At 44.1% G+C, this 72089-nt stretch overlaps 1 protein-coding gene across 1 annotated transcript; it reads right to left on the reverse strand.

The window, feature by feature from the left end:
• Window positions 1-26019: 26019 nt before the first annotated feature.
• Window positions 26020-47240, reverse strand: VGLL1 (vestigial like family member 1). The gene is made up of 4 exons (XM_040442090.1): window positions 47098-47240; window positions 37458-37688; window positions 29477-29887; window positions 26020-26446 (listed from the first exon to the last, which is right to left on the reverse strand). Exons 2-4 carry the CDS (start codon window positions 37666-37668, stop codon window positions 26373-26375), a joined length of 696 nt encoding a protein of 231 aa, XP_040298024.1. The 5' UTR covers window positions 37669-37688; window positions 47098-47240; the 3' UTR covers window positions 26020-26372.
• Window positions 47241-72089: the final 24849 nt, after the last annotated feature.

The raw sequence follows: 72089 nt of genomic DNA on the forward strand, positions 1-72089 counted from the left end.
CATGGGCATAGGGACCAATATATCACCCCCGTAGTGGCACAATCAATCGGGTAGGTAATCCGGTATTCCTTTCTATGGGAGGTATCCCAGAAAATGTCTGTCCTGTCCATGTTACAGCAGGCAACACATTTCCCGCATGGTTTGTTGCCCCATTTGGGGCCCTTGGACCCAAAGAGTCCAGGTTGTCTCACAATATGATGGCTTCGTATGGTCCTTGAGATTTTTGGACCGTCTGAATAACAGGCGTGGGCGAGCAGACATTGTCGGTCCCAGCTGTGAATCCCTGCGTAATATTCCCCAGTATTTAGATAATACCTCACCTATTTCAGTGCAGTTGTTATTATACGTTGTAATAAATCGTGTCTCATCGGATGCGTCCCGCCGTACTCGTGGTTGTAAGAGTTCAGGGCGCTTAGCCTGACGTGCTCGACGATATGCCCTCTCATTCGGCCGTCTTGGGTACTCTCTCTGCTGGAATCTCTTCCGGAAATCGTCAGCCTGCATTTCAAATAAATGGTCAGTGGAACAAATTCTTCTCGCCCGTAGGAACTGACCAACAGGGATGCTGTTGATCAGATTCCTCGAGTGAGAATGTAGTGTACGGGGACTGTAATGCCCGTCACTACCAAAGTGTTACTTGTTGTGCTGTCGTTCCCCCCTTATTTATGGGGAAGTTGGTATATGTCAGTTTTATAAAATGTCATGTAATGTAATGCTATGTATTTCCCTATTGCTTTGAAACTTGCATGTACAGGCCTGCTAGGGGTGTCATTTCAGCTTCTAGTCACTAGAGGGAGCTAGAGAGCCCTAGTTTATATAAGGCCCAGTCAGGGAAGTGAAGGGGAGACGGAGTCTAGTGTCTGTAGTCTACAGTTGGAGATTAGACAATGTCAGAAACCAGTCCAGGCCTGAAGCCTGCCTTCAGGAGAAGGTCCCACTCCTGAATTCCCTTATGCAGAAACAGGAATACTGAAGTTAAAGAGCCTGAGGAAGCTGAGAGCGAGACAGAGGCAAAGATCAAAGGGAGCAAGAGGTACTCAAGAGAACAGAGGAGGTACTCTATAAAGCTAAAACCAAGGATATAAAGCCAGAGCTAGGTTATTGGGCCTTGGAGAAGATTTGCTATATTCCAGGATCAGTCAGAGATAGAGTGCAAGCTCCTGTACTGCAAGTCCTGTGTTTAACACTCTGTAATCACCTTGCTTAATCTGTATTGCCTGCATCAACCGTATTGAAAAATCGACTGTATGCCAAGGAACTGCGATTCCATTATTGTCTCTATGAAACCTACTAAAGTTGGAGTTCTGCTTTAACCTCACGGTGTTCCTCATTTATTCCTGCTATCCGCAAACGGCGTGCCACCGTTTAATTGGCACTGGCGTCACGAACAATTTCTTACCATCACCTGCCTATGCAGAGAGTCAGCCGTCTCAGGTTAGTGTCATTGCACTACTGCACCCAGAAACTCTACTACACACAACTTGAGTACGCTGCAAGAAGACTGAGGTAGCAAAAGGGAATTTACCGAGGTGTGTTTCCTGAATAAATCTGAAGTAATCCTTCCATCAGCATCCACCCGTAACTTCACATCCAGAAAGTCAATCTCTGTCTTGCTGCATGTGTAGGTAAGTCGGATATTCAGCTGGTTATTGTTCAGCTCATCCACAAACGCTTTGAACTCCTCGCTGGAACCCTGCCAAATGATAAGCAGGTCATGGATGTATCTTCCCCAGTACTGAACCTTCAGCTCCAGGGAAGACACACTGGTTTGTAGGATCTCTCTCTCCCACAGCCCCAGGAACAGATTAGCGTATGAGGGTCCACAAGACACCCCCATCGCTGTCCCCCGGAGCTGTAGGAAAAAGAGACCCCCAAACGTGAAAAAATTGTGGGTGAGTACAAACTCCAGCAAGGTCATGATCAACTTATATTTCTTTGCTTCCAAGTTGGAACTGTGTAAGAAAAACTTGGCTTCCTTAAGCCCATCTGAATGCTTAATAGATGTATACAGCGACTCAACGTTACATGTCGCCAACAACATATCAGGGTCCAGATGTAGATCTTCAACCTTTCTGAGGACATCCATAGTATCCTTCAGGTGTGACGGTAGCTCTTCAACCAGCGGGTGTAAAAAGGAGTCAATATACTTGCATACCACCTCATTTAGACTGTTGGTTCCCGACACAATCGGGCGTCCCGGGGGTTCTCGCAGATCTTTATGCACCTTAGGAAGAAGGTTATATATTTTTTTGCGGACCACGGAACGGAGCAATGAAGTGAATGGGTCCGCATCCAAGCCGCAAAAACTGCGGCTCGGATGCGGACCAAAACAATGGTCGTGTGCATGAGGCCTAAGTGAATAAAACACTGAACTGTTTGATACAAAGAACTTGTTGTTGCCTCTATACTGCGTCCGCTAAACCTGTCTACCAGAGTGAAACCCCACAGTCACAACTGCGCGATCAGCGTTGAACGCGGCATCTGAGGGGTTAATTGATGGGGCGGTGCGATCGATGTTCCCTCTCATTGCACCCACTCCATACAGTGGAAAGTGATTCGTGACCAAGTAATTCGCAATGAATCGAATTTCTTGTCTAAGCTTCCGAATAAAATTTGCAAAAACTCATCACTCATCTCTAACCCTATGCTAACTTTACAGTAAAATTCCTTTGATCCGGCACACAAGGGACATGAGAGGTGCCAGATTATTGGAAAGTCATAAAAAAGTATATAATAATGACTTGTAAGATTTAATAAGCTTCATGACAAATGTCCAAAACAAGATGTTAACACAAAACCTGCTGCTCTAACGTCTTCTACATTTATATTACTGGATTATCAGTGGCCGGATGAAAATCATTTCACTGTGTAGAGCAGGGGTCAGCAACCTCCGGCACACCAGCTGTTGAGAAACTACAACTGCCAGCATGCTCCATTCACTTCCATGGGAGTTCCAAGAACAGCCAAACAAGTGTGCATGCTGGGAGTCATAGTTTCACCACAGCTAGAGTGCCGGAGGTTGCTGATCCCTGGGGTAGAGATATACACAATAGCAAATGGCACATTCTGCTGTCATATTTCAACACATATAGATATTTTTGTGTACATACTTAGTACTTCCCAACAGACCATAGTTCCCAAGATGTGATCTGTTTTTTCCCACAATTAGCCGAAATCCATCAGTCAATCAGTTATACCTTTGCGGGCTTGACCTACTATGATATATGTAGCGTGGTTCGTCAAATGGAGCAACAATTCTCTGAAGTCCAGAAAAGGCACAATTATCTATTTATTTATAGCCCGCTTGACCTGTTTTTCACAATAGAAAGTGTTGAAGTGGATAGTAGATATCTACTGATCATAGGTATAATGACCTATAAGGCCTCATTCACACAAACCGCGGATCTGCAAAATACGAATATCGGCCATGTGCATGCCGCAATTTTTTTCACTTGCTTCACTAGAAATGCCTATTCTTGTCCGCAAAACAGACAGGAATAGGACGTGTTCTATAATCTGCGGAACAGCCATATGGATGCGGACAGCACACGTGTAACATCCATGTGCGCTTGGCATTTTTTTGGTGTACCCATAGAAATGAATGTGTCAGCGTGTGATCTGCAAAATATGTGGATTGAATGGGGACCAAAACTTTGGCAGTAGTGATGAGTCCCCCATGTGTCATGTTACTGGGTCAAGTGACACATGAGGGACATGTAACATAGTTTGTAAGGCTAAAAAAAGACATCTGTCCATCCAGTTCAGCCTGTTATCCTGCAAGTTAATCCAGAGGAAGGCAAAAAAAAAAAAAAAACCTTGTGAGGAAGAAGCCAATTTTCCTCACCAAAAAATTCCTTCCCGACTCCAATCAGGCAATCAGAATAACTCCCTGGATCAACGACCCCTCTCTAATAGCTATAGCCTGTAATATTATTAGGTTCCATTCACACGTCCGCAAATGGGTCCGCATCCGTTCCTCAATTTTGCGGAATGGGTGCGGACCCATTTATTTTCTATGGGGACGGAAGGGATGCGGACAGCACACAGTGTGCTGTCAGCATCCGCATTTGCGGAGCGCGGCCCCGATCTTCAGGTCCGCAGCTCCGCAAAAGATAGAACATGTCCTATTCTTGTCCGCAGCTTGCGTATAAGAATAGGCATTTCTATAGGGGTGCCGGGCGGGTGTGTTGCGGTTCCGCAATTTGCGGGTCCACAACACACCACGGACGTGTGAATGGAGCCTTACACTCCAGAAATACATCCAGGCCCCTCTTGAGCTCTTTTAGTGAACTCTCCATCACCACCTCCTCAGGCAGAGAGTTCCATAGTCTCACTGCTCTTACCGTAAAGAATCCTCTTCTATGTTTGTGTACAAACCTTCTTTCCTCCAGACGCAGAGGATGTCCCCTCGTCACAGTCACAGTCCTGGGGATAAATAGATGATGGGAGAGATCTCTGTACTGACCCCTGATATATTTATACATAGTAATTAGATCTCCCCTCAGTTGTCTTCTTTCTAAAGTGAATAACCCTAATGTTGATAATGTATCAGGGTACTGTAGTCCACCCATCCCAGTTATTACTTTAGTTGCCCTCCACTGTACCCTCTCCAGCTCTGCTATGTCTGCCTTGTTCACAGGAGCCCAGAACAGTACACAGTAATCCATGTGTGGTCTGACTAATGATTTGTAAAGTGGTAGGACTATGTTCTAAGCCCCTTTTGATGCAACCCATTACCTTATTGGCCTTGGCAGCAGCTGCCTGACACTGGTTTCTACAGCTTAGTTTGCTGTACACTAAAATTCTTAAGTCCTTTTCCATGTCAGTGTTAGGCCTCATGCACACGACCGTTGTGTGCATCCGCGGCCGTTGTTCCGTTTTCCGTTTTTTTTTCGCTGACCCATTGACTTTCAATGGGTTCATGGAAAAATCGGAAAATGCACCGTTTGGCTTCCGCGTCCGTGATCCGTTTTTCCAGTCCGTGAAAAAAATATGACCTGTCCTATTTTTTTCACGGACAACGGTTCACGGACCCATTCAAGTCAATGGGTCCGTGAAAAATCACGGATGCACACAAGATAGTCATCCGCGTCCGTGATCCGTGTCCATTTTTCCTATAATTTTCAATGCAAACTTGACTTAGTTTTTTTTTTTCACTTTTCATGTCCGTGGATCCTCTAAAAATCAAGGAAGACCCACGGAAGAAAAAACGGTCACAGATCACGTAACAACGGAAATCCGTTTTGCGGTCGTGTGCATGAGGCCTTACCCAGTGTTTTGCCATTTAGTATTTACTAGTGACTTGCATTATTCCTTCTCATATCCATAACCTTACATTTGTCAGTGTTAAAAATCATCTGCCACTTCTCTGCCCTCTAATTTATGCAGACCCCTCTGTAGCAGTATGTAGTGTCCCACTAGGTGAAGGTGGGCACTGCACAAAAGGGGTTAATGTGTCTTTATTGCATTTAATGTTATGTGTATGCATTTCCCTGTGCTAGCTGGTGTCAGGATGTAGTTTAGCCTCCCAAACGTTAGAGGGAGCTAGAGAGCCCTGGTTATATATAGGTAGGCCCAGACAGGGGAAGTTAGTTCATTCCAGGGGACTAGAGGAGTTACTTCGTCCACCTGAAGCTCCTGAGGCTAGGCTTAGCTCAGTAGAGACACCCCGGTTGCAGGACGTCACCTCCTGGGAGAAACCACAGCCCTGCAGCAATAAAGCCAACATACTACAGGCAAAGATAAGTAACACTGATGGGCAGATGCTTTAGGAAGAAAAGCAAGGATTTAATACGAGAGGAAGATATATATATACCAAGGATATAAGCCACCATTTAGGCCTTTGGGCCTTGGGATTGAAACCAGACAGGAGTTCTAGAAAGGTACAACCTGATTCTGAGTGCATTGTGGATTTACCCTCTGAGTATCTTGCATAACTTATACCTGCTATCTTGTGGAATAAGCCTGCTTGCAAGCTGTAATACAAAGGACTGTATAACTACCTTACTGTATAAAGTTGGACTGTTCAGTAAAGAAACATTTGGTTCACTATACCATCTGTGTACCTCAATTATTCCCACTACAAATCGGTGTGCCACCGTTACAGGCACTGGCGTCACGAATCCAAAAGGGACCTTGCCCCAGGCACTCAAAATACCTGTAACATCCAGGGCACCTCATCCACCATCAGGCCTGGTCCCTACCTACAGAGTGTGCCCCAGAGGAACTGTGTCTACCTCTCCTTCACTGCCGCATGCCTGCCCAGGGTTCTCCAATACAGTGAGCAACCCTCGATTGCCCATAACCGTGACCTCACTTCGCAATACCCTGCAGGTCTGGCGTGCTGCATAAATTGGCGTCACGAACAGGATTTACGGAACATTCCTGCGCCATTGCGGATATAAAACTGTGTGCTGAAAATTGCCTTAAAGTGACTAAGCCCTATTGTTTTATTAAAAAAGTGCTGGGCCAAAGAACTGTGCTAATTAGCGGTGTGAAGATAATATTTTCTGGACTGTTTGCTGCTTATTTGAGCCACCGCTTGCTGTCAGTGAATAGACAGCCATTTTGCCACTTAAACCTGAGGTGGATTGCAAGTGCGCCCGGTGAACTGTTTGGCGCGAAAAAGAGGACTTTGGCGCGAAAAGAACCAGGCGGAGTCATCACCCAGCCGGCGAGGAGGAAGAACACCGCCCTGTCTGGAGGAAAAGGTGCCGCCTACCTGAGTCCCGGAGCTACGAGAGGCCGCGCCCACCTGCTGACGCTGTACGCAGGACGTCCGACGCCCGTAGCCACGCATCTCGCGAGACCTGGAGCGAGCACCACCGGAGTGAGTACCGACTTGAAACTTTTGCTGGCTCCCCCGATCACCTTACCGGAAGCTTCCCGACCCCTGCTAGGGTACCGGAGGGACTCCCGTTAGTAGCCAAAGACTTTTCTAAAAAAAAAAAAAAAAGTTATTACTATTGCCGCTCCGGTCCGCTCCGCTACATTTAAAGGGCCATACCCACCTAGCAACACCATGTCTACACATGAGGAAATCGGACAGGTGGCCCCAGTCGTGCCTTCTGGAGTATCCCCAGCCGTCCCTAGGGCCCCTGCCGCCGCCGCACCGCCAAGCCTGATGCCGCTAACTATGCCGTATTATTTTGGGGCCCCCTGGTTCCCACGTTATTCAGGGGAAGCCCACAAGTTAAAGGACTTTAGGGAGCAGATACTGGCCTTGTTCCGGCTCTATCCCATAAATGCCGAACAGCAAATGGAGATCCTCCTAGCTCAGTTGGAAGGGGCCGCCCGCAGGGAAGTCATGTCGTGGCCCCGCTCTGAGAAAAGTAGCCTGGAACAGATCTTTGATCGCTTGGGCACCACGTTTGAGGCCAGAACGGTGTCAGAAGTTAAAATGCGTTTCTTCAGCAGAAAGCAGCAGCCTGGAGAGTCGCTCCGCGATTTTGCCCTGTCCTTACAAGAGACACTGAGAGCGGTAGTCCAAGTGGATCCTAAAGAAGCTGAGGACCAGGACCGGACTCTTAGAGAGCAATTCATTGTGGGCGTAAGTAATGAGCATTTAAAGGGCCAGCTACGCATGTTGTCAGCTCAACACCCCCACTGTGCATTTTTGGATTTTAAGGAACTGTCCATCAGCATACTAGGCCAGAACCCTGCTCCAGGGCCAGCAGCCTTCCCAGAACCTCAGGCTTGCCAGCCAAAGACTGTTAATGTGGGACCTGCAGGAGTCAGTCAGGCCACCCAAGCTCCAGTCACAGATGTAGTGGCAGCATTAATGGAGCAAGTGAACCATCTTACTCTAAGCTTAGAGAAGGTGTGTAAGAAGATAGAGGAGTGGGAGAGACCATTGTTACTGGAGGATGAAGGCCCTTTTCCTCCAAGGCTCCCACCTGCCTATAGGGATGTATATCCAAAAGAACCTGATGGGCGACCGAGTTACCGGTCCAGAAGTAGAAATCAGCCTGTCTGTCATCATTGTAAGAAATATGGACATACTGAATCCATGTGCTGGCAGTTAAACCGGGCAACCCCTGAGGCAGAGGACCGCCCCTCGGGAGGTAGAACAGTAGGTCCAAAGGATCCAAGCTGGATGCCTAAGTATGTAGGATCCCGTCCAAAAATTAATATATGTATCAACGGGATATCCTTTGAAGCCCTGTTGGACACTGGGTCACAGGTCACCACCATTCAACGGCCTGCCTTTGACAAGTTCTGGGATCCAAGTCTCCTCACCCAGCCACCAGAGTCCTGGCTAGATATCATTGCCAGCAACGGTAAGCCAGTGAAAGTGCATGGGTATTGGGAACCTACCCTTCAGGTGGGAGAAGCCACCCTGCCACAGCAAGGAGTGATTGTGGTACAAGCAGGAGATAAAGGAGGACACCCTATGATATTAGGGACTAACGTTCTGAAAAATTGTTACTCTGAAGTGATTGACGCATTAAATCAAACTATATCTTCAGCCTCACCTGCTTCCAGAAGAGTTCTCCAAAAGACTATTAGTGTGCTGTGTGCTCAACAAAAGTTTGCCAACAAGAAAGGAGAAATTTGCACTGTCCGGATCCGGGATAACCGACCGGTAATTCTGCCTCCAAATTCCCAGATCATCCTGTGGTGCCATGCGGTGTTAGGGATCCAGGGCCAGGACTATCAAGCCCTAGTGGAACCTATTCCCTTTGAAAATCATCCCTTCGTACGGACAGCCAAGAGCATGGTGACCGTGTCTCAAGGTAAAGTGCCTGTCCGCTTAATTAACTTTGGTGATCATCCCGTTACTCTCCTTAAACACTGCCCCGTTGCTCAGCTTTTTCAAGTGTCTTTCCAGGATGTGATCCGTCTGCCTGCCACGGAGGCGTTCCAGACCACACAGAGCAGCAGCACCCCTACGACATCCTGGTGGGAAGAACTACATGTGGGGAACGAATCCACCCCAAAAGAGCAAATAGAGGGAGTCCTGAAGCTGGTGAAGGAGCACCACCAGGCTTTCAGCAAGCACTCCACGGACTACGGAGAGGTCAGTGTAATCAAACACACCATACCCACCGGCTCTCATCCTCCTATTAAGGAGAGGCACAGACCCATACCGCCTACTACCTATCAGTCTGTGAAAGAGATGATAAAAGAGATGAAAGACTCTAATATAATCCGGGACAGTCACAGTCCCTGGGCTGCGCCCCTAGTACTTGTCCGAAAAAAAGATGGCAGCATAAGGTTCTGCGTGGATTACAGAAAAATTAATCAAATCACCCACAAAGATGCATATCCATTGCCACGCATTGAAGAGTCCTTGACTGCCCTGGGGTCATCAGCCTATTTCTCCACCTTGGACTTAACCAGTGGGTACTGGCAAGTACCCATGGCCCCAGAAGATCGAGAAAAGACTGCTTTCACTACACCTATGGGCCTGTTTGAATTCAATTATATGCCGTTTGGACTGTGTAACGCTCCAGGAACGTTCCAGAGGCTGATAGAACGTTGTTTAGGCCATAGGAATTTTGAGACTGTACTCTTATATCTGGATGACGTCATTGTATACTCCAAGACGTATGAGGACCATTTAAAGCACCTGGGTGAGGTGTTTCAAGTTCTTGCTAAGTATGGCCTCAAAATCAAGCCATCCAAGTGCCACCTACTGAAACCAGCGGTCAAATACCTTGGGCACGTTGTCAGTGCCGAGGGAATACAGCCTGATCCTGATAAACTTGCTGCTGTCCGCAACTGGCCTACTCCAACGACCGTGAAAGAGGTGAGAAGCTTTCTCAGTTTTGCAGGGTACTACAGGCGTTTCATCCCGCATTTCGCACAAATTGCGGATCCCATCCAGGAACTGTTGAGGGGGCATCCAAAGAAGAGATCCTGTTGAATGGAACCAAGAACGAGAAATTGCCTTCCAACTCCTAAAGAAGAAGTTGACTGAACCCCCTGTTCTGGGTTACCCAGATTATCAGAAGCCATTCCTCCTCTTCACGGATGGCAGTAAAAGAGGCCTGGGGGCTGTGTTGGCTCAAGTGCAAGACAACAAAGAAAGGGTAATTGCCTACGCCAGCAGATCCCTGAAGGGAGCTGAAAAGAATGACCAGAATTACAGTTCTTTCAAGCTGGAGTTTCTTGCCTTAGTGTGGGCTGTGACCGAAAAGTTCAAAGACTATCTCGCTGCCACACCATTTGTTGCCTTCACGGACAATAATCCCCTGGCGCATCTGAACACGGCCAAGTTAGGGGCACTGGAGCAAAGATGGGCCTCCCGCCTTGCCAACTATGACTTTACTGTGAAGTACCGGGCAGGCTGCTCCAATGATAATGCTGATGCCCTGTCGCGGCTTCCCACTACAGAGGCCCCAGATGAGCTAAAAGATGCCTGGGAAGAAGTGGAAATGCCCGCGTTCTACAATAAATTCGCTCAGCAGGATAATATCCGTACTGAAAATCTCCCTGCTGCTGATCCTCCCTCATCAGATGATCCTGAGTCCAGAGGCGATCAAGAAAGATGGATTAAGCTCCAGTCCGAAAGTAGAGTCCTCGGTGAACTGCTCGACTTCCTTACCAGTGGGAAAATCCCGGAGAGAATCCGCAGGAAGAGTGCAGACCCAGAACTAGTAAGACTGTGGAGACATCGCCACCAATTGTTCCTTCAAAGAGGCCTGTTGCTCAGAAGGAGTCTGGATCCAGTGTCCTGTGATAGAGTTTACCAAATTCTCCTGCCACGTCGGGATGCCAGCCTGGTACTGGACATGTACCACAACCAGTCCGGACACTTCGGTGTGCAAAAGACTGAGGCCACCATACGGAGAAGATTCTATTGGATTGGGATGAGAGAGGATATCGAAAAATGGTGCCGAGAATGCACTGCCTGTGCTGTGGGGCGAACTGAACGCCATGACCAGAGGGCGCCTCTCCATCCTATTGTAAGTACAGCTCCTTTAGAACTTGTCGCAATTGATCACGTGAAGTTGGAGCCGAGTCGCTCTGGGTATACATATGCCATGACTATAATCGATCACTTCACCAAGTTTGTCGTAGCAGTGCCTGTGAAAGACCTGACAGCCAAGACCACCGCGGAGGCGTTCTGGAAGCATTTCCTGTTGCCCTACGGCTGCCCAGAGAGGATCCTCACGGACCAAGGGTCTGCGTTCGAGTCACAGCTGTTCCAGGAGATGTGTCTGCTGCACAACTGCCAGAAAGTCCGGACCACCGCCTATCATCCGCAAGGTAACGGACTCTGCGAAAAAATGAACAAGACTCTCATTGAAATGTTGAGAGCAGTACCCCCTGAGACGAGGGGTGATTGGCCTGCTCTGTTGCCGCAGCTCATGTACACTTACAACAACACCATCCATTGTTCCACCGGCTACACCCCGTTCTATTTAATGTTTGGCCGACAAGGGAGATTGCCTGCGGATCACTCCCTGGGTGTCCAGGTACCGGATGTAATCAACCCACTGCCCAGGACCGATTGGGTAGTGGAGCATCAAAGGCATCTCCTCAATGCTGAGGAGATTGTCCAAGAACGGATGGAGATTTTTTGTGAGAGGCAGCAGAAGGACTATGACCAAACTGCCCATGCGGGACCCCTGGCTCTGGGAGACAAGGTATGGTTGAGAAACAACCACCGGACCAGCAAGTTGGACAGCAAGTGGGAAAGGATTCCCTACCTTATTACTGCCATACCCAATGCTGCAGCCCACATTTACCAGGTCTCCAGAGAAGGAAAAGGTCCCCAAGTCGTTCACAGGAACCGTCTCAAGTCCTGTATAGAAGGAGAACCAGCGGCGGAGGAGATGGAGCCTGAGCCTTCCGAGGAAGAATTGCCGGCTCCACCTATGGACCCTATGCAGCCTGTGGAGAACTTGATCCACGATAAAGAGCCACTCCACTGGGCCCTCACGCCTTGGCTGAATTTGCTGGTTCCTGCTCCTGTTCCTGTTGGTCTCCCGTCTCAGGAGACTTCACCTCCGAGAGCTCCAGAAGAAGTTCCAGAGGCGGTGAGTTCCCGTGACCTTCCTGAGTCCAGGCAGGAAGAATCTCCGCCACTAAGGAGGTCTACACGTTCTACCAGGGGACGCCCACCTGTGAGGTTTGAGGACTACATCATGGGCCCAGGTAGCCCCTCACGGGAAACCCCTGTTTAACCCTGTTGCAAGCCTGGGTACGGACTCATGTGTTCCTTTGAGCCTCCAAGGACTTACGTTTACTTATGTTTTATGGACTATCCTGGTTTATTGATACGCTGCACCAGGTCAGCGCCCCTGTTCCCTTCCATTATCCTGAGAGAAGAGAACGACGCCCCTTTTCACCATTCCCTGCAGTTATATTGGTTGTCAATGTTTGTATTGTTGCTGTGATATTTGCCATGTATGCCGGTTCTCATTTTGTCTTTCAGGCTGCAGTATCCAGCCGGGCAGGGCCCCTCCATGTTGCGCCGAGGACGGGCAACGTTATAGCGTGGTGGTATGTAGTGTCCCACTAGGTGAAGGTGGGCACTGCACAAAAGGGGTTAATGTGTCTTTATTGCATTTAATGTTATGTGTATGCATTTCCCTGTGTTAGCTGGTGTCAGGGTGTAGTTTAGCCTCCCAGACGTTAGAGGGAGCTAGAGAGCCCTGGTTATATATAGGTAGGCCCAGACAGGGGAAGTTAGTTCATTCCAGGGGACTAGAGGAGTTACTTCGTCCACCTGAAGCTCCTGAGGCTAGGCTTAGCTCAGTAGAGACACCCCGGTTGCAGGACGTCACCTCCTGGGAGAAACCACAGCCCTGCAGCAATAAAGCCAACATACTACAGGCAAAGATAAGTAACACTGATGGGCAGATGCTTTAGGAAGAAAAGCAAGGATTTAATACGAGAGGAAGATATATATATACCAAGGATATAAGCCACCATTTAGGCATTTGGGCCTTGGGATTGAAACCAGACAGGAGTTCTAGAAAGGTACAACCTGATTCTGAGTGCATTGTGGATTTACCCTCTGAGTATCTTGCATAACTTATACCTGCCATCTTGTGGAATAAGCCTGCTTGCAAGCTGTAATACAAAGGACTGTATAACTACCTTACTGTATAAAGTTGGACTGTTCAGTAAAGAAACGTTTGGTTCACTATACCATCTGTGTACCTCAATTATTCCCACTACAAATCGGTGTGCCACCGTTACAGGCACTGGCGTCACAAATCCAAAAGGGACCTTGCCCCAGGCACTCAAAATACCTGTAACATCCAGGGCACCTCATCCACCATCAGGCCTGGTCCCTACCTACAGAGTGTGCCCCAGAGGAACTGTGTCTACCTCTCCTTCACTGCCGCATGCCTGCCGAGGGTTCTCCAATACAGTAAGCAACCCTCGATTGCCCATAACCGTGACCTCACTTCGCAATACCCTGCAGGTCTGGCGTGCTGCAAGTATACTGTCCTCTATAGTATATATATACAGTATACTGTCCTCTGTAGTATATATATACAGTATACTGTCCTCTGTAGTGTGTATATATATATATATATATATATATATGCAGCGTCCCACTACGTGTGTGTGTGTGGGCACTGCTTAAAAGCACTTTTTACCTTATTAAAAGCACTAGGTTGTAATGTATAGCTTTGCATTTATGTATCTGCAAAATCCCTGTTAACAGGCCTATTAGGTGTAATTTATACATCCCACCACTAGATGGGGGATAAAGTTCAGGTCATATATATATCTAGGTTAGGCTTAGTGAGGGAGTTCTGAGTCCAGATCCTGGGAGTAAACATGTAGTTCAGAAGAGAGGAGTTCAGATCAGATTAGTGGGAAGAAAATGTAGGGTGAAGACTTCATGACACAGATTAGTGAGATAAGAAAGTCAGAAATCTGAAGCTTCCCTATCTATCAGACTCAGAGGCACCTGGGAGTGGCTACAATGTTCTATCTGTTTGTGCCCTGCTGTGTCCAGGGGTATATAAGATGTGTGGTTTTTAATAAAGGGTGAGCATTCTGCCCGATTCAAAGAACAAAGGAAGTTGTGTGCACTTATTTGAATTATTACAGCAGGGATCCAAACTGGCTCATCCTAAGAGAGCTAACCAAGGAAGAAGAAATACAGAGAGCCATCCAGGTTGGAGGAGAATTTTTAAAGGCGCAGTGCAAGCACTGTACCCAGACAAGTGAACCCGTTACATTGGTGGCAAGCGGCGGGATTCTCTTCAAACAAAAGAACCTTAGTGCAGAGAGATGGCAGAAAGCTACAAACTGATGAACGTAGCAGCACTTCAAGATCTACTAACGCAGAGAGGGGAAGACGCAGCAGGACTCAAAAAAGCGGAGCTAATTGCCACCCTCATAGATCTTGATCAGCAAGACGAAAGACAGCATGACACGGACAAAAGAGAAACAACTCTGAGCCAAAATAGCTATGAAGCCACTCCCCACATAGAGATGGATGTAGTCTCCCAGCGGGTAAGGAGCAGACTGGCAGTATATGGGCCAAATCCTCCCTTTAAAGTGATAGACCGGGTAACTCAAATGGCAGAGAGAGAAAGGGCTAGCGAAATAGAAAGCAGCCGCAGCAGGAGCAGTTCTGGAGACACCACCTCCAACCGAGCGCAACTATCAGCAATAGTCTAAAGGTGACCCATCAATCCTTCAAAGTGTTTGAGGACAACCCTGGGGACATTGATGGATTCCTCCAGGACTTCGGGAGGCAGTGTAAACTACACAACATTGCAGACTCTGAGTGGGTCCCCATCCTGGCCGGCAAACTAACAGGCCGAGCAGCGGAAGCATACCGGACCATTCCAGATGAGCAAAGCAGAGACTATGCGGAGGTCAAAAACCGCCTCCTAGCCCGGTATGCCATTACCGCCGACACGTACCGGCGACGCTTCCGAGAGGCAAGGATGGGACCAAGAGACACTCACACGGAATGGGCGCACAGGATGAATCGTGCCACCCGCAGCTGGTTACAAGGGTGTAAGGCCAACACCTTTGAAACCGCACTACAGCAAGTACTAATGGAGCAATTTTTTCTCAATATTGCTGGGGACATCAAAGACTGGGTCAGAGACCACAACCCCCTGGTCTGGCTCAATCGGGTGGCTGGAGATAATGGACGTTTGCTACGCTGGAGCCTTGCCCTCCAACCTTTAAACTTTTCAGTACAGTACCGGCCTAGGAGAGATAATAAGAATGCTGATGGCCTGTCCCGGCAATTGGATGTATAAGTAACCCTGCACCCCTGGCACAAGACCACCTAGTGACCAGTCACAAGGTTACCCGTCAAGGCAACCCCGGACTGGCACTCCAAGAAAGGGGGAGTTATGTCACACAGCGCCGTGACTTTAAGACTTTGTATGTTGCCCTTTGCCCACCCCCATTGACTTGCCCTATGTGCTCCTATGTGTCCCCCTGTCCCAGGACCATGTTACTTGTCCACCTAAAGGGAATGTGTTGTATTTCTGTGTATTTCCCACCCCCTAGTGTCCTCACATATCTGAGAGATAAGAAAGTCAGAAATCTGAAGCTTCCCTATCTATCAGACTCAGAGGCACCTGGGAGTGGCTACAATGTTCTATCTGTTTGTGCCCTGCTGTGTCCAGGGGTATATAAGATGTGTGGTTTTTAATAAAGGGTGAGCATTCTGCCTGATTCAAAGAACAAAGGAAGTTGTGTGCACTTATTTGAATTATTACAGCAGGGATCCAAACTGGCTCATCCTAAGGCCTCATGGACACGACAGTATTTTTTCACGGTCTGCAAAACGGGGTTCCGTTTTTCCGTGATCCGTGACCGTTTTTTCGTCCGTGGGTCTTTTTGGAGGATCCACGGACATGAAAAAAAAAGTCGTTTTGGTGTCCGCCTGGCCGTGCGGAGCCAAACGGATCCGTCCTGAATTACAATGCAAGTCAATGGGGACGGATCCGTTTGACGTTGACACAATATGGTGCAATTTCAAACGGATCCGTCCCCCATTGACTTTCAATGTAAAGTCAGGAGTTAATATACTATTAAGGAGTTAATATACTATTGTATTAACATTGGTGGCCAGTGTGCGCCCCCCCCGCCCCCCCTCTAATGTATTAATATCATTGGTGGCCAGTGTGCGGCCTCCCCCCTCCCCCGCCCCCCCCCCCCCATCATTGGTGGCAGCAGAGAGTTAGAAGCATCATACTTACCTGCCAGCTGCGATGTCTGTGACCGGCCGGGAGCTCCTCCTACTGGTAAGTGACAGGTCTGTGCGGCGCATTGCTTAATGATCTGTCACTTACCAGTAGGAGGAGCTCCCGGCCGGTCACAGACATCGCAGCTGGCAGGTAAGTATGATGCTTCTAACTCTCCGCTGCCACCAATGATCAGGGGGGGGGGGGGCGGTGGAGAGGGGAGGCCGCACACTGGCCACCAATGATATTAATACAATAGAGGGGGGGCGGGGGGGCGCACACTGGCCACCAATGATAATACAATAGAGGGGGGGCCGCACACTGTGCCACCAATGAAAATAATACAATAGAGGGAGGGGGGGCGGGGGGGGCCGCACACTGTGCCACCAATGAAAATAATACAATAGAGGGAGGGGGGGGCGGGGGGGCCGCACTGGCCACCAATGAAATTAAAACTGGGGAGGGAGGGGGGTCTGCCCCCTGCTGCCTGGCAGCCCCTGATCTCTTATAGGGGGCTATGATATGCACAATTAACCCCTTCAGGGGCAGCACCTGAGGGGTCAATTGTGCGGATCACAGCCCCCTGTAAGAGATCGGGTGCTGCCAGGCAGCAGGGGGCAGTCATGTACACAGTTCTCAGTATATTCTAACTGGAAGCGTCCCCATCACTATGGGACCGCCTCTGTGTTAGAATATACTGTCGGGTTTGAGTTTCCACGAAGTGAAAACTCAGCTCTGAAAAAAAGCTTTCATACAGACGGATCTTCGGATCCGTCTGTATGAAAGTAACCTACGGCCACGGATCAAGGACGCGGATGCCAATCTTGTGTGCATCCGTGTTCATTCACGGACCCATTGACTTGAATGGGTCCGTGAACCGTTGTCCGTCAAAAAAATAGGACAGGTCATATTTTTTTGACGGACAGGAAACACGGATCACGGATGCGGCTGCAAAACGGTGCATTTTCCGATTTTTTTCAGTTTTTTCTAAACAAAAGTTTAAACTGAGAAAATGTACCATTTTAAGGGAAAAATATGTTGAATCAGAATTTCATGGTGTCAACAAATCCCCAAAAAGTTGGGACAAGGCCATTTTCACCACTGTGTGGCATCTCCCCTTCTTCTTACAACACTCAACAGACGTCTGGGGACCGAGGAGACCAGTTTCTCAAGTTTAGAAATAGGAATGCTCTCCCATTCTTGTCTAATACAGGCCTCTAACTGTTCAATCGTCTTGGGCCTTCTTTGTTGCACCTTCCTCTTTTTGATGCGCCAAATGTTCTCTATAGGTGAAAGATCTGGACTGCAGACTGGCCATTTCAGTACCCAGATCCTTCTCCTACGCAGCCATGATGTTGTGATTGATGCAGAATGTGGTCTGGCATTATCTTGTTGAAAATGCAGGGTCTTCCCTGAAAGAGATGACGTCTGGATGGGAGCATATGTTGTTCTAGAACCTGAATATATTTTTCTGCATTGATGGTGCCTTTCCAGACATGCAAGCTGCCCATGCCACACGCACTCATGCAACCCCATACCATCAGAGATGCAGGCTTCTGAACTGAGCGTTGATAACAACTTGGGTTGTCTTTGTCCTCTTTGGTCCGGATGACATGGCGTCCCAGATTTCCAAAAAGAAACTTCGAATCGTGACCTCGTCTGACCACAGAACAGTCTTCCATTTTGCCACACTCCATTTTAAATGATCCCTGGCCCAGTGAAAACGCCTGAGCTTGTGGATCTTGCTTAGAAATGGCTTCTTCTTTGCACTGTAGAGTTTCAGCTGGCAACGGCGGATGGCACGGTGGATTGTGTTCACTGACAATGGTTTCTGGAAGTATTCCTGAGCCCATTCTGTGATTTCCTTTACAATAGCATTCCTGTTTGTGGTGCAGTGTCGTTTAAGGGACCGGATATCACGGGCATCCAGTATGGTTTTACGGCCTTGACCCTTACGCACAGAGATTGTTCCAGATTCTCTGAATCTTCGGATGATGTTATGCACAGTTGATGATGATAGATGAAAGTCTTTGCAATTTTTCGCTGGGTAACACCTTTCTGATATTGCTCCACTATCTTTCTGCGCAACATTGTGGGAATTGGTGATCCTCTACCCATCTTGGCTTCTGAGAGACACTGCCACTCTGAGAAGCTCTTTTTATACCCAATCATGTTGCCAATTGACCTAATTAGTGTTAATTGGTCTTCCAGCTCTTCGTTATGCTCAAATTTACTTTTTCCAGCCTCTTATTGCTACTTGTCCCAACTTTTTTTGGGGGAAAATTGGAATCAACGTATTTTTCCTTTAAAATGATACATTTACTCGTATTAAACGTTTGATCTGTCATCTACGTTCTATTACAAATAAAATATTGACATTTGCCATCTCCACATCATTGCATTCAGTTTTTATTCACAATTTGTTTAGTGTCCCAATTTTTTTGGAATCCGGGTTGTATGTTAATCACTTTACACAGTTTAGTGTCATCTGCAAAAATTATATTTTACTGTGCAAGCCTTGAGAATAGGGCCTAATACTGATCCCTGTGGTACCCCATTGATAATGGTGACCTAATCTGATTGTGTACTGCTAATAACCACCCTCTGTTTTCTATCACTGAGCCAGTTACTTACCCACATACAGACATTTTCTCCCAGTCCAAGCTTTCTCATTTTATAGGGAAGGAAGGAAGTGAATAGTGATCTGGACTATTTAAAGGGATTCTGTCACCAGGTTTTTGCCTATAGAGATACGGACATGCACGGCTAGATCGCCGCTAGCATGTCCGCAATATACCTGTCCTATAGGGCTGTGTGGTTTTAATTTCTTCAAAAAAGGATTTTATAGATATGTAAATGAGTCTTGAATGTGTCCAAGGGGCTGCACTAACCTTACTTGTGCCCAGCTGTGCCCAGCCACGCCCTCCTGTGAAGGAGCCCAGCACCGCCTGTAAATACTTCCAGTTCTGAAGACTCCAGCGGCTCAGGATCAGTACTCTGGGCAGCTGGGCTCAGGCTGGAAGTGGGCACCGTTCTGCAGAAAGGAGACCAGGGCTCGGCTCACCCTAGTGTTACAGTGCACCCCAGCACCCCACAGTATGCAGTATAGCACCCTATAGTATACAGCACCCCACAGTATGCAGTATAGCAGCCTATAGTATACAGCACCACACAGTATGCAGTATAGCACCCTATAGTATACAGCACCCCACAGTATGCAGTATAGCACCCTATAGTATACAGCACCCCGCAGTATGCTGTATAGCACCCTATAGTATACAGCACCCCACAGTATGCAGTATAGCACCCTATAGTATACAGCACCACACAGTATGCAGTATAGCACCCTATAGTATACAGCACCCCACAGTATGCAGTATAGCACCCTATAGTATACAGCACCACACAGTATGCAGTATAGCACCCCACACTATACAGTACTCCACAGTATATAGTAGAGCAGTATAGCAGCCCACAGTATACAACACCTCACAGTATACAGTAGAGCAGTATAGCACCTCACCGTATACAGCACCCCAAACTATACACGATACAGCACCCCACACTATACAGCCCCCCACACTATACAGTACAGCAGTATAGCACTCCACAATATACAGCACCCACAGTATACAGTATACATACCCCCACAGTATACAGCCCCCCACAGTATACAGTACAGCAGTATAGCACTCCACAATATACAGCACCCACAGTATACAGTATACAGCCCCCCACAGTATACAGTACATCAGTATAGCACTCCACAATATACAGAACCCACAGTATACAGCCCCCCACAGTATACAGGCCCCCACAGTATAGAGGTCCCCACACTATACAGCACCCCACTATACAGTAGTTTACAGTATATTAGCATAACAGCCCCTGTCACCTTTTTCTGATGTAATCTTTACAAAAAAAGGTCCACAGTTAAGGCAAACTTCTGTCACAACACTCCTGGTAGGACCTTGATGACCTCATAGCCATGTGACCAGTAATATTGCTAGGTTACTGGTCACATGGTGATGATGTCATCTAAGGTCCTAGAGAATCACAGCTCTGACATGGCATGGCATGGCAGCACCACCTGTGTAGCTGACAGCCTGACACCCGGGGCAGTGGCTAGCAGGGCTCAAGAGGCAGCTGCCTTGGGCCCCCCAGAAGCAACTGGGCCTGGGGCAGCTGCCCCTTTTGCCCCTGGTTAAAGACGGCCCTGGGGCAAACTACTACATGGAGGGCAGTGTGGGGGCAAACTATTACATGGGGGCAGTGTGGGGGGCAAATTACTACATGGGGCAGTGTGGGGGCAAATTACTTTGGGGGGATTACTATGTGGGGGCAGTGTGGAGGAAAATTACTACTGTGTGGGCAAATTACTATATGTGGGCAGTGTGGGGAAAATTACTATGTGGTGGCAGTGTGGTGGAAATTACTATATAGGGCAGTGTGGGAGACATTGCTATTGGGGAGGCACTGTAGGGGAATTTCTATTACAGGGACATATTAGGAGACTTTTTGGAGGGGACACTATACAGGCATTATTACCTGGAGCACAATATAGGGTGTTATTATTATTGGGGGGGGGGGTCATTCTAGGGGACATTATAATTGCTGTAGACACTATAGGGACCTTTAGGATAATTTATGAAACTGGTGTAAAGTAGAACTGGCTTAATGCGTGCTGTATGCGTTCCAAATACAAACCAGACGCAGACTGATGACGTCAGACGCCGAGCAACACGAGGTAATTCACTATAACTGGCGCTACACAGCCAGTCTCTCCTATACCACCAACGAGTGCACATCGTCTCCACAGCATTAGGTAATGATATGAGCATTTCCCTAGTTATATTTTGACTTACTTTCTGTGCTTTATATGTGATGCTGATATCGCTTGATCTCTTGTTCTATAATACTTGTTTTCTTGTACTTATGATAGAATAATGTATTTATAGACTGTCTGTCACTTCTATTGAAAATAATCATAACTATATAAGTGACATCTGGCCATCTATGTTTTCTATACCATATCTAGAATCGCTATGTGATGTGTAGATTTTTTATATAATCCCCTTTGTGGTTGGCAACTTTTGCTACTATGTTGGTATATGACATGGACCAGATTCCACTTGTTGTCTTTATTTTCTTTATCTCATTATTGATTAGACTGATCCCTACCTAGCGGCTCTTGATTGAACATGTGTTTTTTCTATATAAATGTAGACTCTTCTGTATATTTTATTTGATTATTGTGACCCAACAACTTATTGATGCTATATATATATTTCTATATTGTCCATAGGCCGTGATCAAGGTCCTGTTTGGACCGAAACGTTGGCCCTGCCTCCTTGTTATGTTATACAAAGTTGGTGTTGGATACAATAATAAATCTATCTAATTGACAAATATATGAGAGTGCCGTGGATATATATATTTTGTATTATGGTGGACACCTACATCCACAAATGCCTGCTAGTGCCAATCAATCACCAACAAGCCACTGTACCTCCTCATCTGGTGCCAGAATCTGCACTTTGTACTTACTACTGCTGGATGTGCCACAAGTAAATAGAGACTTTTATGTGTTTTTCTGGCCTGGTTCATTAACACTACTCTTTCACTGTACCAAACCCCAGGTAGTGACGGCCTGAGGGAGTACGCCCTGACACAACATCCCATCAGGGACACTACCTCTTCCATCCTCTGCAGCGGCTCCTCAGAGGCTTGTTGCACTTGTTCCTCATATTGATATCATGAGCTGGCTGCCCTGACTTTTGGTCTGATTACTGGATTGCACAAATTCTGCCTGCCCTAACCTTAGCTAGTCCCTTACTATGGTTTTGGGTATTCACTGGGTATTCACAGTGTTCTGCACCAGTGTCTCTTGCTCAGCAGCAACTAAACAGAGATTACTCCAAGAGGTAGCGACCTGGTAGCTCCCCTGCAGCGATGTCCAGATCCTTGTATAGGGGTTAAAGGGTGAAGAATGGGAGCTACTTAGATAACACCCTTAGGTGGGAGGGTGGTACCCTATAGCAATATATTTCTATATTTCTCCGTAGATTCCGCCTTTAAATAATATTGATATTATTATTATTAAATGTACTGAGCTCTTACCTTCCTTTATTTGCTTAATGTGGGCATAAAAGTCCCCTATTATCTATTATCTAATTAGATATGGCAACAGCTTGATATTTGTGACTGTGCATTAACAGTTTATGTAATACTGTCATACATCATTGTAAGTGGCAATCGCATCCTTGATTTGCTGACTGTTTGTAACCCCCTTTATTGAAAACAATAAAAAGATTTTAAAAAGAAAAAAAAAAAGATAACACCCTTAGGAGAATGTTAAATCTGTTTAGTGTCACAGTAGATCCACATCCACTACTGTAATATATACAATATTCTCATTATTTTTTCTATTCTTTCTTTTAAATATTCAAATTTTTCTCCTCTACTGCAAAGAGTAAAAAAAAAGTCTTACAGTGGTCTTTACAGTGGTACTTGAAAGTTTGTGAAACCTTCAAATGTTTTAGGTCAAATTTAAGCAGAATATAGAAAATTATGAAGGGTTCATAAACTTTCAAGCACCACTGTATGTCTGTCCTTAAAGAAAATGGTTCTCTATGACAAGTATTGTAAGTATTGTAATTTGTGAGAATTCGATGGAAACTAATAAAATTGCTAAATGTATCTGCCTCTACTCAATCTACACTACTTACAAAAAGTTAGGGATATTTGGCTTTTGGGTAAAATTTCAGGATGAACCTAAAATGCACTCTAACCTTTATAGATGAACTTAATGTGACCTTCTCTAAACTTGTGAATGCACATGTCCAACTGTTCAATGTTTCTGTACTTTTTGCACAACTTGCTGTTCTCTAACAAGGAGCTTAAAGGCAAAATTCACAATAGGTGTTTTATCCATGAATCGCCCAATAAATTTCACGGTTCAGTTAGAATTGTTATTTAAACAGTCCTCCTCATCATGCTGTTCACATTTTGACATCATGAGACCAAGTCGACACCTAACAATTGATCAACAGTACCTCGCCATTGCGAGTCTTCAAGCAGGATGTTCTCAGACAGAAATGGCCACTGAGCTTAGAGTGTCACAGAGTGTCATAAGCAGGTTGTAGCAGAGATGCAGAGAGACTGGAAGAGTCACAAAAAGGCATAGAAGTGGACATCCTTTGGTCACATCCCACACTGATGACCGCTTCATTGTGAACAATGCCCTGCAGAACCGGATGATGAATGCCACACAACTCCAGGCACATTTAAGGGAGGTGGGAGGCACCCAAGTGTCATGCTAGACTATTTGAAACCATTTACATCAGTGTGGTCTGTGTGCTAGATGACCTGCAAGGGTACCTGACCATACCACCAGGCACAGGCGTCATTGTCTTGCATGGGCCAGGGAGCATCTATGTTGGACAAGGGACCAGTGGGCCTTAGTGCTGTTCACTGATGAAGTTGATTCACGCTGAGCAGAAATTATGGCCGCCAATGATGTTGGGGACTTTAAAGAGAGCGCTATGCATCAGCCACCGTTGACACCAGACGATCCTTTGCTGGTGGTGGTGTTACAGTGTGGGCCGTTGTGTCTAGTCAATACAGAACTGCCCTACAATTTGCGAATGGTACACCGACAAGCCCATACTACTTGAATGACATCATAAATCCAGTCATTGTGCCTCTGCATGAACAACACAGGCCTTATTTCATCTTCATGGATGACAATGCGCCAGCTCATCGAGGTTGCATCATTAGGAAACGGCTGCTGGAGACTGGGGTACCTCAAATGGATTTGCCTGCATGTTCTTCAGACCTGAATCTCATAGAAAACCTATGGGATCAGATGAGTTGCCGTGTAGAGGCTCGTAACTCTGTACCCCAGAACCTCAATGACTTGAGGGCCGACCTTCAAGAAGAGTGGGATGCCATGCCTCAGCAGACAATAAATCGACTTGTGAAGAGCATGAGACATCATTGTCAAGCTGTAATTGATGCTCAAGGCCACATGACAAATTATTGAGTCATTGACATTTTTGTGGGGGTATATCCTCCACTGGTGTTGGCTTTTATTTTAATAAATTGTTTGAGATGAGGAATGAGATGATTTAATATCACTGTAACGTGAACTTTTTATGTTTTCCAGAAATTTCACCCAAAAGCCAAATATCCCAAACATTTTGTGATTGGGGTATATTATATACCTTATGCAAATAATCAAATCCAATAGTATGTGACTGTATACAGTATGTAAATAATATATGGCTAGCTGCCATACAGTACTCTGTTCATGGGAAAAAAAAATACACAATTATTTCAAAATAATGCTTTTATTATTCCTTTTTATTTTGAAAATATATTACAAACAAAAGCAAATATTGTATTTTGCTCTTTTTAGCTGATAAAACTGTGCTAAGGTGTTTGGGTAATAGCCCAAATGTGACCACAATTTAATGTCCAAAATATGGCCACAGCGTGACCCATAGCTCCAACGAACCCCACTTAGGTTACCATATTGTTCACAAGAACGCAGCTTGTGATATCACAGCTGTAATAACAAAGCTATCTATCCAGGTCATATTACTGTTGTCTGAAATTAACCAAAGTTTTTATTTTTTTTTCTTCAATCTAAACTGTTTTATCATGCAGTATATCCCATAGCACAAAAAATACAATGGCCCACAGTTACTAATATTAGTACCAAAAGATGGCAGAATTTGGTGCATGTAGGTTTTAGAGATATTGCAGAACATTTATCAAGATATGCATTTTACACACCGGTCCTAATCTTTCTCCACTCAGACCTGATACGCGCATGCCTCTTAATTTTTGTGTCACATCTTTGCAGGTTCTAGCGCCAAATTACAAATCTACACCAGCAAGTCAGCTGGTGTAGATTTATGCTATAAACTATGCACGGTCCTGGCATAGATTATATTAAATATGACTGGCCTTTTCAAAGTGGCGTGCAGTGTCTGAAACCCAAAAAAAGTCAAAACATTTTGCACAACTTCAGCATTAACTGAACTATGAGACTTATTGGCATCAGTATTTTGGTGCACAAGGAATGATAAATGTCCCCCATTATCTGTGCCTTGTCTAACAAGTTAAGCTCACGTGAAAGGGGCATGGTCTAACATTGCGGCACACTTTTGGGTCAAATTCTGTCTCAAAATAAACCAATATAGATTTAGACAAAAGTGTCTGTCCCTGCACCACATTTACCATCCAACCTGAACCCATGTGATAAATCTGGTGCAGGTCTAGACAGCCGGTCTAAGCTTACACTATCTTTAGGATTAGTAAATCTGCCCCAGTATATTAATAAGGTAAGGTATTTAAAAACTATAATACAAAAGAACAGATACAAAGATACAACATTTACAAACATTGAGTTTTCTTATCGTCTCACAAAAAATGTCCTTTATCCAGGTTTGTGTTTTATTTCTATAAAACATAGAACTTCATTGTTCTGAATGCATTATTACGATGGAAGACATACCCAAGTGGGATCATATGTTAGCATATAGTATTTTAACATGAATTTGCAAAAAAATGTATAACTTGAGCTGGTACGGTGATCACATTGAAATATTACTAATCACATATATTTTGAGGTGTCAAACTGCGTAACCCACAAAGGCACAGCATCACCCCCCTTATTGAGCTATCTTAGTGATATTCAATCATATTCTCATACAAGGATCCCTGAAATACTCTGTGCTGATTCCAGAGACCCCCAACCGATTCCTCAAAAATGGTTGATGGAGTGGGCAAAGCATTCCATAATTTCTAGATGCTACTAAGTGCTGAATAAGAATTATTGCTTTGCCTCTCTGAATCGAAACATCTCTAAAGAGGCTATTACTTTTGTAAATGTGATAGCTCTTGCTATTGGTTGCTTCCATGGAATGTTTCTCCAATTTTCACAAAAAAAACGGATACTGTGGAACCTGACTTGGAAACATTGCCCTAAAACAGAACTATTACCCGTAAACTTCAGTGTTTATTCTGCCCTAGTGACTATGTCATCATGACACAGTGAACCACTGGCAATGACAGAAGCACCTCTTAAATATGGAAGCAACCTGATTTATTCATGAAAAAAATATCTACAAAATATGTATATAGTTTAAAGTTTTTAGAATTTTTTTAGTCCAAAGTCCTTTACATACAATAATAATAAAACAAAGCAAAATGCAGATGAACAGAAAATAACACCTAATAAAAGTATAAATCCTTCCTTCTTTCTTGTCCATGGAAATACTCTTTTCTTCTATCTTGTGGATGAAGACCTAAAAAAATACATACACAATAATAAATCATAAGAAGAGGCATTTAATGTACTAAAAAACAGAGAAGTAAAAAAAATCTGAGCAATATTATTGTCACGGCCTATGGTGTGCGCTGTGACACTGTTGCTACACTTGCGGTTGCCCGCGGCAACGTGTTGCTGTTAGAGCATGCGGTGGCAGTGTCTCGGCCTTCAGGGTGATTGCCGTGACATGGTTGCCACACATGCTGTTGCCGGCGGCAACGTGTAGCTTTCTATGCTTGTGTGTGCACTTCCTCTTTAAGTGGTTTCCTTCCCTTATCTGGTGTTGGAAGGGTTAACTCCCTTCCTAGTGTTTTGTTAACACTGGGTTTATGTGTGTGTGGGTGTGGCTGCTTGGGCTATTTAGCCTCTGCTGGATGCCTGAAGCTGGGGGGTACTCCAGCCATGGTGTATGCTGGAGCTATCCTCCTGGTCTTCATATTCCATCTGTCCAGTGAGGGCCACCCTTGTGGTCATAGATAGTAGATGTTCTTGTGGTGTCTCATGTTTATTGCAGCTATGGGTGTCCTGGGTTCCTGTGTGGTTTGTGGTGTGTGCTGTGTCCTTTTAATGTTGGTGTGGACACCAGCACTTGTGCACGGGTTCCAGTCAGTGTGTCTGTGGCAGGTAAGTGTGTTACTGGTCTCGCTTACCTGCCATCTCTATAGCTGTATGTGTTCCCCTCTCCTGGCAGCCTGGCCTCAGGTAGAGACTCCTGTTCCTCCATGACTGGGATGAACAGGTTGTCTCTCCTCTGCTCCTAAGTGAGGGATTACCAGGGCGACTTAGGGTTTCTAGGAATCCTGAGTATGAGTCGTCCTACCATCGGGGTCCGCTCATACGGTGAGGAGTCAGGGAGAGGATTAGGGACGCGGTAGGAGGTGACCTGCTCCCTTATTACTCCTTTTGGCCAGGCTGATCCCCTTTACCCTCTGACACCGCACGGTGGGGGGTTTCCCCCACTCCCTGCCTTGACAGTATGACCACAAGGGTGGCCCTCACTGGACAGATGGAATATGAAGACTAGGAGGATAGCTCCAGCATACACCATGGCTGGAGTACCCCCCAGCTTCAGGCATCCAGCAGAGACTAAATAGCCCAAGCAGCCACACCCACATAAACCCAGTGTTAACAAAACACTAGGAAGGGAGTTAACCCTTCCAACACCAGACAAGGGAAGGAAACCACTTAAAGAGGAAGTGCACACACAAGCATAGAAAGCTACACGTTGCCGACGGCAACAGCATGCGTGGCAACCATGTCACGGCAATCACCCAGAAGGCCGAGACACTGCCACCGCATGCTCTAACAGCAACACGATGCGGCGGGCAACCGCAAGTGTAGCAACAGTGTCACAGCGCACACCATAGGCCGTGACAATTATAACATCTTGCTGTCAGACAGATGAACAGATAAGCTCTAACTAGGGAACGGTTATCTTATCTCTCTCAATGCTCTCTCATGAACACATCAGGTGAATTCTGATTTAAAGAGAATGTCTTGTGTATGTCATTTTAATTTCATTGGATTTATTCTGAAAATGGAAATAATTGGGCAGAGTTACTATTTTAAATGTGGCAGAATTCTGTATCAGATTGACCCAGACTTTTGGCACACATACCTTACATCACATTAACGGTTTAGACACTTTTCCTTGCTGTGTCTGACAAAAAGATATGTTGAACGAAAGAGTTGAACGGCTCACCTCCAGGGTAAGGGTCCATTCACACGTCCGCAAAATGTGTCCGCATCCTTTCCGCAATTTTGCGGAAAGGGTGCGGACCCATTCATTCTCTATGGGGACGGAATGTGCTGTCCGCATCCACATTTGCGGATCCGCACTTCCGCATCCGTGCTTCCGTTTCCGCAAAAAAATAGAACATGTCCTATTCTTGTCCGCAATTGCGGACAAGAACAGGCATATTCTATTATGTCGGCAATGTGAGGTCCGCAAAATGCGGAACGCACATTGCCGCTTTCCGTGTTTTGCGGATCCGTGACTCCGTGTATCCGCAAAACACATTGCGGACGTGTGAATGGAGCCTAAGGGTGGTGCTCAGTGGTACATAAAATTTTCGTAAAATCAAAATAAACCAAGGCACGCTAAGTTCTGTTGCTTGAACCCCTTATTTTATTTTATAATTTTTTATAATCCATCCATAGTAAATAATATTAGGTCACTGGCCAACGTTTCGGTCTACCTAGACCTTGTTCATCCTGCACAACACCATTGCACAATGTCTAAGGCCGTGAACAAGGTCTAGGTTGGACCGAAACATTGGCCAGTGACCTAATATTATTTACTATGGATGGATTATAAAAAATTATAAAATAAAATAAGAAGTTCAAGCAACAGAACTTAGAGTGCCGTGGTTTATTTTGATTTTACAAAGAGGTATGGCTTAGCAGACAGTGGGCAAGGTTTAGCTAGATCAGGTGTGGCTTTGAATGCAACATTTTGTGCTGAGATTGTGCCACAATATTGCCACACAATTCTGGTACAAACATAGACCAGACAGTCTACAAAGTGCTCCAGATTTATTTTTTGCATTTGTGCTATTCCTCTATACAGTAGCTAGAGAAACAGGATGTATTTGCTTTATGGCAGCTGAAATGAAAGAGAGCCAATGGACAGAGAGATGTCATAGATTACAACAGTCTCCAAGAAGGGACAGAGTACAGTCTCCTCACCCAGAGATCAGGAAGCATCAGGGGTGAGGCATACAGAGTTTGTATATATTGCATAGTGTGATATCCTGCCTTATATCAATCTCCAGTAACATAATACAGCTATCATTAACTTGCCTAGCCTATAAAAATAAAGAGATTACTCTGCTCATTCTGTCCCACTATATACAGCAAAGCTGACAACTGAGCTACTTTAAACAATTGAGCTACTTTAAACAATGGAGAACATAACTCAAAAAAGTATATGATAACAAAAGCAAAGTATCATAATCGTTATTTAAAAAGTGCAGTTTATTTTGCACATTTTTTTATTTATTATTACCTGTTTGTGAGTTCGTTCTTTGATTGAGGTTTTCTGGTATGGATGACCCAGCAGCTGCTGAACTGAGGAGATCTGGTTTTGAAACTGACTCCGGCAAAGGAACTGGATATCTCTCAGGCTGTAGAAGACCGAGAAATGAACTACATTTTCCATTAGGACCTGGTACCATTTGAAACTCTGAGACAGAAGGATGATGATACACAGCATTAACTTGGCTTGGAGGTCCAAAATGGTGGTAATGCCACAAATCCGAAGGCTGAGTATGATGCTGCTGGTGCTGTTGGTAAACAGCTGATGTGTAATGCTCAGATGGAGAGGTAAGTGGTGGTAACACAGGGGAAGTCATCCTATCGGAGGAGTTGGCTTGGTAAGTTTTTGTCCAGTTGAATTCATCCATCATCATGTTATTTGCTGGAAGAAGAAAATAGAGAATTACATATTTGAGATTCTCCTCCTAGGTAGACCTCACATTTCAAATCCAGATTATTTGACAAGATACCTTTTACTGTGTACATTGTCCCTTATGCAAAGTAATGCACTTTGTACAAATGTAGCCAAACTGAGTTTGTCATTTTGCACATATCATTGAGATACTACAATGTGTTAGGCCAACATGGCATAGGATATTAGAAGAAAGGTACCACAATGCACAAAAAATTTAGCCCTCCTACAAGGAGTTATGACTGTATATAGTGGCAGGCAAGAGGTACAACTACATACAGTATTGGCCCTTTAATGTCAGCTGCACCTTCATGATTGCACAGACTGGTCATGAATAGCTCTTTCTGATCATAGAGTGAACTCTGCAGCTGTCCAGTCATTGCCACATAGACCCGGTCTGTATGATGACTGCAGGGGTGGAAGGTAAAACTGAGTGTGATGAGCACATCACATTCAGCTTCTCCTGAAAAACAGGACACAGAGGGGGACATGGCTGCAATTGGAGAGGTGTGAAAACCACTGGATGATATTAACCCGTCCAATCAGTTTCTATGAGGAGGTAAGTTCTAGACTTGACAGCAGCAGATCAATGGATGTCGTATATCTGGACTTCTCCAAAGCATTTGACACTGTACCGCATAAAAGGTTAGTATATACAATGAGAATGCTTGGATTGGGAGAAAATGTCTGTATGTGGGTAGGTAACTGTCTCAATGATAGAAAACAGAGGGTGGTTATTAATGGCACACACTCAGATTGAGTCACTGTCACTAGTGGAGTACCTCAGGGGTCAGTATTGGGCCCTATTCTCTTCAATATATTTATTAATGATCTTGTAGAAGGCTTGCATAGTAAAATATCAATTTTTGCAGATGACACAAAACTGTGTAAAGTAATTAACACTGAAGAGGACAGTATACTACTACAGAGGGATCTGGATAGATTGGAGGCTTGGGCAGATAAGTGGCAGATGAGGTTTAACACTGACAAATGTAAGGTTATGCACATGGGAAGGAATAATGCAAGTCACCCGTACATTCTAAATTGTAAAACATTGGGTAACACTAACATGGAAAAGGACCTAGGAATTTTAGTGAACAGCAAACTGAGCTGTAGAAACCAGTGTCAGGCAGCTGCTGCCAAGGCCAATAAGATAATGGGTTGCATCAGAAGGGGCATAGATGCCCGTGATAAGAACATAGTCCTACCACTTTACAAATCACTAGTCAGACCACATATGGAGTACTGTGTACAGTTCTGGGCTCCTGTGAACAAGGCAGACATAGCAGAGCTGGAGAAGATACAGAGGAGGGCAACTAAAGACTGGAATGGATGGACTACAGTACCCTGAAAGATTATCAAAATAAGGGTTATTCACTTTAGAAAAATGACGACTGAGGGGAGATCTAATAACTATGTATAAATATATCAGGGGTCAGTACAGAGATCTCTCCCATCATCTATTTATCCCCAGGACTGTGACTGTGACGAGGGGACATCCTCTGCGTCTGGAGGAAAGAAGGTTTGTACACAAACATAGAAGAGGATTCTTTACGGTAAGAGCAGTGAGACTATGGAACTCTCTGCCTGAGGAGGTGGTGATGGTGAGTACAATAAAGGAATTCAAGAGGGGCCTGGATGTGTTTCTAGAGTGTAATAATATTACAGGCTATAGTTACTAGAGATGGGTTGTTGATCCAGGGAGTTATTCTGATTACCTGATTGGAGTTGGGAAGGAATTTTTTTCCCCTTAAGTGAGGATAATTGGCTTCCACCTCACAGGTTGTTTTTTTTTGCCTTCCTCTGGATCAACTTGCAGGATAATAGGCCGATCTGGATGGACAAATGTCTTTTTTCGGCCTTATATACTATGTTAATACCCTAGATCACCAGGGATACTGACATTAAAGGGTTTCTTTAGAAATGCCTCTGAATGTCACCAATCCCACACCACTTCCAATGCGATGGTTCCGTCCCCCGCTAGTCTATACCTCCCTGTGCTCTTGACATGCATGAAATGACTCACTAGCTGAGGCAGGTCACTGCTGCAACCAGTGATTGGCTGAATAGTCATTTTGTTTGTTTCTAATCTGTTTTTATGTTCTTATGACAGATTTATTCATTGTGGGGGAACAGGGAAACAGGCCTGAGAACTAGGGGATGAAGATAGACACCTCCTAGTTAAACCCTAACCAAAATCCTGACTGCCTACCAGTATGAACAGACCCCAGAGGTAGGTGTGTTCATACACAGGAATACCTAGAGTCATATCAAGCCCTATAGGACCCTGGTACTAAGGGCAGGGATAAGACTACCTGTTCCTCCAAAAGGAAGGACGAGCAGGAGTCTCCTACAGGCCTAATACAAATAATAGTGAAATGCAACACACAAAACCCAAACAAAATACTAAAAGGGAAAGGAAAGACGTAACTTCAAAGGAGCAATGGCAGCACCAGGAACTCTGCCGAGATCCACACACCAGCTTTCCACAACTGAAACTGAAGCTATAAACCGCACAGCATAGTAGGAGAAGCCACTATAAATAAAGAAGGTTAAATGACCACATTAGCAACACCTGAGGCAAGGGGTGTGGCCATACCAGAAACAACACAGATACCTATTGATCCACAGGGAAAACTTGTCAGATCAAACCACGTGTTGCCAGTCTCACCGATCTCCTGCCACCTGTCGCGGGAACGTTCGTGACACTTAGATTATGAGCTCTATTGGGGACAGCTTGATGCTAATGTCTGTAAAGTGCTTCGGAATATGTCAGCGCTATATAAGTAAGTATAATAATAAAATAAAATATAAAATATGGCCGCCCCAAGGTCCATAGACACGATGGTCAGGAGGGGACCTTATGGTTGTTTTCTGATGACACATTTACTTTAACAGCATTTAGAAAACATTAAGAATTTTACAACAGCCCCATGGGCCATAGACACAATGGTCTGGAGGTAACCTCATCGACTTCTATAGGAGAGTTTTCTAGACATGTTCTGTGACCTGTGCAGAGGTCATTGTAAAAGAAAAAAATAGATAAGCTCTGAAAATCACCTTTTGTGAATAGTGGATCATGTCTTATCTATACACAGAGGTGATGTCATTACAGGCAGGATTAGAATGACAGATAAGCAGATAACTGCAGTAAGCTGATCTGTATAGACCAAGAGGTGGCGACTATGAGGCTTAGTGGCCAGTGTGAATACTGTAGGATTTTATGGGTTTTGTTTAATTATAGATATTGACATGGAAAATTTAAAATAAGATTAAAAATTCTTTAAAAATATCTTAAACATAAAAAACATGATTTAAACAATAGGCCATTTTCTGATGACAGATTCTTTATAAGGCTGCAGCTACATGGTGATGTTGGCCACAACATCTGTTGCTTGACCACTGTGGAGCAGTACAGCCATTGAACAGTCACAAAACATCCAGCACTGTTGAGGTTTTTGTATCAGTTCGCAAGTCGCATGTGGCATTGATATCATAGACCATAATGCAAGTCCACGACTGTGACTTTTCTACCATTTGGCTGTGTTTTTACAGCCAAACCACAGCTCTAACATAGTTGCATGACCACATGTTACATACAATTTACACAAATTCTCTTGGATGTGCCAATTTTCTGAGATTGTCACATGTCACATGTCATAGTAGTAATCCTGGTTACCAATCAGGGTCAGTAGTTAAAACTGTAAACAGCTTTATCTACTATTGTGTCCAATGAATGACACTTGTCAACTGAACCATGCTGATCTCGAGCAGACTGTTTAGGAAATGCAGTAATGTACATCAATCAGCCATGACATTAAAACCAAAAATTGTATTGTCCCCCTCGTGCCACCCAAATAGCTTTGACCTGTCCAGACATGTACTCCAGAAGTCCTCTTACCTGGCAACAATGACGTTAGGCGCAGATTCTTTGAAGGCTGCGGACACTATTGAATGCCTTTTTGTATTATTACATTGTTCTTATTATTGGCTAAAAAAAACTACCGTACATTTTTTCCAATTGGTCTTCATTTTAAGGGTATAAAATGTATTTATTTAATGTATTTATTTAAAAGCTGTTGTCCTCTGCAGCCTGCCTCTTTTCACATAGAAAGTTGGCTGCTTTTGCTCCTTCACAGTAAACTTTGTTAAATGAGTTGTTTAGCAGCTGGATATGTTGCCTTATCTCTGGTCTCCTGAGAGCTCCTAAACAAGTTGATAAGAATTCAGCTTAAAGCCTCATTCACACGTCCGTGTCCTTGCTTCAATCAGTGAAAAGGTGGTCAGTGATGCCTCCGTGAAGCGGTCCGTGTTGGATCTAATTGTCTGAACAGCTAAAAAATAATTTTCAAAGCATCTCTTCTTAATGATCCATGAAACACAGCATGTCACAGTGCAACACCATAGACTGTCATTACAAAAAAATGTTGCGCAACGTTACTACGACTTATTGTCGCACAACAAATGTCATCGTGTAGACATACCCTTAGTGTCTTCTAAGACCCAGCAGTTCTGCTATAACCGAGACACATGATCACATGATCACTGGAAGTGGCATACAGCTATGCAAGGAAGAAAGAAGAAGACAAAAGTGGTTATAAACCGCTTTTGTCTCCTCTTCAGAGTCCCCGGCTGTCAGTGACCTGCTCCTGCTAGATTGCAGGAGTCAGAGCCTTAATCGTGTGCTGTACATGCTCCGGATTAAAGCCTAGCACCAAGCACACATACATGTATAGCCCTTAGTTGTTACCAGTTTAATTTAGAATATACAGTACCTGTAATTATCTACTAAAATAGACATGTCAGAGATGGTGAAGAGTCCTTTTTAAGCTACTTTCACATGGTAGTATTTTGCATCAATCACATTGTGGAATGCCAATGGTTGACATAAGTAACCCTTACCCTATCTCTAAACCCCCTAGATGCTGAAATTGCTTTTGACATGGCATTTAAGGGGTTAATCCAGCAGTGCTGCATTCACAGTTCAGCGATCATTTAAAAACAGCGCTGAAGAGTTAAAGAGTTAAAAGAGGACCATGCAACAGCACTCTGCAAACATAGAATATATAAACTGATGCAATATTCAATATACAAAATGAATATGAAGTGCTTAGCAAATATATTTAGCTCAAAATCATTCGTGCCCATCCACCACGACAAGGTGACCTCATTCTGGATGGGGAATCTACTGTACATCATATCTCTCTCTGTGTCAACCGGCCTATTAATTTAGGAAGAGCAGGCTCCACATGTATACTGTGTCTGTTCTGTTTGTGAATTCAGGGAGAGCAGAGGCCTGCTGGCAGAGAAAGGTAACCCTAAATTAAGAGGAGAGAGAGATATCATGTAGAGTAGGTTCCCTTCTAGAGTAAGGGTCACCTTGCCGTGGTGGATGAACACAAATGATTTTGATCAAAATATATTTGTTTAGTGCCTCATATTCATTTTATATAGTGAATATACCGTAGGATTAATTCATATATTTTATGTTTGCAGAGTGCTGTAGCAATGTATTTGCTTTTGCTTTCACTTTTGTAGTTTTAGCCATAGCAACAAGCACCTGCAAATTTACTTCATTTCACAGGATGTGCTGACTAAGGCTCGGTTCACATCACGTTTTTCCCATCCTTTTAACGTATACAAAAAACGTATACGTAAAATGGTTGCCTCAGACTGATGCTATAATGTGGCATCCATTCACCATAGAGTTCCATTGCAAAAAAAAAGTGTATTTTTTTTACCATTGCAAAAAAAAGTATACTTTTTTTTTTTACCGGACTCTACAGGATACAAGAACTTGATGTGCTATGTTTTTGTATCCTTTTTTTTGTAATGGAGGAATAAGACGTGATGTGAACCCACCCTAACTTTATCTTTTGTTTTTTCACTATCCTGAGGATAGGCCATCAATATCATAATCTCGAACAATCCCATTAAATGATAAAATTCTTGCTGCCTCCATCCACCACAAAAGGGCAGCCTCAGATGTCCCCCTATGTTTATGCACAGGATTTGAAGCTCTGAAACAGAAAAGATGAGCTCTGACCGTTATGAAGATATATCATGAAATTATTCAGAGCAGCATGTTGAACATTAAAATAAAATTCATATAAATTCAGGGGCTGCAGCTATCAGGACTTAGTAGTAGCATGTAGGCTGACATAAATGGCACAGTGTTTTCAAGGAGCGAAAACAGGAGGTTGCATCTCATGACCTGTATTGAGTTTGGGAATCATCATTTTTTCTAATCTAAGATTATTATTGCATAATCAGGTAGGTTTATCCATTGAGGGGTCTATTCCCATAGGAGATCTACTGGTAGCCATTAAATCTTTTCACTTGAAAACATGTAGAGAGGACACAGTTATGTCTAAAATGACTGGAAAAAATGATTAAAAAAATAAATAAAAAACACTTGAGAAAACTATGCCCGGACTTGACAGTAAAAACATAGGATAAAAGTCTCAGGTTGCAGATCTTGGGTCCAGCAGGAAATACTGCCTCTCATACAGGTTGTAGAAAAGCTTCCCCTAAATATTAGATCCTGATATTCCTGCTTTGCGTAATACTGCCTAAGGCTTCATGCACTCGACCATATTTTTCATGCATGTTTTGGAGATAGCACACTGACCGATTAATTTCTATGGGGCCATTCATACATTTGTGTTGTTTTGTAGATCTGTACCATTCCACAAATTATAGAACATGTCCTATTCTGGTCCGCATTGGGGAGAAGAATGGTCCTTTCTATTGATGAGAGTGAGAAAAATGTGTAATGCCCATGGAAGGTATCCATATTTGCAGATCTGTTGTTTGCAGACTGAATTACCAACACTGCCATGTGCAAGAAGCCTGATTAGGTAGATTAGCCATCATTGCTGAGAGGAAGTTGGTTGGTGACCACTGGGATCTGTAATTGCTGCCCTATTCATTGTGGGACTTTTCACAGACAGCCCAACATTTTCAATATACTTATACAGTTATTTTCTCGTCCGCCGCCGTTTTGTTCCCCAGTTCCATGGACAACAGCAGTAGCATTGTCTGCTATGGTCTCTATGGACGATGCGTCATTATGCAAGCAGGACCTGAAGGGTAGGAGACCTCGAAAGCAGTGGTGGAGGACCATAGTATAATCATAGAGATAAATACAGTATGTCTATATATGTATGATATATATGTATTGTAGGTTGTCTGCTCAGTTAACTAGGCTAGTTATTCCATTTTTTGTTTGGTCATAGGGGAAGAAAAATGCAATTCAAGCTGTGACAGGCGGCGGCACTAACAGTTCCTGATGGACCCCACTGTGGATATAATGCGGCCTGTTGACTTTCCATCATGGTGTACATTCCTTTACTAGAAAAATAGCTCCACATTGTGTACTATTTTTTCAGACATTTATGATGGAATCTGCAAAGAAGCCACCAACGATGTGAACCTAGCCTTACTAGTACCGGTGAGAAAAATAAACATGGGGTCAACCAGGATATCAACATCAATGTTCTTAGCCTACACTTTGGGCTGTGTACCTAACAATACTCACTGTTCTTCTGAAAGTCGTCATTTCTGTTTTTTGTGCTTAAGTCCTGTGGATCTTTTGTATTCCTTAACGCTCTAGAAAAGTGCTCATCGACAACACTGTTAATGTCCCCCTGATAATAAGTGAAAACCACACAACGTGAGCCCATCTCCGTCGTCTTCACCGGTTGCTCTTTTGTTCTGTAGTCATCTGGGCTCTTCCTCAGATCCTCCATGTCTTGCAGCCAGTCAATGCCTAAGTATGTATCAAAACATCATATTAATATTCGGTAAAGAGCATGATCAATGCATTGTTCAACACACAAGGAGAATGTTCCAAGGCTAGTCCTGTCTTGTTCAATCTGCACTGTTTACCTGACAGGGGTATTAATCGCTTCATGCAATGTGACAGCTCCACGATTAGACTAGTGATGATTCTCAAGAATATACAGTAATTCCATAATCCAATGAAACTGGAAAGTTACAGTTTATAAGCCTCTCTTTGTCCCAAAACATTAGAAGGCTTTTCCAGCATTACTATGGTTTTCTAGCAGATCTCTTCATGTAGTTGCCTACCTCATGTACTTCGTCCCATGCTTTTTATTTAATTTGGACTCTCCTGGCTCATTTTCACCATGTAAACCAATCAATTTGGTTTGTTACATCCTATATGTAGCACTTCCTGTTGCTATATCTAACCAAACCCATGATGCACTTCTTCTTTCTCTGCCACAGGTCCAGCACCGTTCCTAAAAATATCAAGGTATTTTATAGCGACTCCCTCCCAACAATTTACATAGACACTCCCCTATCACTGCCCCTAACAGCGCCCAGCTAGTTTATAGCTCCTCCCACCCGGCTAGTTACATAGACACTCCCCTATCACTGCCCCTAACAGCGCCCAGCTAGTTTATAGCTCCTCCCACCCAGCTAGTTACATAGACACAGGAAATGACAGAGCTGCATGGACATGGTCATGTGACCACATCCCAGAATGGAACATAGAAGCAATAAAGGTAAAATAAATACATAGCAAAATTACAGCTGCCTTCATAAATGATTATTTTAAAGGATTTTGATGCAAACAAGAAAACCCCTTTAATGATAGTGTTGTCCGGTATAAAATCTAGCATATTAAGCACAACCTCCCCATTATGGGTTCAGTTGAGCCTAGACCCTTCCACCAGCCAGATTTTTATGTGGACACTAATTTTCAGAGGTATTTTACTAGGAGTGAAATGAGAAAATTGTCCATAACTAAATAAATAATGTTCAATAATGAAAAAAATCTCATCTTTACACACACACAAAGTCTTCAAGGGGTTGTCCAGTGGGGGGAAATTCTTTAGAAAGGATGCAAAGTGGGATAAAAAAATAAAAAAATAAAAGAAGCCATATTCTCTCTCTCTCATCCGCCATTCTGCCACTTCCTGGTCCCAGCTTGACACACAGGAAATGCCTGCAGATGTCTGTTCAGCCAATCACAGACTGACCAGACATCTCCAGGCATTTCCTGTGTGTGATGGCGGGAGCAGGAAATAGAGACCAGCGAGGACCATGTAAGGTAGAGGAGCTGCCTGGAGATGTCTACTCAGTCTGTGATTGGCTGAACAGACATCTCCAGGTATTTCCTGTGTGTCCAGGCGGGACCAGGAAGTGGGGACCAGCTGGATCAGTGAGTATGGCATTTTAATTTTTTTTTTATCCCACTTTGAGCCTTTCTAAAGAATTTTCATTGTCCAACTGGTCATCAATTTCATGATCAATTAGATAAATGAATGGGCGGCACTGCGCATCAGTCGCGGTCCAGGTGCGCGGTCAAAAGGTAGATACCTGAATACTTGTAATAGAAAGACCAGCACTCTGTAATTCCAGTGATGAAAAAAAGTTTATTTTATTCGTCACCCATATGTGACGCGCGTTTCGACACTAATCTGTGTCTTTATCAAGGTACAGGTGATAACAGCTGTTATCACCTGTACCTTGATAAAGACACAGATTAGTGTCGAAACGCGCGTCACATATGGGTGACGAATAAAAGAAACTTTTTTTCATCACTGGAATTACAGAGTGCTGGTCTTTCTATTACAATTTCATGATCAGTGAGAATTTGCTTGTTTGCGTAGATCAAATCTTTTATGATGACCTAAAAAAAAACATTGTTTGCCAGCATTTATTCCATCAGGTGAGCAGACCCCTGATAGTCCTTGGCTCATGAGATAGGAAGAAAGACAAGTGATTTCAAAATGACGAGATAATCAGCAAAACCAATGGATGGATTCTATTATTTTGACTATTTACATGTCAAGATTTTTGTTCTGATTGACCATAAATGATCCTATAGACAAAGCAGTAGCCATGACAATGTAATCAAACGAAGTATCTGGGAGACCAGGGTCATCAGTCACAGACTGAGGCCCTGAGATCACACTGACAGTTGTGTGTTGTAAAAGTATACAGTATGTACCATTGTTCTGTAGCCAGGCAGGCAGCTTTCTCACTTAGCTTAATCACCATTTGGAGAACATCATCATAAAAATGACTAGAGCTGGCCATAAACATTAAAATCTGCACCAAGCCACCTCGGGCTGGATCAGAACAGCAGTATACAGTGCAAGATATCTGCAATGGGAATGATTTCCATGTCCTTTTGAATAAAGCAGCTCTGATAATAAGGAATAATAGAGGAATAGAACAATATAGGGTCATAAAAATAAATGCTCCTGAATAGTTATTACACTTGGAATACAAGTCGTTACTAATACAGACATATCAGGGGAGGTTACAACTCACTCTAAAACAAGGGATTAGATATATAGGGGTGCAGAGGTAGCAGTCCCTCCCAAGCTCTGATGTCTAAGGGTACCTGGACACGTTGAGGGATTGTATGCAGAAAATCCATATGAAAAACACAGAATAACTGTATAAAAACACATAAATCTGTACTAGTTCTCATGGATTTTGCGCATTTTTAAGCCTTTTTTGTTGTGGCTTTTGGTAAAAAACGTTGTGAAGTCTATGGGGAAAACCACTCTACAGAAGGTGCAGAATCGCAGAGCAGGTCAATTTCCACACGTACAAAATATGCGATGCGTACATAAGATTTGGAAGATCTCATTCTCTTTGCCTGTACTGTATTATGCTCCGATTTTTCTGCATGAAAATCCATGCTGAAAAACTTCACCTAATTGGCATTGTGTGCAGGTAACCTAAGGCCCCTTTCACACGAGCGAGAATTCCGTGCAGGTGCAATGCATGATGCGAACGCATTGCACCCGCACGTAATCCGGATCCATTCATTTAAAGGGGTCTGTGTACATGAGCAGTGGTTTTCACTCATCAGGTAAAAATCTATATTCTGCGATTTTCACCTAACGCTGGCCCCATAGAATTGAATGGGGCTGCGTGAAAATCGCATCCTCAAGCAAGTGCGGATGCGATTTTCAGGGATGGTTGCTAAGAGATGTTGTTTATAAACATTCAGTTTTTTATAACGTGCGTGCAAAAGCAGTAAATCTCATTGCACCCGCGCGATAGAAACTGAACGCGATCACAAACAAAACTGAATGGCTTTGTTTGCAAAATTGCACAGTTTTCACTGAACGCATCCGCAATGCATCCGGACATAATCCGGACACGCTCGTCTGCAAGGGGCCTAGGAGGGCCCACATAGGAAGACTGCAGTATTATAAGTGGTGAGGGTTAAGGTTTTGCATTGGGGCCCAGGAGCGCTTCTGCTTCTCTAAAAACCTGGGGCCCTTGTTAAAACTGTGCATTGGAAACCTAGTTCTCTCCCATGCCTCATGCACATGGCCGTAAATGTGTTTTGTGGTCCACAAATCCCTTTTTTTTCCTTGTCTAGAAAAAAGTCCTATTCTTGTCCGCAAAATGGACAAGTATAGGACATGTTCTATTTTATTGTGGGGCTGCGGAACGGACATATGGATGTGGATAGCAGACGGTGTGCTGTCCGCATCTTTCGCAGACCCATTTAGATTAATGGGTCCGCATCCGATCAGCAAAAAAACGCTGATTGGATTCGGACCAAAACTACAGCCGTGTGCATGAGGCCTTTTAGAAAGACTCCCAGACAAGGTTAAAGAGGAAGCCCAGCATTATAAATTCATTAGTGCTTGCTTCCAAAAACAGCACCACACCAATTCCTAGATTGGGTCTGGTATCGCAGCTCAGCTTCTTTGAAGTAGATGGGGCTGAGCTGCAATACCACACAAAACCTGGGGACAGGTATAGCATTGTTTTTGGACAAAAGCAGGCATGTTTTTCTAGTACTGAACAACCGCCTTCAGACATATAATGGTTATGATGCATTAGTCAAAAAGTTTACAAGATATACATGAATATTTCTTCTTCTCTACAAATAATAATTATCAGTGATCACATACTGTTACATGGTAGTCAGCAGATTACTTCCTTGCCAGGCAATTATAGGGTTCTGTCGTAGAGATCATATTGGTACAATCACTAACAGGCAGCCAGGCTGGCCAAATGTTCATCGTGTCCATGGCCTGATGGAGACTGACTCAGACAACATTTCATAGTAACCTTTAAAACTCACTATGTTGCCGACAAAATGCAGTTTTTTCCCCTTAGTAAACAGTAATAAAGAGGTAAAAGAAATCCCCAGATGAGACGAAAAGTGAGTGAAGTCTAAACACTCATTGCACACAGAGGTTAAACTAACAGGTTGATAATAGGAGTTACAAAACCCGTTGTGGGCGAGTTCTTCAAACAAATGCCTTCTAATCTCCTCATCTATACTCATGTAGTAGTTCCTGGTCTAACATTTTGCTTTCACTTGAGTAAAAACATCACAAATCTGGAGAAAGAAAACTATGGCAGTTTCCTAAGGATAAATCTCCAACCATCTTCTAGTTCTTACTAGTTAGGGTTCCCATGCTGTGTAGACCTCATCGCTTTGATGCTCTATCCAGTTCTAAACATTACTTTTCCTTGGAAAATACAGATTCTTCAGCGACCAGCATCTAGTAGAGTCCTCCGTATAGTTCTGAACATACGCTATAGATTTCAGATGGGCGAGTAACGATATCTAGACCAATTTCTGCCTCCAGATGATATCTTAAAGGAGGATTTCAGCAGAAAAATTTATCACACATGTTGAATTTTTGCCGTCAATGTCGAGAGCGGTCACTGGCTATACTTGGAACCTCGTTCATGCTAAACAATTAATGTGCAACTCATCAACAGAAGCCAATCCCAGGTCACATAACACGGCCGAGATTGATAGGTGATTTGTCCTTTCGTATTGGATCCAGGAGGAGGCAACACAAAAAAACAATTCTTGACAATGTCGCATAGTAGAGGGAAAAATGTCCTGACTCCACCAGAGTAATTCGACAAGTTTCCTTAGTTCATATTATTTCCACGCTCCATAAGATAAGTGTATGCTCCTTTTGGGTAGGAAATTCCAAAGATTGTCGTCTTACTGTAAGAAGCTCTTTCCCACATTGATGATGATACCATCTTTTGCAATTGATGTCACCTCTTCCGTTGTCCACTCCTTGGAATTAACAGATTGTGCAACTTTTTTTGGCCAATATTCTATTTTAATCATAGTATTGATGTTCATTCTAAATATTCATGTTCATTCTGTATTTGCTGTTGAAGCTGCTGCCTGACATTGAGTACCTTTCAATTTAATGTGTAAGATGTCAGTTAACTATAAAACATAAGAAACAGCAAAGAACCAAGGCATCCATCTAGCTTATCTCATTTTAATGTTTAATTCCAGAATTTTTCATTAATTGATGGTCTTTAGCGTTAATTGATGGTCTATCCTTAGGATACAATTAGGTCAATTAGGTTCCAACTTTAAGTACCCTCGTGAATGAGTTGTTTGAAGGTATTCCTTACTTTTAGTAGCAGCTTTGCCTGAAATTACAAATCTCTACAGATTCGTTCTATTGAAGTGACTGGGACTAAACTGTAAGCGTACGTCCACATGGTGAGGTTTCTTGATGCAGTTTTTGAAGCCAAGATCAGGAGTGGATCATAAAAGGAGAGAAAATATAAAGGACGGATACGACTTCTCTTTTTTAAATTCACTCTTGGTTTTGGCCTCCTAAACTACATGCAGAAGCCTGACATTATGGCCGGACCCTAATACTATGCTACTAAAATGACAGTACTCTGCCTGGTAAACAAGGAAGGGGCAAGGTGCTCAGCTGATTGGTGAGGGTGCCGAGAGGGGCACGAAATATCAAACTCCCATGTCTGCCCAGCAAACTCAGACACAAGTCTATAGCCGTCAAATCAGGATCTGGCTGCTTTGGACACCATTCAGAACCATTGGATTCAATAGGTATATTGAAATGTCTGTATTTTTCTGCGGTCCACATTTCTATTGAGAAATAAAATAGTAGCATGCACTACTTTGGTTCATTTTCCAGACCAAACATGCCCATTCAGGTCTATGGGTCTGGAAAGCCATGGACAGCATATGAATACCAACCATGTACGGTCCATGTATGGAGACGCGAAAATAGAACTTGTTCACGCACATAAAAAATGGATGACACATAGATGAAAAAACCAAGACAATGACCAAAAACGGATGAAACACAGACCCTTTATCACAGACGGAAAACAGACAAGGACGTGTGACTAAGGCCTTAGTGTTTGTATTATGGCCACAGCACCAGCCTTTATCCTGTTGATGCGTCTGCATGCGAGCTGCGGGGAATTTCAACTCCCCATAGATGTGCTTGTTATTATCGGAACACAAATAACAGATGCCTTTCCAGTTTATAGCATTATATTAGCAAATGGCTATTTATACCATGTTTTTTATATTTTATATTTAAATTTCTGAGAGAGTACAGGAAGCAGTACAAGTACTGGGAAGAAATTCTATCTCAGGTCAGCAGCTTCTGTAGCACACTGTTTGGCCACTAGGTGGCAAGTTAGTATCCCACCATTGTAAACATTACTAAACACTTGCATTCAGTTTGGAGCTAATTTGGGGTAATGTCAACATAAACTACAAACTCCATATTGTTGGAAAGACCTGCATCCATAACGTCTTTATTTTTTAATTGACATGGCAGCACGAGGCCTTGTTTTATTGTTTTTTTGGTGTTGCCTGAGGGGCACTTTTAAATTAGCTTCTTGTTAGTCTCTCCCAATTCAGAACACACGCATGCTCGGCCTAGCCAAGCCAGGATTTGTATGAAGGGGTCCAGAGAGAAAGCTGTTGGACGAATGAACGTTTGGCATGCTGCTTTCTAGACTTTGTAGTGAATATCCGCAACAATTCTCCATGCGAGTCTAAAAGCCCATCAACTGGTAGGCTTCTATTTACAGGTTAAGGCCTCATGGACACGATTGCATCCGTACTGGGGTCTACAAACCATGGATCCGCAAAATACGGACACTTTCTGTGTGCAATCTGCATTTTTCTCACTTACTATTCTTATCCACAATACAGATAAGAATAAGACACGATCTATAACTTGTGGAATGGACACAAGGATGCGGACAGTACATGGATGGCATCCTTGTGCTGTCCGTTTTTTGGGGGGTGTTTTTTGCAGACCAATAGAAATGAATGGGTCTGTGTGCAATCTGCAAAAAATACGAATCGGACATGGATACAGAATACGCTCATGTACATGAGGCCTAATGGGACCAACTCTATTATGTGCCTTCTGTATTGGCAAGCCAGAAAAATTAAGGATCCTTGTTTTCCCTCCCGTATTACAGGATTTTGATGTTTGCAATGAGCAGCAATAAAACTTTTATCAATGAATCTGTTCTGCCCAGCTGGGTTAGAGAATCATTACAGATCACGTCTACCTCAGTCTTGGTATTTCTGAAGTGTTTAGTGTGGTTATAGCATCATCTAGCGGTCTTAAATTGTATTAGACTTTCTTTTTCCTGTTACAATACTACTGCATTGTGGGTGGTGTACTGCATTGAGGGAGTGAAAAGCATCCTGGGAAAGAGAAGTCTCCAGTCTCCAGGACACATCAGCAGAGCTGTCCTTTTGCATATCTCCTTCTCAAACTCCACCATCCTTGTAAAAGCATATCTGGTGAGAGATCTACCTTTGTTTCAGGGATATTGTGTGTTGCAGAGCTGTTCAGCTAGTTGTAATTGTCACTCAGGGAGTTGTTATTACTGTAGGCTAGCAATGCAATCTTATGTACAGGTAGGCATTTTACCATGTGCTTCAGTGTTAATGTAATGTTATAGTACATGCTATGCTATGCTAAATACTTATACATGTTATTTGTATTCTTTTATTTTTCCAAGCAATCCTGTTTTACCAATCAATCAATCGTATATAATCAATCACATATGTATGACCTGCTGACCAATAAACAAGTTAGACTACAAAGAACAGTCCTCTTATTTGAAAGACAGGAATGGTTTATGCTGAATGTCAGACTGCACACTGTGTGAACGTGTATGAAGAAAGAACAGAATCGCAAGTTATTCATCATCCCTTTATATTTGGACTGGTCTATTTGGTTCTACAAATGCATTCTTGCTTCGTGAGAGTCCAAGGAAGTAAGTAGAATGGTTCGGATAGACCGAATAGGGTGGCAAAAAATCGAATGAAAAAGACCCTTAAATCTTTGGCGCTTTCTATCTTTTTGCAGCAATCAGCACATGAAGCCCCATTTGCACCAATGTATTAAAAGGGTTGTCCTGGCTTTTACTATTGATGACCTATCCTCAGGATAGGTCATCAATATCAGATCGGCAGGGGTACACACCTGGCACCACTGCCGATCAGTTTCTTTCTCAATGCCCAGGCACAAATGCGTATCACAAATGAATGTAAACATGAATATCGTGCCCCATTGACTTTATTTCGGTAAATTACTAAATTACAAATTCTATACTATAAAAAATACTGGAATTGTAATGCAAGCTAGCAATGCATGAATAGCTTTATATTTGGTAAACGAGACCTTATGTAGATGTACCTGGCCATATTACTGCATACAGCATCTATTTAAGTGTATGGGATCAGATTGTACCTTTGTATACCTTCATACGGAGGCATATACAGATTTTATCTTATTGGATTTATTCTGCTGATTTTTTCCTTAGATTTCACCCTTTGCAATGGATAAGGTTAACTCTGCATCAAATATGCAAGAAATTCCACAAAAATAAAATCTGCGTGTAAAACATACCAATTTAGCAGAAAATTCACTGCAGGATTGCATCGAAATCCGCATTGTCCCTTGGGAATGTACCCTAAATCTCACAAGCCCCAGCACGGCTTAGAAGCATATAAATCAAAATTAGTAGATGTAGCGCTCCGGATATAGCTCTTTGGCTCATGCATTGAATGGCTGTCACATATTTTGAAAATCGTACCCTTAAATCGAAACGTTCTGGAAGGCCTGCATACATGACTGGACCTAAAGTTCTGAGCTTTGAATAGGTTCTCCCACCTACTGTACATACTAATTAAAGATCTGAAAAAATACAATTCAATGCAAAACTAATATATTAATAATACATACTATCTTCATAGGATCTTCTGTAATACTTGCTCCATGTATGGTCAGCAGGTCACACAACACACATACAGATCACAGACATTCTACATGTGTCATGCTCATAGATGTTTACAAGTTAGGACACGTTTGTCCCCATGTTGGGTTTACCTTTTCAGATATGTAGAGATAAACTTTGCTCCCATGTAAAGCTCCTGTGCATGATCCTATGTGAGGCTGGCTCAGTGTCCTTGGAGCTCCTAGGTGAGTTGTGATCCTCCTAGCAGCACAGCAGCAATGTCTGACCTGACAGTTCTGCTCTGATCTTCCTCTCTCTGGTGTTAAAGGCGTTTCCATCTCAGTGACAAGGAATGTATGAAATGCACCCAAACTTGAAAACCAGGAACAAGGAACATGGCCTCTAATGTGGTAAACAATAAACCAGAAGCTTTTACTGAAGGGGCCTTTTGTTGAAAAGCAAAGCAAAGACTTTAAAGTAGGAAGAGTGTCCAGTGCAAGCGAAGGTCACCACCTGCCAGAACTTGTTGGTCACTTGAGGGTGTCTGTATAGGTGGTGGTGACCAACGGTACTTAAAACTCTTCACAAATCCTTCAAAAAATCCACATGAACAAAGCTTCATGATGTTATCTGGAAAAGAACATGAATGACATGATGAGGGCGCATAAACAGAGGACATTTCTTCTTTGCTTCTACACAAAAGACTGTAAGAAGTGACAGTGTAACTTCTGGTCACACGCTGCTCATTTATAAGGCTAGAGTCACACTGTGACATTGGGGTGCACTTTTCCCCACTGGATTCAAAATTGCAAGATTGCTCTCTTCAGAAATGGATTTGGGCAGAAGGCTTCATGGTAGTAAATTGAGTCTCCCCATTGGCCCATAGTAGGGAGCCGCAGATACTCCTAGAGCCACCGTGCCATAGCATCGCGTTATTCTTCCCGAGATGCAGGGGTACAGTAGGGGTCCCATAGACTTCTACTACATCTCTGTACAATTTGAAGATTGAATGGCGTTACAAAGGAGTTATCTAGGCTTCAGATATTGTCGACCAGTCTTTAGGATAGGTCATCACTTGGGGTTCTGACACCCGGCACAGCCCACCGCTCCGGAAACTGTACAGTGTACAGAACAGAAGCAGACAGCTCTATACACTGTATAGTGGCCATGCCAGGGTACTGCAGCTCAGCTCCTATTCAAGTGAACGGGAGCTGAGCTGCAGTATGTTGCCTCCTGAAGCTACACAGTGTATGGAGCCTTCTGCTTTCGCTCTGTATACTGTGTAGCTTTCAGCGATGTAACTGCCCAAAACAGCTGTAACATACATATCTAGTGGGGGTCCAAGTGGTTGGGCCACCCCAAGTCTCTTATCTCTTATCCTGTGAATAGGGGATAAGTTAAAAACTTGGCACAAAACATTTTAGGAGGACACATGAAAAACAATACTTTCCTTCACGAACGGCGCCTAACTTTCCCATGGGCCATACACGGTATTGCAGTGCAACTCCACTTGATAAGCTATTAATAAAATAAATAATTTCATTAAATTCAAAATAAATATATAAACTATTGAAATACATAATCATTTTGAAGATCAAGGTCAAACACAGTAAAAGCAAGCAAAAGGGCAACAAGACGGGCAAAGAAATTGCCTAGAAAACCGCATAGGGAGGCGGAAACGGCAGATAAAATGCCAGGTATTTTGCTGCCAGAGAAGAAGTAATTGCATCTTATTAAAGTAGAAGACAGATGCCACACGTCAGTGACCTTCCAAAGTATCGCCCATTATTGTCTTACCCATTCATTGGACAGTTAGGTGGTTAATTGCAATGCAATCAATGGCTTTTAATACATTCTGGAATTCCTGTTTGCTTACTGTTAGTCTCCCCAAATTACATAACTAATTAGTGCAAACATCGACACAGTGAAACAGAGTGTTCGGAGTGACTAAGAGAGTAAAAATAGACTTCAAATCATATGCTGAGATTAGTCATTAGCAAAGCATCATCTGAATGCTACTACCATGCTGGAGAGTATCCAGGTTAATTGGAAGTAACAATTGGCGGGATGTTTCCAGCAGACATTGAATAGGGAGAGATTCCAGGTTACATTACACAACATACTACTCACTAACAACCGTAATTTAGGGATTTGCACTTGGTAATGACATTATAAAGGTGAACGACACCGAGGAGCATAACACCGTGTTGAATAATAACTTGGAAATATTCACCTTGGAATCTTTAGTATCTTCCGAATATTTCCAATTAAATAAATAGAGGGAAAGGTAATTTGACCTAATTTTTTTTTTTTTAAAGGAGCAAACAGAGCATGTGCCCCAGGTGCTGGATGTCTGGAGGTGCCAACAACTCACTTTGCCCAAGCCAGGGTATTTAGATACAGAGTGAGGGCAGAAAACTGGACCTTTGCCCCAGCAGGAAAGTCTACGGTTCTGTCTAGTTACAGATTGTCCAGAAAGGATTGGTGGAGTCAAGAGACTGGAATCATTCTAAAACAAGATACATTTTGATAATAATCCCAGGGGCCTATAAATGGTGTTTGTGTCCTTGTGACAACACTGCAGGGCGAAGGCTGGACTTCTGATTGGCCCATAAATATGCCAGGATTCGGGCGGACAAATACTGTTGCATACCAGGTAGCTGATGAATCTCCACTAGATCCCATTACAGAGGTGTAGCTAGGTTTTCCTGCACCCTGGGCAAGGATTCTGTGCTGCCCTGTAAAACTGAACCATCCCAATGAATAAGGCTACTTTCACACTACCGTTCAGAGCGGGTCCGTCTCATGTCTGCCCAGACGGATCCACTCATATAATGCAGACTTGGGATCTGTTCAGAACGGATCCATCTGCATTATATTGTAGAAAAAATTCTAAGTGTGAAAGTAGCTTCAGACGGATCCGTCCAGACTTTACATTGAAAGTCAATGGGGGACGGATCCGTTTGAAGATTGAGCCATATTGTGTCAACTTCGAACGGATCCGTCCCCATTGACTTACATTGTAAGTCTGGACGGATCCGCTTGCCTCCGCACGTGTGAAAGTAGCCTAACAAGGTAATCTAGGGCATTTCCCCTTAGTGCTACCACACAGCATTAATGCCCACATTGTGACCCTCACAGTAGTAATATCTACATTGTGCCCCTCACAGTACTACTGCCCATGTTCTTTGCCATCACAGTAGTTATGCCCACCTTTGTGCCCATCACAGTAGTTATGCCCACCTTTGTGCCCTTTCACTTCACAGTAGTTATTCCCACTTAGTGCCCCTTTACCATAGTTATGCCTATCTTTGTGCCCCTTCACAGTAGTTATGCCCACCTTTGTGCCCCCTCACAGTAGTTATGCTCACCTTGTGCCCCTTCACAGTAGTTATGCCCACTTTGCGCCCCCTCACAGTAGTTATGCCCACTTTTGTGCCCCTTCACAGTAGTTATGTCCACCTTGTGGCCCCTCACTATGGTTATGTCCTCCTTGTGCCCCCTCACAGTAGTTATGCCCACTTGTGTGCCCCCTCACAGTAGTTATGTCCACCTTGTGGCCCCTCACTATAGCTATGTCCTCCTTGTGCCCCCTCACAGTAGTTATGCCCACTTTTGTGCCCCCTCACAGTAGTTATGTCCACCTTGTAAAAAAAAAAAAGAAAAAAATAATACTTACCGAATTTAGAAACACTTGGTTGTGAAAGTTTTATTTCTTCTAATAAAATGCTGAAATGCAAGGAGAAAAAGCAGCTCATAATTTGTTACCCATTTTCTCCTGAATATGGCTCGCCTCCCCTCCACCACCCCTGCACATGTGCCACTCAAATTTACATAAAGAGGAAAAAGTAAAGCGCCGTTTTTTTACACTAAGCCAATCCTCTAACTTCGCCCAGTGCATAGATATACTCACCCTGTCCTACCTAATAAAATCTATCTTAGAGTACACGGAGGTACCAATGCTCCTTGCAATAAATTAAATAACCAACTGGTCCTACCTCATCCAGGGTGTTGCTGGCGTGTTAGCGGAGTGTCGCCATAATGTCGCTGGATCCAGAACAAGGTCCCTGTGGTGATAGAAAAAAATGAATAATCACATAAGGAAGGGATGGTGACTGCCCCTGTGAAATCCCCAGCAGGGGGTGCTGTGCTGCCCTGTAAATCCGAGCCATCCCAATGTATAACAAGGTAATCTAGGGCATTTCCCCTTAGTGCTACCACACATCATTAATGCCTACATTGTGACCCTCACATTAGTAATATCTACATTGTGCCCCTCACAGTACTACTTCCCATGTTGTTTGCCCTCACAGTAGTTATGCCCACCTTTGTGCCCATCACAGTAGTTATGCCCACCTTTGTGCCCATCACAGTAGTTATGCCCACCTTTGTGCCCTTTCACTTCACAGTAGTTATTTCCACTTAGCGCCCCCCTACGGCAACACCCCATATTTGGTGGTAAACTGCTGTGGTGGCACATAGCTGGACTCAGAAGGGAACTAGTGCCATATGGCTTTTGCAGCGCAGATTTTGGGTGATTTTCTTAAGTAGGAGTTCCTTTTTTGTGGGATGAGGTGATGTTTTCATTGGTACCATTTGGGGGTAAATATGACTTTTTGATCACTCAATATTACTCATTTTGTAGGGCAAGGTGACCAAAAATGGCTGTTTTGGCACAGTTTTTATTTATATTTTTTTACAGCAGTCATCTGAGGGTGTATATCATGTGATATTTTAATAGAGCAGGTTGTTATGAATCCAGTGATACCTAATATGTCTACTTCTTTTTGTTAAGTTGTACACAGTAAGGGCTGTTTCATACGAGCGAGTCCATTGCGGGAATCATGCTCCGTGTGTGAGTGTGATCCTCCGCTTTGGACTTGCAGGCGCGCACGGCATTATCATGATTTATAATGCTACGTGTCTTTGCATGGCCTTTTTTCCACAGAATCATAGTGACATAAAGCTGTCAGTATGATTCTGTGGAAAAAAGGCCAAGCAGAGGCACATAGCATTATAAATCGTGATAATGCCGTGCGCTCCTGCAAGTCCAGAGCAGAGGATCACTCACACACGGAGCGTGATTCCCACAATGGACTCGCTCGTGTGAAACAGCCCTAAAAGCATTTTTGAAAAGAAAAATATCTTGTTTTTGTGTTGCCTTTTTCTGAGAGCCATATTTTTTTATTTTTTGAGCTATTGTCTTATGTAGGAACTCATTTTTTTTATTTTTTATGAGATGATGGTTTGATTGATACCATTTTGGGGTACAAATTACTTTTTGATCGCTTGGTATTACACTTTTTGGCAAGGTGACCAAAAACTGTCTGTTTTGACACAGTTTTTATTTAGTTTTTTTTACGGCGTTCACCTGACGGGGTGGATCATGAGATATTTTTATAGAGCCGGTCGATACGGACGCGGCGATACATGATATGTCTTTTTTTCTTTTTGTACAATTTTATATGACTAAATTATGAGAAAAGGGTGCTTTTTTGTTTTTACTTGGAAGTTTTTTTTATTATGTAAAGCATTTTGTTTTGCTTTTTTTTGCTATTTTTTTGTTTTCCCACTGTTGGACTTCAACTTTTGGGGGTCTGGTATTATAATGCATTGGCTGTCAGTGTATTATTAGTGTAATACACTAACAGCCTGATTCCTGTGAGACCAAGGGGTCTGGGTCTCACAGGCTTCCGTAAAAGGCAGCCCCAATGTTTGTGGAAGGCATCGGGGTGACTTCACAGCCATCGGGTCCTCGTCACCACATGTACAGCAGCGCCGTACATGTACAGCACCAGTCGGGAAGTGCCATTAATTCCAAGGCTCTGTACATCTGAAAGGGGGCATACGTACATAATATAAAACAGAACCAGCACAACAACATGTACAATAAGTATGAACTTATTAGCAGACTGGTACAGAGAGGCAACGAGGGCTTACAATCTACAAGAGAAGGAATCTGTTATAATTCTGATAGGGCCACATAGGCTGAGTTCACACGGGCGAGATTTCCGCAAGGGTGCAATGCGGGAGGCAGCATGCTCTATATTGTGCGTTTATCACGCAACGCAGGCCCCATAGAAGTGAATGGGGCTGAGTGAAAATTGCAAGCATCCGCAATCAAGTGCGGATGCGGTGCGATTTTCACGCATGGTTGCTAAGATGACAGTCTATACACTGTATTATTTTCCCTTATAACATGGTTATAAGGGAAAATAATAGCATTCTTTAATACAGAATGCATAGTAGGTGGTCAATTGAGGGTTAAAAAATAAAAAATAATTAACTCACCTTCTCCTCTTGATCGCGTAGCTGCCGGTCTCTTCTTACTTCTTTAATCATGAGCTGCCGGCTAAAGGACCTGTGGTGACGTCATATCACATGAAGTAAGAAGAGACCGGCAGCTACGCGATCAAGAGAAGAAGGTGAGTTAATTATTTTTTATTTTTTAACCCTCAATTGACCACCTACTAAGCATTCTGTATTAAAGAATGCTATTATTTTCCCTTATAACCATGTTATAAGGGAAAATAATAACATCTACACAACACCGAACCCAAACCTGAACTTCTGTGAAGAAGTTCGGGTCTGGGTACCACAGCCAGAACAGACTACCGGAATGCCTAAACGAAGATGTGAAAGTAGCCTAAGATTGGTTCTAGTATCTATGTAGTTATCTTCATTTTGTTACGTAGTTTATGTAGTAAGCACCAGATCATTTTAATATGTTAAAGGATAACTGTCATATTTTTTTCTATTTGCTAGTTTATTAGAGTTAGGAATGTATACCTGAGTTAGTCTGTCAATGATTGCCAAAAGATCTGTAATTACCTTATAATAACAGCTTTCATTAACCCCTTCAACCCTGGGCCTGTTTTCACCTTCCAGCCCAGGCCATTTTTTTGCAAATCTGACATGTGTCACTTTATGTGGTAATAGCTTTGGAACACTTTTATTTATCCAAGCCATTCTGAGATTGTTTTCTCGTGACACATTGTACTTCATGCTAGTCCTAAATTTAAGTCAATATATTTCATCTTTATTTGTGAAAAAAAAACAAATTTACCAAAAAGTTAGAAAATTCCCAAATTTTCTAATTTCAATTTCTCTACTTTTATAATAGATAGTGATACCTCATATAATAGTTATTACTTTACATTTCCCATATGTCTACTTCATGTTTGGATCATTTTGAAAATGACATTTTATTTTTTGGGGACTCTAGAAGGCTTAGAAGTTTGGAAGCAAATCTTAAAAATTTTCGGAAAATTTCCAAAACCCACTTTTTAAGGACCAGTTCAGGTCTGAAGTCACTTTGCAAGGCTTACATAATAGAAACCACCCAAAAATGATCCCATTTTAGAAACTACACCCCTCAAGATATACAAACTTTGTTAACCCTTTAGGTGTTCCACAAGAATTAATGGTTTAGTTTAAACACCAAGCTTTGTGCCTCACATCTGTGTGTGTAACCATCACGCTCAGTGCTCCACGTCTGTGTATATCCACCAAGTTCTGTGCCTCATGTCTTTGCATGCAACCACCAAGCACTGTGCCCTATGTCAGTCCATGAAACCACCAAACTTTGTGCCTTATGTCTGTGTGCGTAACCACTAAGCTCTGTGCCTCTATACTGTGCGTAACCATTAACTTTGTGCCATCTCTGAGAGACTATATCCCTATGCTTTCTCACTCTAACTAAACCATTGTTGAAGTTAAACCTTGCTGAGTCACTGCACAATCCTCAAGCGTGGTACCATGTGATGGTCATAACTACATTCATAAGTTCCTAAGCCACTTACTACTAGTCCAAGAAAAGATGTGTAGTGCCATTTGAAGTCTGGAAATTTGTGGACATTTGCCTGTTTCCCCTATGCAAAGTCATCACCACCTTACTTTATTTCAAGGGTTAACTTGCATTGACTTATACTTGCATTGACTTATACTATTTAATACCCTATAACTGCATTATAGATATATGTTGTGATATATATCCTGTTCATTTGCAGTGTTTGCACAGCATTGTGGAATGAGTTAATGAATACTGAGAGACATTTGGGACTTTTTATGGTACTTTCACACTAGTGTTATTCTTTTCCGGCATTGAGTTCCGTCCTAGGGTCTCAATACCGGAAAAGAACTGATCAGTTTTATCCTAATGCATTCTGAATGGAGAGCAATCCGTTCAGGTTTAGTGTTGAGCGCGAATATTCGAAAAGCACATTTTTATCGCGAATATCGGCACTTTGAGAATTTGCAAATATTTTGAATATAGTGTTATATATTCGTAATGACGAATATTTGTTTTTTTTTGTTTTTTTTTAACACAGTAAACATCAGGTGATCATCCCTCCCTTCTTCTAGCTTGTGGGCTAATGAGAAGGCTTTGTCACAGCTTAGCAACATCCCTAGCAACCAATAGAAAAGTTACTATACTATACTATATAAGACCCTCCCCAGCAGCTATTTTCTAAAGTTTATTGCAGTTATGACAGAGACAGCAGTGTCATTGCTGTGCTCTGTGCTTTGTGTTATAACATTAGACAGTTAACTTATATATATAATTCAGATAGTTAGGGGGAAATAGTCAGTGTAGGTTAGATTGATCTATAGTGTAGCAGATATTGCCGAAAATTCGCAACATATTGGAGCACTCTACCTGCATATAAAGCTATTCTAATGTTCTGCCATGCCAACCATTTTCTCCAGTCTCAGAAAACTTAGGGCTCTTTCACACTTGCGTTGTCCAGATCCGTCGTGCACTCCATTTGCCGGAGGTGCCCGCCGGATCCGTAACAACGCAAGTGAACTGAAAGCATTTGAAGACGGATCCGTCTTCAAAATGCGTTCAGTGTTACTATGGCAGCCAGGATGCTATTAAAGTCCTGGTTGCCGTAGTAGTAGTGGGGAGCGGGGGAGCAGTATACTTACAGTCCGTGCGGCTCCCGGGGCGCTCCAGAATGACGTCAGAGCGCTCCATGCGCATGGATGACGTGATCCATGCGACACGTCATCCATGAGCGTGGGGCGCCCTGACGTCACTCTGAAGCTCCCCGGGAGCCGCACGGACGGTAAGTATACTGCTCCCCTGCTCCCCACTACACTTTACCATGTCAAACAGGACTTTAGCGTCCTGGCAGCCATGGTAACCATTCAGAAAAAGCTAAACGTCGGATCCGGTAATGCGCCGAAACGACTTTTAGCTTAAGGCCGGATCCGGATTAATGCCTTTCATGCTGCAGTATTTTCTCCGGCCAAAAAACGTTCCGTTCCGGAACTGAAGGCATCCTGATGCATCCTGAACGGATTTCTCTCCATTCAGAACGCATGGGGATAATCCTGATCAGGATTCTTCCGGCATAGAGCCCCGACGATGGAACTCTATGCCGGAACCCAACTACGCAAGTGTGAAAGAGCCCTTATACCAGCTTGAAAAATGTAGCATAAGTGACCCACGCCTGTATTTCGCGCGCATTGCGCGAATATTACATTGCCAAATTTCACAATCAAGAATATAATCTCGAATTCGCAAATATAGGACGAATATTCTACAAAATATTCGCGAAATATTGCAAATTCGAATATTGCCTCTGCCGCTCATCACTATTCAGGATGCATCAGTATGCCTTCAGTTCAGTCTTTTTGCCTTTTCAGGACGGAGATAATACTGCAGCATGATGCAGTTTTATCTCCGTCCAAAATTCGGGAACACTTGCTGGAATGCCAGATCCAGCATTTTTTCCCATTGAAATGCATTAATGCCGGATCCGTCCCCGAGTGTTCCGGCAAAACCGATCCGGTATTGCGGTCTGCGCATGCTCAGACCGCAAAAAATGTGAAAAGAAATAAATGCCCGATCCGTTATTCCGGATGACACCGGAGAGACGGATAGGGCATTTCAATGCATTTGTCATATGGATCAGGATCCTGATCCGTGTGACAAATGCAATCAGTTTGCATATGTTTTGACAGATCTGGCAGGTAGTTCCAGCGACGGAACTGCCTGCCGGAATCCTCTGCCGCAAGTGTGAAAGTACCAATAATGAGAAGCTGGTAATTTTCTACAGCTACCATTTTACCATGTTTTGGAGGGAAAAAGCCAGACTTGTTTACCACAAAAAAACAGACAGACTGACCTTTTGAATGTCTGGTTTTAGCTCTGTTGTTAGGTCTGAAACCCTTATTTTGTCTGGAAAAACTGCTCTCATTGCCATTATCATTGAAGCTCTAATGTAAGTCTATGAGAGACAGGAGTTGTAACATTGTATTTGTTTGTGCTTAGTTTCTCCACTCCACCCCTCCCACTATAAGGTTCTAGTTCAGTTAGAAATTGTATATAAGGAGAGCAGTCAGAGCCCCAAGTGTCCTGCAGTTAGGGACCAGTGCTTAGAAGAGAAGACTCTGACAGACTATTGAGTGACCAGAAGAAGATGCTAAGATGTGGATTCTGCCCAGCAGGCTTAGAAAAAGATTCTAGTTCATTCTGCCAGAGTCATGGTGATTCTCAAGTGGTTATTGTGGTTATAGCACCATCTAGGGTAATCTACCTTTGTTTCAGGGATATTGTGTTAAGCAGAGCTGTTCAGCTAGTTGTAATTGTTACTCAGGGAAGTTGTTACTACTGTTAGCTAGACATGTAATCCTATGTATAGGCAGCCATTTTACCATGTGCTTTCAGTGTTAATGGAAATGTTATAGTCTTTCCAAATGCAACATCTCTCAAGTGCAACACTTTAAGTGCACATACTAAATTATACCAGAATGTAATATTATGGATATGGAATTCACTTTGTCATCACTCCCTACTGACGATCACCCAATTCTCTCCTCTCCAGGTATGTCTCCACTGAAGCTATCTGCTGCACCCAGCTTTTCCAAAGTCTGATATTGTCCACACCTCTCATCTTTCCTTCTCATCCCTGGTATGTCTCCACTGAAGCTATCTGCTAGACCCAGATTTTCCACAGTCTGATATTGTCCACACCCCTCATCTTTCCTTCTCATCATTGGTATGTTTCCAATGTAGCTATCTGCTGCACCCATCTTTTCCACAGTCTGATATTGTCCACACCCCTCATCTTTCCTTCTCATCCCTGGTATGTCTCCACTGAACTTTAATGTCTCTTTCCTTGCTGGATTTATTGAGTATTTGTTTACATTGACTATTTCACCCCTGTATCTGGTCCTCCCTTGATTAGGCCAAATGTAGCCCCCTCCACTCTTGGTCACACCTGATTGAACACAGACCTTGGTCTTTCCAAATGCAACATCTCTCAAGTGCAACTCTTTAAGTGCACATACTGAATTATACCAGAATTGGACCAGAAGGGGGCCACAGGTGATTACAGACATAGTTACTGCAAACAATGTTTTAATTTTTCATCTTACTCTTCCCACTTTTCCAAAACCTCATGAAATACCCCCACATACATTCACCCTCCATTACACTCACCTCATTTGAAGTACACTCTGTTCGCATCTACTCTCCCTCCAACCTTCAAGTAGCTATCATTTACCACCCCCCAGGCCCAGCCACCATCTTTCTTGACCACTTTAACACCTGGCTACTACACTTTCTTTCTGCCGACATCCCCACTATCAACATGGGTGACTTTAACATCCCTATTGACACCTGCCACTCAGCCACCTCTAAACTCCTATCACTCTCTTCCTCCTTCAGCCTCTCACAGTGGTCTTCCGCTCTCACCCACAGAGATGGTCACACTCTGGATCTTCTCTTTACCCGCCTCCGCTCCCTATCTAACCTTTCTAATTCGCCTCTCCCTCTATCCGACCACAACCTACTCACCTTCTCTTCATTGGTCTCTTCTGCTGCTCCCCCGGTCCACACACTAGAACACCCCCGCAGGAACCTTAAACATCTCGACTTTCGCTTGCTTTCTGACTCTTCTCCCACTCTCTACCATCTGTTCCCACCAAGACCCAGATGCTGCCACCACCCTATATAACACCACAATAAGTACAGCTCTGGACACTGTTGCCCCCCTCACACACAACAAAACCTGAAAAATCAACAGACAACCCTGGCACACCAACCTGGCCAAAAAACTCAGACAAGTTTCCAGGGCTGCTGAGCGGCGATGAAAGAAATCCCATTCTAAAGATCAATTCACTGCATACAAGCAATCCCTCCTCATATTCAAATCCTCACTCGCTGATGTGAAACAGGCCTACTTCTCATCTCTCATATCTTCCCTGGCCCACAGCCCTAAACAACTTTTTAACACTTTTAATTCACTTCTCCGTCCCCCAGCGCCTACACCCTCTCCTCTCATCTTAGCTGAGGACTTTGCCACATACTTCAAACAAAAGATAGTCAACATCAGAGAAAACTTCAGTACACAGTCCCCACAGACCCTCAATGCAACTGCTCGGTCCTCTTCTCCCAAAACCCACTTCTCCACCATTACAGAAGAAAAACTCTCCACTCTACTCTCCAGATCACATCTCACCACCTGTGCACTTGACTAGAGTTGAGCGAACCCGAACTGTAAAGTTAGGGTTCGTACCGAACTTTAGCTTTTTTTGGATTGGTTCGTGTTCGGTGTTCGGCGATTTTTATGGCGCTTTTTGAAAGACTGCAAAGCAGCCAATCAACAAGCGTTTAACTGTGTGCCCTTAGAAGCCATCACAGCCATGCCTACTATTGGCATGGCTGTGATTGGCCAACTGCAGCATGTGACCCAGCCTCTATATAAGGCTGATTCACGTAGCGCTGCATGTCACTCTGCTATTCTTAGTGTAGGGAGAGGATGCTGCTGCTGGGGACAGATCAGGGATAAATACTAAGAAGAACTGCCTTATAACTCAGCGATCTCAAGCCAATGTGTTTTGTGGGTGCAGTGCAAGGTTTTTTTAAGCCTGCACTGAGCCAACTTCTGTTGAAAACGCTTTTTTTTTTTTACTTCAGTTTGTCACTATGAATACTTAATCGGCAGCCATTTTATGCAGACATGCTGGTGCAGCACTATCTATCTGCATGTCTGCTAGTCCAGAAATACAGCTTTTTTGCTGACTGTGTTTAAAAAAATAATAATTCATATAGTGCACCAGCACTATCTATCTGCATGTCTGCTAGTCCAGAAATACAGCTTTTTTGCTGACTGTGCTTAAAAAAAAATTTCATATACTGTTCATCTTTGATTACACGTGCATAAGTGACTGTCACATTTAGGCCACAAATACGGCCATTAGGTTACTGCGTTAAAAAAAATATATTTTTGTCATATACTGGTCATCTTCGATTACACGTGCATAGGTGATCGTCACATTTAGACCACAAATACAGCCATTCATTTACTGCGGTTGAAATAAACCGTGTGTTCATATACTGCTCATTTTGGATTTAACGTACATAGAATACAGTCACATTTTGGCCACAAAAACGGCCATTCGTTTACTGCAGTTGAAATAAACTGTGTGTTCATATACTGCTCATTTTGAATTTAACGTACATAGAATACAGTCACATTTAGGCCACAAATACGGCCATTAGTTTACTGCGGTTGAAATAAACCATGTGTTCATATACTGCTCATTTTGAATTTAACGTACATAGAATACAGTCACATTTAGGCCACAAATACGGCCATTCGTTTACTGCGCTTGAAATAAACCGTGTGTTCATATACTGGTCATCTTTGATTACACGTGCATAGGTGACAGTCACATTTAGGCCACAAATACGGCCATTCATTTACTGTGGTTGAAATAAACCGTGTGTTCTTATACTGGTCATTTTGAATTTAACGTACATAGAATACAGTCACATTTAGGCCACAAATACGGCCATTCATTTACTGCGGTTGAAATAAACCGTGTGTTCATATACTGATCAGCTTTGATTACACATGCATAGATGACAGTCACATTTAGGTTACAAATACGGCCATTCGTTTACTGCGGTTGAAATAAACCGTGTGTTCATATACTGCTCATTATGAATTTAACGTACATAGAATACAGTCACATTTAGGCCACAAATACGACCATTCGTTTACTGCGGTTGAAATAAACCGTGTGTTCATATACTGGTCATCTTTGATTACACATGCATAGGTGACAGTTACATTTAGGCCACAAATACGGCCATTCATTTACTGTGGTTGAAATAAACCGTGTGTTCATATACTGCTCATTTTGAATTTAACGTACATAGAATACAGTCACATTTAGGCCACAAATACGGCCATTCGTTTACTGCGGTTGAAATAAACCTTGTGTTCATATACTGGTCATCTTTGATTACACGTGCATAGAATACAGTCACATTTTGGCCACAAATACGGCCATTCGTTTACTGCGGTTGAAATAAACCGTGTGTTCATATACTGGTCATCTTTGATTACACGTGCATAGGTGACAGTCACATTTAGGCCACAAATACGGCCATTCGTTTACTGCAGTTGAAATAAACCGTGTGTTCATATACTGCTCATTTTGAATTTAACGTACATAGAATACAGTCCCATTTTGGCCACAAATACAGCCATTCGTTTACTGCGGTTTAAATAAACCTTGTGTTCATATACTGATCATTTTGGATTTAACGTACATCGAATACAGTCTCATTTAGGCCACAAATACCGCTGTCATATAGAGTTAAAAAAAAAAATTGTGTGCAATACCCTACATCAGGGTTTATATTGGCGGTTAATTATTTTTAACATACTTAACCAATTACTTAACAGCTACACGTCCTACTGAACCTACTACCTCAGGTCCCAGTAGCCGCTAGAATCTACAGCGATATTTGGTCGGGCCTAAAGCCGTTCTAAGGATAGTAAGGCCTGAGCAAGTACAGGCGCTAGTCAATTGGGTGGCCGACAGTGGATCCAGCACGTTCACATTATCTCCCACCCAGTTTTCTGCAGAAAGCGCACAGGTGGCGCCTGAAACCCATGCCCATCAGTCTGTCACATCACCCCAGTGCATATCGGGGAACCTGTCTGAGCCTCAAGTCATGCAGCAAATTCTTATGCTGTTTGAAGACTCTGCTGGCAGGGTTTCCCAAGGGCATCCACCTAGACCTTCCCCAGGGGTGGAAGACATAGAATGCACTGACGCACAACCACTTATGTTTCCTGATGAGGACATGGGAATACCACCTCAGCACATCTTTGATGATGACAAAACACAGGTGCCAACTGCTGCATCTTTCTGCAGTGTGCAGACCAAAAAGGAGGTCAGGGAGGAAGACTGGGTGGAAGACGATGCAGGGGACGATGAGGTCCTAGACCTCACATGGAATGAAGGTCGTGCCACTGGCTTTCAGAGTTCGGAGGAAGAGGCAGTGGTGAGACCGAGCCAACAGCGTTGCAAAAGCGGGAGCAGGGTGCAAAAGCAGAGCAGACGTCGCCGAAACAGTTCGCCTGCTACTGGCCAACGCCACCAGGGACCGAGCACACTAAAGGCAGCATCAAGGAGTTCCTTTGCATGGCGCTTCTTCAGACAATGTGCTGACGACAAGATCCGACAAGATCCGAGTGGTTTGCACACTGTGCCATCAGAGCCTGAAGCGAGGCATTAACGTTCTGAACCTTAGCACAACCTGCATGACCGGGCATCTACATGCGAGACACGGGCTGCAGTGGAGTAAGCACCTTCAAAACCAAGAAAGGGCTCAGGCCCCTCCTGCTCCCTCTTCTGCTGCTGCCTTGGCCTCTTCCTCCGCCTCTGGAGGAACGTTGGCACCTGCCTCCCAGCAAACAGAGGATGTGCCACCAACAACACCACCTCCGTCACCAAGCATCTCCACCATGTCACACGGAAGCGTTCAGCTCTCCATCTCACAAACCTTTGAGAGAAAGCGTAAATTCCCACCTAGCCACCCTCGATCCCTGGCCCTGTATGCCAGCATTTCTAAACTACTGGACTTTGAAATGCTGTCATTCAGACTGGTGGAGACGGACAGCTTCAAACAGCTCATGTCGCTTGCTGTCCCACAGTACGTCGTTCCCAGCCGCCACTACTTCTCCAGGAGAGCCGTGCCCTCCCTGCACAACCAAGTATCGGATAAAATCAAGTGTGCACTGCGCAACGCCATCTTTGGCAAGGTCCACCTAACCACAGATACGTGGACCAGTAAGCACGGCCAGGGACGCTATATCTCCCTAACTGCACACTGGGTAAATGTAGTGGCGGCTGGGCCCCAGGCGGAGAGCTGTTTGGCGCACGTCCTTCCGCAGCCAAGGATCGCAGGGCATCATTCTTTGCCTCCTGTTGCCTCCTCTTCCTACTCGGCTTCCTCCTCCTCTTCTACCACCTCCTCATCCGGTCAGCGACAGACCTTCCCCACCAACTTCAGCACAGCCAGGGGTAAACATCAGCAGGCTGTTCTGAAACTGATGTGTTTGGGGGACAGGCCCCACACCGCGCAGGAGTTGTGGCGGGGTATAGAACAACAGACCGATGAGTGGTTGCTGCCAGTGAGCCTCAAGCCCGGCCTGGTGGTGTGCGATAATGGGAGAAATCTCGTTGCAGCTCTGGGACTAGCCGGTTTGACGCACATCCCTTGCCTGGCGCATGTGCTGAATTTGGTGGTGCAGAAATTCATTCACAACTACCCCAACATGTCAGAGCTGCTGCGTAAAGTGCGGGCCTTCTGTGCGCGCTTCCGGCGTTCTCATCCTGCCGCTGCTCGGCTGTCTGCTCTACAGCGTAAATTTGGCCTTCCCGCTCACCGCCTCATATGCGACGTGCCCACCAGGTGGAACTCCACCTTGCACATGCTGGAGAGACTGTGCGAGCAGCAACAGGCCATAGTGGAGTTTCAACTGCAGCACGCACGGGTGAGTCGCACTGTGGAACAGCACCACTTCACCACCAATGACTGGGCCTCCATGCGAGACCTGTGTGCCCTGTTGCGCTGTTTCGAGTACTCCACCAACATGGCCAGTGGCAATGACGCCGTTATCAGCCTTACAATACCACTTCTATGTCTCCTTGAGAAAACACTTAGGGCGATGATGGAAGAGGATGTGGACCAGGACGAGGAGGAGGAAGAGGGGTCATCTCTAACACTTTCAAGCCAGTCTTTTAGAAGTGGCTCAGAAAGAGGATTTGTGCAACAACAGAGGCCAGGTACAAATTTGGCCAGCCAGGGCCCACTACTGGAGGACGAGGAGGAGGAGGATGAGGAGGAGGAGGATGGGGATGAAGCATGTTCACAGTGGGGTGGCATCCAACGCAGCTCGGGCCCATCACTGGTGCGTGGCTGGGGGGATACGGAGGACGCAGACGATACGCCTTCAACAGAGGACAGCTTGTCCTTACCTCTGGGCAGCCTAGCACACATGAGCGACTACATGCTGCAGTGCCTGCGCAACGACAGCAGAGTTGCCCACATTTTAACGTGTGCTGACTACTGGGTGGCCACCCTGCTGGATCCCCGTTACAAAGACAACGTGCCATCCTTAATTCCCTCACTGGAGCGTGATCGGAATATGTGCGACTACAGGCGCACGCTGGTAGACGCGCTCCTGAGAGCATTCCCGACTGACGCCGGGGGACAAGTGGAAGCACAAGGCGAAGGCAGGGGAGGAGGAAGAGGTCGCCAACGCAGCTGTGTCAGCGCCAGCACCTCAGAAGGCAGGGTTAACATGGCCAACATGTGGAAAAGCTTTGTCACCTCGCCGCAACAACCGGCCCCAACTGCTGATATGGAGCGTGTTAGCAGGAGGCAGCATTTGAACAACATGGTGGAACAGTACCTGTGCACACGCCTACACGTACTGACTGATGGTTCTGCCCCATTCAACTTCTGGGTCTCCAAATTGTCCACATGGCCAGAGCTTGCCCTGTATGCCTTGGAGGTGCTGGCCTGCCCTGCAGCCAGTGTACTCTCTGGCCGTGTATTTAGCACGGCAGGAGGTGTCATTACAGACAGAGACAGCCGCCTGTCCACAGCCAACGTGGACAAGCTCACATTCATTAAAATGAACCAGGCTTGGATCCCACAAGACTTGTCTGTACCTTGTGCAGAATAGACATTTATACCACCATCAAACATACATTCTTGTACTCAAGTCAAGTGCAATGATTCTTTTTTTTATTTTTTTTTATTTGTCCCAATATTTTGGGGGCTACCTACCCCAATAATAAAAAAAAAAAACATTGTTGGCTGCCTCCTCCTCCTCTATTGCTGCCTCCACCTACAACACCACATTCACCGCCTCCTCAACCTCCGACTCCATATCCACCTCCTTCTCTGAGTTGCAGGTTAATAATTTGTAATTTTTTGTTATTTTATTTTATTTTAAGTTATTTCCCTATGCACATTTGTTTGCAGAGCAGTTGCCATGCTCATAAGCACGTTATACTGCCTTTTTCAAGGACTATTTTAGAGCCATTTTAATGCAAAAAAGTGCCAATTTTAGTGCCCTAAATTCTTATTTTCAATTGTCGGGTGACAGGGGCCTAAATCTCTCAAAATCGTCTGTTCTATTGCTGGGTGACATGAACCCCCTTTTGGCGTGAATGAACCCCTGCTGTGCCTGGTTGACATGGGCCTAAATCTATCAAAATCGTCTGTTCTATTGCTGGGTGACATGAACTCCCTTTTGCCGTGAATGAACCCCTGCTGTGCCTGGGTGACAGGGGCCTAAATCTCTCAAAATTGTCTGTTCTATTGCTGGGTGACATGAACCCCCTTTTGCTGTGAATGAACCCCTGCTGTGCCTGGTTGACATGGGCCTAAATCTTTTAAAATCGTCTGTTCTATTGCTGGGTGACATGAACCCCCTTTTCCCGTGAATGAACCCCTGCTGTGCCTGGTTGACAGGGGCCTAAATCTCTCAAAATCGTCTGTTCTATTGCTGGGTGACAAGAACCCCCTTTTGCCGTGAATGAACTCCTGCTGTGCCTGGTTGACATGGGCCTAAATCTATCAAAATCGTCTCTTCTATTGATGGGTGACATGAACCCCTTTTGCCGTGAATGAACCCCTGCTGTGCCTGGTTGACAGGGGCCTAAATCTCTTAAAATCGTCTGTTCTATTGCTGGGTTGCATGAACCCCCTTTTGCCGTGAATGAACCCCTGCTCTGCATTGCTGACAGGGAACTAAATTTGGTGAAAACATCTGTTACTGATCGGAAGATGCGCGACAACAAGCGCACCCTGCTGATGGCATTCCCACCTGACAGCGGGGGCACAGTGGAAGCACAAGGCGAAGGCAGAGGAGGAGGAAGAAGTCGCCAACGCAGCTGGGGCACCGCCAGCACCTGAGAAGGCAGGGTTAGCATGGCCCAAATGTGGAAAAGCTTTGTCAGCCTTGGAGGTGCTGACCTGCCCTGCAGCCAGTGTATAGTGTGAACGTGTGTTTAGCACGGCAGAGAGCATTATCACAGGCCGCAGCCAATGTGGACAAGCTTACGTTTATTAAAATAAACCAGGCATGGATCCCACAGGACTTGTCCGTAACTTGTGCAGAATAGACATTTATACCAGCCTCAACCATTTATTCTTGTACTCAAGTGCACATATCCTTTGTTTTATTTTGTTATATGTCCCAATAAAAATAAAAAACAACACAAATCAGTGTTGGCTACCTATTCCTCCTTCACCGCCGCTTCCACCTACACCGCCACGTTAACCTACACTGCCACATCCACCCATCCACCGCCTCCTCAACCTCCTACTCCTAGATCCAGATTTTATTTTTATTTTTTCTGTATTTTCTGTTATTTTAAGTCATTTCCTTATCCATATTTGTTTGCAGAACAATTGCCATGCTCTTAAGCACATTTTGATGCCTTTTGCAGCCCTCTAGCCCTTTCCAGGACTATTTTAGAGCCATTTTAGTGGCCAAAAGTTCAGGTCCCCATTGATTTCAATGGGGTTCGGGTTCGGGGTCAAGTTTGGGTCAAGTTCGGGTCCCGAACCCGAACTTTTTTTTCTAGTTCGGCCGAACCGGCCGAACCTGCCGAACCCGAACATCCAGGTGTCCGCTCAACTCTACACTTGACCCAATCCCATCCCACCTCATCCCTAACCTCACCACAGTGTTTATCCCAGCCCTAACTCTCATCTCTTCAACCTATCACTAACCTCTGGTGTCTTCCCTTCTGCTTGTAAACATGCTACCATTACACCCATCCTCAAAAAGCCTTCACGTGACCCATCTTCTTTGTCCAGTTATCGCCCCATATCACGTCTTCCGTATGCCTCAAAGCTACTTGAACAACATGTCCATTCTGAACTGTCCTCTCATCTCTCCTCCTGCTCTCTCTTTGACCGGCTACAATCTGGCTTCTGACCCCACCACTCGACTGAGACTGCCCTTACCAAAGTCACCAATGACATACTAAATGGCCAAAACCAAAAAACATTACTCTGTCCTCCTTCTCCTTGACCTGTTATCTGCCTTTGACACTGTCGACCACTCCTTTCTGTTGCAGACTCTCATCTCTTGGCATCACTGACCTAGCCCTCTCCTGGATCACATCATACCTCACATATCGGACGTTTAGCGTCTCCCACTCTCACACCACCTCCTTGTCTTATTGTCACGGCTCTGTCCTAGGACCCCTGCTCTTCTCTATTTACACTTTTGGCCTGGGACATCTCATAGTCCCATGACTTTCAGTATCACTTATGCTGACGACCCACAAATCTACCTCTCTGGTCCAGACATCACCAACTTATTATCCAGAATCCCACAATGTCTATCTTCTATATCATCCTTCTGCTCCTCTTGCTTTCTAAAACTTAACATGGATAAAACAGAATTCATCATCTTTCCCCTATCTTGCTCAACCCACCCAACAGACCTATCTATCACGATCAATAGCTGCACACTCTCCTCAGTCAACCAAGTCTGCTGCCTCGGAGTGACCTTGGATTCTGCCTTCTCCTTCCGACCGCACATCCAAGCCCTTTCCACCACCGGCCGCCTCCAACTCAAAAACATCTCCCGCACCCACGCTTTCCTTAACTTTGAATCTGCGAAAATGCTTGTACATGCCCTCATCGTCTCCCGCCTAGACTACTGCAACATTCTCCTCTGTGGCCTTCCATCTAGCACTCTCGCACCCCTCCAATCTATCCTCAACTCTGCTGCCCGACTAATCCACCTCCCACCCTGTTACTCCTCTGCCTCTCCCCTCTGCCAATCCCTTCACTGGCTCCCCATTGCCCAGCGAATTCAGTTCAAAATACTAACAAATACAGTACAGACCAAAAGTTTGGACACACCTTCTCATTCAAAGAGTTTTCTTTATTTTCATGACTATGAAAATTGTAGATTCACACTGAAGGCATCAAAACTATGAATTAACACATGTGGAATTATATACATAACAAACAAGTGTGAAACAACTGAAAATATGTCATATTCTAGGTTCTTCAAAGTAGCCACCTTTTGCTTTGATTACTGCTTTGCACACTCTTGGCATTCTCTTGATGAGCTTCAAGAGGTAGTCCCCTGAAATGGTTTTCACTTCACAGGTGTGCCCTGTCAGGTTTAATAAGTGGGATTTCTTGCCTTATAAATGGGGTTGGGACCATCAGTTGCGTTGAGGAGAAGTCAGGTGGATACACAGCTGATAGTCCTACTGAATAGACTGTTAGAATTTGTATTATGGCAAGAAAAAAGCAGCTAAGTAAAGAAAAACGAGTGGCCATCATTACTTTAAGAAATGAAGGTCAGTCAGTCAGCCGAAAAATTGGGAAAACTTTGAAAGTAAGGGCTATTTGACCATGAAGGAGAGTGATGGGGTGCTGCGCCAGATGACCTGGCCTCCACAGCCACCGGACCTGAACCCAATCGAGATGGTTTGGGGTGAGCTGGACCGCAGAGTGAAGGCAAAAGGGCCAACAAGTGCTAAGCATCTCTGGGAACTCCTTCAAGACTGTTGGAAGACCATTTCAGGGGACTACCTCTTGAAGCTCATCAAGAGAATGCCAAGAGTGTGCAAAGCAGTAATCAAAGCAAAAGGTGGCTACTTTGAAGAACCTAGAATATGACATATTTTCAGTTGTTTCACACTTGTTTGTTATGTATATAATTCCACATGTGTTAATTCATAGTTTTGATGCCTTCATAGTCATGAAAATAAAGAAAACTCTTTGAATGAGAAGGTGTGTCCAAACTTTTGGTCTGTACTGTATGTATAACCCTTTTCATATGTACAGCGCTACGGAATGAATGGCGCTTTAATAATAAATAATAATAATGATAATAATACATGCTATCTATACTTATACCTGCTATTTGTATTCTTATAGTTTTACCAATCAAACAATCTTGTTTTACCAATAAACAAGTTAGACTACAAAGAACAGTCCTCTTATTTGGAAGACAGGAATGGTTTATGCTGAATGTCAGAGTGCACACTGTGTGAACGTGTATGAAGGCATAACAACGGGGATACTCAGCCACAGACCCTGGATCACCAGCCTTTGTCCAGGGTACCAGCCTTCTGAGAGAGGGAGGGACAGCTCAGGTCTTTCCTCAGCATCAAACTCTTCTTCTGCCAGGGAGGAGACCTATACCTCGTCTATATTGTTTTGCACCTGAATTCCTCCAGTAAAGAAGCACACTGGTATACTACAGACCCTGACTCTCTGGACTTATTTCCTATTGGGGTGCACCACGCCTTACCATCCCTTTCGGAGAACAGCAACTTGTGGTGACACCGCAACAGTGTTCGGGGTTGGACCCAGTGTAACGTTGCATTGGGGTGTACCTATAAAAGTGACATATCCAAGTATTACACACATGGATAGAGGAGGCAGGGGAGAGACATCAGGAAGTGTCTTCATATATTTGATTGCATGTTTGGTGACCAAGTGACTAAATGCAGAAGTTCAGATATACATTTTATATATATATATATATATATATACACATACAGTATATATATATATATATATATATATATACACTGCTCAAAAAAATAAAGGGAACACTTAAACAACACAATGTAACTCCAAGTCAATCACACTTCCGTGAAATCAAACTGTCCACTTAGGAAGCAACACTGAGTGACAATCAATTTCACATGCAGTTGTGAAAATGGGATAGACAACAGGTGGAAATTATAGGCAATTAGCAAGACACCCCCAATAAAGAAGTGGTTCTGCAGGTGGTGATTACAGACCACTTCTCAGTTCCTATGCTTCCTGGCTGATGTTTTGGTCACTTTTGAATGCTGGCGGTGCTTTCACTCTAGTGGTAGTATGAGACGGAGTCTACAACCCACACAAGTAGCTCAGGTAGTGCAGCTTATCCAGGATGGCACATCAATGCGAGCTGTGGCAAGAAGGTTTGCTGTGTCTGTCAGCGTAGTGTCCAGAGCATGGAGGTGCTACCAGGAGACAGGCCAGTACATCAGGAGACGTGGAGGAGGCCGTAGGAGGGCAACAACCCAGCAGCAGGACTGCTACCTCCGCCTTTGTGCAAGGAGGAACCGGAGGAGCACTGCCAAAGCCCTGCAAAATGACCTCAGCAGGCCACAAATGTGCATGTGTCTGCTCAAACGGTCAGAAACAGACTCCATGAGGGTGATATGAGGGCCCGACGTCCACAGGTGGGGGTTGTGCTTACAGCCCAACACCGTGCAGGACTTTTGGCATTTGCCAGAGAACACCAAGATTGGCAAATTCGCCACTGGCGCCCTGTGCTCTTCACAGATGAAAGCAGGTTCACACTGAGCACATGTGACAGACGTGACAGTCTGTAGACGCCGTGGAGAACGTTCTGCTGCCTGCAACATCCTCCAGCATGACCGGTTTGGCATTGGGTCAGTAATGGTGTGGGGTGGCATTTCTTTGGAGGGCCGCACAGCCCTCCATGTGCTCGCCAGAGGTAGCCTGACTGCCATTAGGTACCGAGATGAGATCCTCAGACCCCTTGTGAGACCATATGCTGGTGCGGTTGGCCCTTGGTTCCTCCTAATGCAAGACAATGCTAGACCTCATGTGGCTGAAGTGTGTTAACAGTTCCTGCAAGACGAAGGCATTGATGCTATGGACTGGCCCGCCCGTTCCCCAGACCCGAATCCAATTGAGCACATCTGGGACATCATTTTTCGCTCTATCCACCAACGTCACGTTGCACCACAGACTGTCCAGGAGTTGGCAGATGCTTTAGTCCAGGTCTGGGAGGAGATCCCTCAGGAGACCGTCCGCCACCTCATCAGGAGCATGCACAGGCGTTGTACGGAGGTCATACAGGCACGTGGAGGTCACACACACTACTGAGCCTCATTTTGACTTGTTTTAAGGACATTACATCAAAGTTGGATCAGTCTGTAGTGTGTTTTTCCACTTTAATTTTGAGTGTGACTCCAAATCCAGACCTCCATGGGTTGAAAAATTTGATTTCCATTTTTAATTTTTGTGTGATTTTGTTGTCAGCACATTCAACTATGTAAAGAACAAAGTATTTCAGAAGAATATTTAATTAATTCCGATATAGGATGTGTTATTTTTGTGTTCCCTTTTTTTTTTTTGAGCAGTGTATATTGTAAGCATCTAAAGGGTAAGGTTATTGATGGTAAGTATGTGTCACTGAGGCTGCTGCTCTCAGTGATGTAAATCCCGGAGGTAAATGGCAACCAGTGATGTTAGATTGCTGAGTTTGTGGTAGCTGGAATTTGGGTCCGGGATTTAGGAGTGACTGAAGAGTTTGGGTGGGAAGGTCACTCCCGTACTCCATCTCCTGTGTTACCACCTCACCCAGCTGGAAGCTAATTTAAAAGACACACTGTCAGTATGTGTTTGGTGTTGGTCTGCAGAGGGCTTAGGAGCATTCCTCTCCACAGTGTTCCTGAGAAGGGAAAAGACCAGATTCTGCACAAAGGTGACTCCTGTATTTTGCCTGTTTAACAATTGAACTGTTATATGACACATGAGGGCTGAAGATGAGTGCTTTATGTGACTGAACTTTGATGGGCTGAAGCCAAGCCATCCTGTTGGACTAAATTTGAGTTGTGTTTTTTCCAATAAAACCCTTATGTTGCATCCAATCCTGCCGACTGCCTACCATTTGTACAGCTAATCTCCACAATATATATACCGTATTTTTTGTTTTATAAGACGCACTTTTTTTCCCTCCAAAGTGGAGGGGAAAAGTCACTGCGTCTTATAAAACGAATAGAACTAAAATTAGGTGGCTCAGGA

Source organism: Bufo bufo, chromosome 8 (assembly GCF_905171765.1).
Source record: "Bufo bufo chromosome 8, aBufBuf1.1, whole genome shotgun sequence".
NCBI lineage: Eukaryota > Metazoa > Chordata > Amphibia > Anura > Bufonidae > Bufo > Bufo bufo.

Excerpts from the sequence above, each read along its gene's own strand:
- VGLL1 (XM_040442090.1), bottom strand. The coding sequence starts at position 37,668 with ATGGAGGATCTGAGGAAGAGCCCAGATGACTACAGAACAAAAGAGCAA. Across the intron at positions 29,888-37,457 it reads TGACGACTTTCAGAAGAACA|CAAATAACATGATGATGGAT; the intron begins GTGAGTATTGTT and ends TTCTTCTTCCAG. Across the intron at positions 26,447-29,476 it reads AAGAACGAACTCACAAACAG|GTCTTCATCCACAAGATAGA; the intron begins GTAATAATAAAT and ends GTATTTTTTTAG.